The sequence below is a fragment of the Argiope bruennichi genome, chromosome 2, assembly GCF_947563725.1.
Source record: "Argiope bruennichi chromosome 2, qqArgBrue1.1, whole genome shotgun sequence".
In the NCBI taxonomy this organism is placed as follows: Eukaryota; Metazoa; Arthropoda; class Arachnida; order Araneae; family Araneidae; genus Argiope; species Argiope bruennichi.
Window position 1 is genome coordinate 89,874,691 of NC_079152.1, and position 60,384 is coordinate 89,935,074.

The window sequence follows — 60,384 nt, forward strand, 5'->3', positions numbered from 1 at the left end:
AACTATTTTTCTGAAATAATAGTTTTGAAAGCTATGTCATCAATTTCAATTGAAAAATCGTAGTATCGTAATCCATCTGGTTATTGTTAAGCCTACTATAGTGTTAGGTTATACTTTCTGTGATTCCTATTTCTTGATTTATTTTACATCTTTCCTCTGATTGAATAGAATTTTTAGAGACATAGCGAGTTCTCTTTAGGATATTTTTAGCAATATTTTGCAAATACACTAATTAGAGAAGCGTTGAATAAGTGCAGCTGTAAAAACGTATTTGTTCACATTTGACTGTTGCCATTCAACATTAAATAATATGAGCGATTACTGGGGCACGTACTTAAAGAGTTTTATGTATAGATATTCTGGTGCACAAAAGTGCTTGGTGCATTTTTTCATTCCGCTTTGCTTTGCTCTTTTACATACTGAATTTTAATTTTTTTTTTTTTTTTTTTTTTTTTTAGGTTTTAAACGACGAATTTTAACGTAGTGTTTTTACTGGAATAAATCCGCTCTCACGCCGCACAAGAAGGAAAAAAACGTAAGGCAATTTTCAGTGTGATGTCATACACATTCACACTTTTGCTGTCTAATTCTGAAGCCACATAAGCAATCTGACTCAATTCAGATTGCTTGTAATTATTCTATATATCCATTTTTTTTTTAATTTGAGTGTTATGTTTTTTTTTTTTTTTTTTTTGTTTTTTTGTTGTTGTTTTTCAAATGAGAACATGATTCCTCCGCCTCTAAACTTTATCACCCAAGTACCACAAATCTAAAGTATTGTCAGTTCATTTTATGAATACTCCACGTTGGTTATGAACAAATTTTGACGAAATTATATTTAATCATTAGAATACGAACTGCTGAACCCTGCATCTCACAGAAGTCCACAAATTTTCTTAACTTTTCGATTTTAAATTTGACTAAGAGAGAGAGATTTGGCATCCAGATCTTTTGTTACTATCACCAGTGTTCTGAAAATCTACAAAGTCTGAAGCATGTGATTTCGTGTTCCGGGAAGGAAGTGACATTCTGGCAATGCACTTCCGATCGTTATTCCACGGTTAGCCATTATCAAAGGACGAAGGCAGTGCAGCAGAGGGCAGCTAGCTATCATGGATAAGATGCACTTTCTTCCGTTTGCCGTCTTCTTTTTCGTTGTGTCCGCCGGAGGTAAACACTTTACGCAATGAAAATTTCTTAACTCTTAACATAACTTTGTTACAGTCTGCCGCTAGTGTTCTGGTAACATATAAACGAATGTCCCACTTTGTGGATGTAAATTATTTTAGTACCTTTTCATTTCCGTTGACTCGATGCTAAATAATTGACAATTCATCGGCATGATATATCAGCTAGTTGATAGATCTAGCGTTGCTTGTAATTAAAATCCTTTCTAGTAAATTATTTTTAACTTTAAATCCTTTAAAATATAACTAGAACTCCCATTTTATAGCATATGTATAGTGAAATAAAACAGAAATTTTTAAAAATTATGAAAGAATAATTCAAAGTTAACATTAATTCTAAAAACATTAAAATTTATTTTTTTTTAATTAATAACAATCGAAAGAAATATTGTGCAAAAATGAAGCTGATGGTATTGAACTTATAAAAATTTGAATTTTAAAATAGTTTAAAATTATTTCTTCTGGAGTAATCTCCCTTGAGGTAAAAAACGAATATTAATTCACTAATAACTAATTCATTATTTAATTAATATGTGCATTTTGAATAACTGACAGCGTATTTCTATTTTTTTAAATAATAAGCCTGGGAAAAGTGGCTGAATTCTAACCAGTTGTTAAACAATTGATATGGAATATATATGCATATATAGTTTTTCATAATAATAATAGGGCATAATGGATTATTTTTATAAATATATTTTTCCATAAAAAGATGATAATTTATTTCATGAAATAACAGGTAAAGTGAGTTATAGAGTAAAGCATACTAAAACAGTATGTTTTAATAAGTTATTTCATAGAATTTACCTTCAATACTTTTAAAAGCTTAAAATGAAGAAAGATGAAAAGCTATTTTCTTTCATTTAATTATTTGTGTTTAAACTTTTGTTACATAACTTCACTTGCTTGCATTTGTAAAGATAATATTTTGTATTCGATTTTTTTCCCACTTGCTCATTTATTATTCTGAAATTTTGCACAGTTATTGTTTTCGATTCTAATAGAATATTTCAATAATTTTAGATTTCTTAATTATCATTTAAAGTATTTATTTTGGTGGATTCAAAGCAGTGACAGCATTTAAAATTAACTCAAGAAATATGAATTTTTTAAATCCCTATAATTTTTGCAACTATGGATTTTTTTTAAAATTAAGAATCACCAAACTAAAAGTTATAAAAAAAAAAGTTTTAAACGCCAATTTGTTCGTACAATAAAAAGTAATAAATTATATTTTTATTGGAAATCAACCAATATCATAAAGGAAAAAAAGATATAATGTAATGTAATGTAATGATAAGTAAATTCTTGGATATACATTGAAAGTTAAAAAATATATAAACGTTATTAAAATCCCTATTCACTTATTAATGTCACACTTTTAAGGTTTTGACATACATATTTTAGATAAAAATGATTTCATTACTGTGAGAAATTAAAAATATTATAAAAAGATAAAATACTATTCTTAGAACAGGAACTTTACTAATGCTAACTAGATTATTTAGTATTTCTGCAAAATATTAAATTTGTAGATTGTCTACAAATTGAAATATTTGTTCTTAGAAACCTAGAGTATTAATAAAAGGATTATAACTTATATTAATATGATACACTAATACCATACGCCTTCTATCAAAATGAAGTAATTATCTCATCAATATAAAATTTTATATCATTTTTAGAATAAGATTATAAACTTAATGAAGGCCGATCGGTGTATTATAATGATATGTGCACAGCATGCCCACGTTCAACTTCATTTTCAGAAGGAAAAAAAAGGGATTAAAAACACTTCTACCATTGTGTTAAAAAGGTGAAATAATTTCATAATAAAATTCTGGATATCAAAGGGGAAATCGTAAAAGAGAATGGTACTGAAAATTATAGATGAAACTATAAAGTTACAACGAATAAAAATTTTAAACATTCAATTCATAAAAATTAAAAACATATTAAGTTTGATTCCAATTCCAACGATTCCGTTTTACTTAAAGCTTTTCTATCTGCTCCACAGGCATTTACGATTTTTCTTTTGACTTCCTGAATTTTTATTTCAAAAAATATTTTCCCTTTCTAATACTCTGAAAAATAAATTTTTCTAAAAACGTTTTTATATTTATTATTTCTGTTAAAGTACAAAATATTAAAGAAATGTTTAGCTGCTTGAATAATGAACTCTTTACGTAAAGTAAGAAAAAAATTTTATCTTTACTAAGTAATTGGGATGTGTGATGAGTTTTTCATTTATATTAAGAAAGTCATCTGTGAAAATAATTATGATTTGAATATTTTTTACTTATTTTTCTACAATCTATGTAATTATCAATATTTCACTTTTTGAAAACAAGTTAAAGCATGTAGCTGATAGTATATTGCATCCTTCAACTGTCTTCCATTACTTTAGCCGAGTGCTTATAAAATAAATATCGATACATTTTAAAGATAATATACAGACTCTACAGTTTGGTCTGTTCTCTACAGTCTATTTCATACAATCTCTTGATTCTATTAGTCATATTTAGAAAATTATTCCCGACTACGATTTTAAACAACAATATATATATATATAATATATGAAATGATATCTCTTACTCTAATTTAAATCTTAATTAATTTCCCAATTTTTATCTTAATTTAGCCCATATTAATTTCATTCTAAAATGTTGTCTTATTTCCTGATCCAATTCCACTTTTTTTATTTAATTCCACACACGCTGTAGAATACTGCTTAATTCTGCAGGCTCTGACGCTCTGAGTGAAGGGATAAAAACTTTAATACTTACAACATTCTTTTAAAGATACCTAAATTTCTCTTTCCTAAGTTTACAACTGTCAAAGAAATCCTTATAAAAATATCATTGTAAAAACCACTAAAGGAAAAATTTTGGTCTCTTCTGCTCTTGTGTCCCGATCCAAATGGACGTTAGTTTTATCATCGCTTCTCTTACATAATATGCCTCCCATGATGGAATAAATCAGTCTTAAAATTTTCCAAGGTTTCTTCTTCTTGGCCACGCAACTGCTAAAATATGTTTACGTATATATTTATAGTATGTTTTTTATTTTGTCACATTGCTGAAATATTTTTTAAAATTTATTTTCTGATAATCAGCAATTAATATTTTTTTTAATTTTTATTTAAATTTATATTATTTTATTATAATTAAGAGCACAACAGTTTTCTCAGATATAAAAAAAGTCACGAAAAGTTTACAACTTCAGAAGAAATCACAAGTGAAGAATGCTTAAGAATCTCTCATACAAAAATTTTATTGAAAATTTATCTAATTTTGTATCAATATTTAATGTGCGTAAAAAACTTGCGTCATTGCAAATACTGCTAATAACACTAAATTTTTGTTTGCACCGGTAGGGCCTTGTACAGCAGACAGAAAGTTGAATTATCCAAAGTTAGAATTTGGTGTTAACATTTCACTGAATGTTCCATCACTGCTGTAGAATCTCTATTTCCGATTCCCCGTTCAAACTGAAAAATTTGTGGGGATGTTCTTCAAATTAATTTTTGTTCCTGATAATCATCTATTAATATTTTTCATTTATTTCTCACCTTTGGATTCAACGAATTTCTCGAAATACAGAAATAATTCAAAATCCACATAACAAATAACAAACTCTGTAGGTTTCGCTATCGTTAGTTTTATGTTTGCGTCACATCGGAAGAGTGTCAAGGTCAGATCGGCAAGTAACATCCGGTCGGCCATCCAGTTGATATCGCTAAGGGTTGAGAGCCTGTTAAACTCTATGGTGGGGAATACTGTATTTCATCTTTCATTAATTTTTGTATCTATACTAGCTGACCCGGCAAACGTTGTTCTGCCTTATAAATTATTTCTATTGAATATTTTGGTTGTTAACGAATGCATTGTATGTGTGTGGGGTTGGGATCTATGACAAAGAGGAATGGGGCGCTGTAGACGATGATCGCCGATAAAAACAAAAAAAACACCAACTATTCATTTTCTCAATACAATGTATTTCATTAACCTAAAGAACATATACATTGATCTCTTATAAGTTAAACGTAAAGTGAAAGAAGTAATATATTTTTTGTCCTAAAGTATAAAAATGAAATAAAGAAAATCAATATTCATTTCGAAGAACAATTGAGTGTGCGATATTTTTTCTCAGTCCGTCTTTAGCCAACACAAATAAGCTTGATAGTTTGCCCACGCGAGAACATGTCACGTGTGAAAAACATGTTGTGTCCAAATCTAAGCCGCAAACAGACATCGTTTGGTCTTGCGACTTATTGACTGTCACTGCGAATGCGAAACTAATAGGAAATTGAACGCGTTTGAATTCGATTGGCACGTCCGTGAAAATCTTTGGAATTCGTGGCAGCAAAACATTTTCGGTTCGGAATTTATCATTCAAAATGGTGGCTTCGATAACGTTTTTCATCAATTTTTTAATGACCAATCGCGTGCCATTACTCAGCCATGGTGGGTTCAAATTCCGAAGTAAAATAACCGGAGATCCAATTTTCAGTCGTAGAAGGTGTGGTGACATGCCTGGCCAATCCAGTGAGTTCAAAAACTCTGTTGGATAATTTACAGCTTCGTTAGCATCGCAAACTGTATCGATCGATTTGTATGATGCCAAGTCGCCTGGCAACGACTGCTGTATCTTGAAGTTTAAATCGTCGACGTCCACATTTTTTGCTGCCAAAATGGCTCTTTCTGCCAGCCACGCATGATTTATGTATTATGTGCGTTCATTGGGAAATATGCGGTCAATGAGAGCATTTTGCAAATCAACGATAGTGCAAAAATTAGTGGGAAATTTTATGCATCCAGTATTTTCATAGACAGCAACTTTTCAATCACCGATATCTAACAATTAGTCTGAGAATGTGTCAGCAGATAGATCTTGTAGCATTTGGAAGCCCGTGTTTATTTTTAGCTGGACTTTTTCAACATTACGTCACAATGGCGATGATTTCAGGCAAGCGTTGATCTCCTCAGTGTGCGATGAACGTGGATAGGAACACCCTAATTACCTAGCGTTGTGAAATATACTTTACGACCTATTCTCATACCTACCAAATACACATAAAAAATTTCATGAAAATCGGTCGAGCCGTTTCGGAGGAGTTCAAACACAAACACAGTGACACGAGATTTTTATATATTAGATTGTCCTTTAAGCAACTAGGGATACTTTTGTACACGAAAATTTTACTTTCTGGTATACGAAGTATACAAAAAAAGCATGAAAAAAAAAATTTTTTTAATCGAACTTAGATTTGCATGAATCTCTCCGTTCCAACCTCCCTGATTTCGAAAAACATCTTTTTGGAATTATATCTATTCGTCTGTTCAAACAAAAAATGAAAAAAAAACTTTTTTTATCTAAATTTGGAATATGGTCTTACAACAAATTAGTTTTGTCGTTGTTGTTATCCAATTTTTATCCCATTTTCAAAGAAATTCATTCATAGGAAATCTGTCTGTCTAAGTGGATGTGAAGTCAGTAATTGAAAATGTAAAGAGCCAAATGAATAAAATGTAATACACAGTTTTAGCACCTAAAGTGCGGTCTATTTCAAATTTTAAATCAAATCCATCCAAACATTGGCCGTTTGGCTGTCTGTTCTTTCGAATAAATGTAAATGCAATACAAGAATAATACTTTTATTTAAAAATATACGAGAAAGATTTGGAAAAACCATTCCCTCTGTTTTTAAATCAATTTTTAAAAAAACAGAGTCTTTTCTTTTTCGATTGCCGAACTTGAAAAACGGTCGAGTGAAATCAGATATGCTAAACTGAACCTTCAAAAATATTAAATAGAGGAGGAAGTCGTAAGTCACGGATGCGATGCCTTTACTTGATGACATCAGACGACAGTTAGAAAACGGATCTGCAAAAGGCAGCTTATAATTATGAATTTAAAAAAAATGTTTTAAAATTTTAAATGTTTAATGCCTCAAATGTCCATATTTAATGCTGCTTGTGTAGATGATTTTTTTTTTGATACAACCTCTTTTTATTTCGAAGTACATAATGTCATAAAAGATATTGAGTTCCATCTGGGATACAGCGTTATTTTACATTGAAAATTATTATTTTTGACTTTATTATTTATTGTCTGACACTGATAATTTCCATAGTACCGAATAGGGTCGTATCCAAAAGGTGGCAAGATTTACTTTCTCCAAGGGTACTGGTAGAGGTGGATCATTAAAAAAATTTAAGAGCAGAGTTAGAGGATCAGCAGGACTCGCTGAGCACATAAAAAAAATGAGCATTAGCCCTCTGCGCCTAATTAAAATTAATAGTTAAACCAAAAACTTTTTTATATTATTATTTTCAATGCAATAATATATTTAATTTCTTTTTAACTGTATTTTCAGTCTATATAGCTCATTAACCCTTTCTAAGGCCGTGGGAAATAGACTTCCCACCAAATTTATCAATCTTTGTATGAAATTATGTAGGTTGGCATAAGTTCTGACAAATGTTTTTAGAAAGACAGAAACTTAGATGCTTCAGTTCTTCATCTCACACAAAATTATGTGTCTTGGTTTGTCACTTAATTATTTAATCAACCAAATTAATTAATTAATCAAATTAAACTTATCTAATAAGCTAAATGAATTTCTTTTCTTATTCTAATTTCAAGCCTAAAAATATTTTAACATAATATGACTAGAAAAAAATGGCCCTTTAAAGGGTTAAAATATTATTTTCAAGAATAGTGCATCCCATTTACTAAATCTACTTATTAATAAATTCTAAATCTATGAAGCAAAATCAATTGATGTAGATGGTTTTCCGAAAAGATGAAAAATAAATAAAACTGTTGCATGGGAAAGGAGAAAACTCGACTTTGTTAGATTTGTAAAGGGTGTAAGATCATCTCGATACTACCTTGTTTCGAAACTCTCCTGTGTATGAAATTTAGAGGAATGATTCAGAATAGTGATGGATAAACATTTCCCGTCCATTGATCTGATGTTGTCCCTGAAAGTCTGATTAGACGGTCCCTTCTTGTTTCAGTTTCATTCAAATCATCAATCATTCTTGATACTGCTGAATATCATGGTTAACTCAGTTGCTGTAACAGATTCTGTTTCTAGATTAACGGTTGATTATTATCGAAAATGAATGTTATTGTAAGATATGTTATTTAATAAATTATGATACTGTGTTAAAAATAATAACAAATCACAGCAATTTATATCCATTAATTAAAATAAAATTATCTCAGTATTTAAAATACATTAAATGACTTTGAGTAAAATTATAAATATAATTTAAGCATTTATCTTTGTTTTGAATTTTTGTGTGGGCAGATATTCTCTTCTTTCAGCCTAATTCAAGAAGCTATACATATATAACTAATTGGTTTCCCGTCCGATAAAGATGATAAAATATGAAGAGCCAATAATAATTATTCCAGTTAGTACAACATTTTTATGCCTTGCAAAAATTTTAATTTAGTTCTCTACAATTAAATTATTTATAAATAAAATATTAAAGACTTTTGAACATAATTATGACAGTAAAATTCAAATTAAGTAGATATCATGTTTCCCATAAATAACTAGACTTGGCGTCAATGTTTATCGAATACATTTATACAATAATAATATTATGTTTAAAAATCTATGGATTTTTTTTCCAGCAACTAATTTTATACCTGTTTATACATAAGAATTTTTCACTTTTTCGTATATAAAATATACAAAAAAAGATATAATGAGAAACGTATTATTAAAAAAAAATTAAACTAGAAATTTAGAAAAATTTCAAAATTTTAGACCTCAAAGAGCAAAAAAAAATCATTTTTGGAATGAATTAAGTCCATTGCCTGTCCAAAAATTTGATAATTTAAAAAAATGAAAATATGGTAAACTAATGAAATTAAATGTATGATCTTAAAATTAGAATTGGACGAACTACATCTATAGGAAATATGGATCTCTGTTCTATCTTGTAATCACAATCGCTCAAAATTTGAAGAAAAAAAAATGGTATGTAATTTTGTCAGCAAAAACATAAATCTGTAACAATATGACGTCAACCGAAGAAAGGAAAAGGATGCAATATTTCTATCCGATTCTGCCACGAAGCTAAGCTTAAAACGTATTGAGAAATACACAATAAAAACTGAGAAATAAACCCTTTCACTGATTATAAAATATATTTTAATAAAGCGAAATGAAACCAGTTTTTTCACTCTAAAGTGTACGCAATGTGAATTATTGAACGTTTTGAGAAAGTATTTTAACCATTTCATCCCCCTGTGGTAGCAAATGAAATATAATTTGCTATATTTAGCAGAAGCAAAATAGAATTTATAATATTTCGGATCTTAATAATATTTACATTTCTATCATTGCTTTAGCTGTTACTGATGAAGAAAACCAGAAACCTATCAAAATATTGAATTTTGTAATAAGTTAATGCAGCTTTTCTTTCAAAAAGTCTACATAATTGCCAAAATTACCATTTAAAAACATCTTTGTTAGTAAATTAGATGGCTCTAGTCTTAATTATTTCTTTAATTTCACCCAATTTCATGGAAGTACAAGCTTTTGGCAAAGGCAGAATATTTCCATCATTAACATTACCTATCCTCATCCAGCGGGAGAAGTCTTGTCGAAACTCTTTCTTGCACTGTCTAATAAAAGTGTTATCAATTTATTCTCGCATAAAATTGTGAACTCTGGACTCCACTTGTGCTCAGATTGTCATTGCATTATTTTGTAGTACAATGTATTACTTTGTAATACAATGTTTGTAAAAAAAAACGGGACTTTGTGTACTAAATGCTAGACTCTGGTGAACAATATTTACGAAAGATTGTTCTTTAGCGTGAATCTAGTATTTTGTTGAATCTAGCGAGGGATCTTTAGCGACTTTTTTTATGATTAATTGCTGACATATGGTTAATAAACAAGTACCAGAAAGTTGAATATGTATTTTGGACTCATTTTTTTCCAACCAACCGACTGAAACCAAAATTTGAAATAGAGTTACAATTGTATTTAAAAGATCACATATCAATTCGCATCATTTAATAAATTTAATTGGGTTTTTAGATTATCGAATTTATATAAATAAACGGACAAATGCTCAACATTTTAACAAATTTGGTTCAAACTCTGATACGAATATACATTTAAGATGTTAAAACTGTGAATCAAATTTCATTTAATTAGGTTATTAAGTTTTTGAACTATCGCATTCACGTACCTGCAAAAGTGCAGACCGATAAACGGTCAACTCTCTGACGGCATTGGTTTCGATTTACATTATAGGTCCTAATTCTGTTTAGTGTGTTATCATGTTTTATCTAGCTAGCTATAAACTTTCTAGAATACGAACATGAAATTTTGATGATTTTCCACTCCCGTTCTCCTTTTTTTGAAATTTTGTTGATTCTTCATACCTCTTTGAATTCGATACACACATTTTCGACATTGCGTTTTCATCGTGTTACGTCACGTAAACACGATCGTTCAAAAGCACTTTGAAATGGACATGAAATTTGGTATATGAACTTTAACCCCTTGATTGCCGCGGGCGTATATATACGTCTCCCTAAGTCGATGTGTTAATTGACCCTGGCGTATATATACGTCTCGCATCTATATACGTATTTATATATGTGGCACTGGGGACCGAATCTCGCAAGTTATCCTCGGCAGGTAAGGGGTTAAATCAAATTTGTAATTGATCAGATCTTGAGCGAAATCCAAGCAGTGCTCTCTTTCTATTAGTGTACATGTGAACTCTATGACTTCAAAACATAAAGATATAGATAAACAAACTTGATGTACGAATTTAGTATCTACAATGTAAATTATCATATTTTGAAGCAAATCTGTCGAAGGTTTGACTATCTATTGGTCAAGAATCTCACAAACTTGTAACCCATAAACGCAATGATTTAAATTAATGAAATTCAGTTTTCAATCTTGTGACTATCAATTTCGTGTCATATTTTGTTTACGATCAGTCGAAAATAAAGACATCCTAAATACATATTCGCTCGATTAGATTCAGTAAAAACGCTAGATTTACTCTTTGTACTTCGTAAGACAGTTCGCAATTTCCGTGCAATGCATTCGCGATCTTAGCGAAGGACCTTTATTAAAGAGTGTGCAAGAAAGTTTAAGGGAAACTACTTTAGTTCGTTAAACTTTGCAGTTATCATGTTCATTTGCACTCAGACAACCAGACAAGCCCTTCAAAATTGTATAAAAATCAACAATTTGAAGCAAAGATAGTATTCCTTAATTCCATCCGTCCGGCTTAAAATGTTTTTGTATTATGTGCAGAAGCAGAATAGCAAACAAATAAATATAATTTTAAAAGTGTGTTTTCGCATTCAGGAAGATCTGAAATGTGGAGATTCATCAGAATCTCAAATTCTAATTTTTTTGGCGATTGTGTACTTCCTCCTGTGTGCTACGTATGTGATAAAAGTAAAAATGAAAATTCTCTTTCATCGTTAAAAATACAACAAAAAGAACTGTTCTTACTCAGAATCCTCATAATAGTTGTAATGTTGTTCATTAGGAATATGTGTTTGAAATTAAAAAAGCTAACAAAAAAAGGCTTCTTAACTCAATAGTTTCATTAGGCAATATACGGAATAACTGTAGAATTTCTTATAAATGGTCTTAATAAACGATTTCAATTTTTATATTATGAATTCCTTTCTGCTCTTTCAGTTAGCTTTTTTTTTAATCCTCGCATGGCACATATAAAAAGCTTGGTGCCATTTTAATTCTAAAATTCACTACTATTTTCGTTCATCTTGCATCTAGAAGAAGCTTCTGAACATAGATTTTTAGCTTGATGTGTTAAATTTATCATAATGAATGGATAGAAACATAAGATTATGTGTTCGTGGCAACTCTTAAAAGATTATTCTTGGATACCTAAACCACCCCCACAACAAATGACAGTATATTTTGCAGGAGTGATACAATAAGATAATCTGTAGTATTATTGTTAATGACATGCGCAAGAATTTTTATGTGTATGTGACGTCACACATTTAATTGTTCTAGAAATCAGCAAATGTCTATCTTTGCTAATTTCTATATGATTTCGAGAAAATGCTGTTTTAAGCATTGTCAATACAATCTGATAAAAATTTCTTCAATCCTTCAAAATTCCCAAAAAATTATTCTAAACAAAGTGTCACTCGCGAATACTCGCCAATCTCCAAGAGTAATATAAAGCAATCCATCCAAGTTTACTGCATAACTCACCTGTTTTCGGTCTTTGCAATGAGGGAACTGCGCATCCTATGATGGTTGAACATATTAGGTTTGCTTATCATGCTTTGATTTAAAGCAACGGAGAGCAGAATGTGTTGGCTTAATAAGGTTTTCTTTTTCACTAATTCTGTAGACATTTAAGAGGCAAAGTAAAAAATTAAATGAAACTAGTAATTATAAAAGGGTTGGTTGTGTGTGTGTGTGTGTGTGTGTTTAAAAGACAAATAAAAAAAATGAACTCGCAATATAGCGAAATTAAGTAGATAGTGCTAAGATAAGTTTTAATAATGCTATCATATTATGCTACTGTTTCTATTAGCAAGATTCATGCACACAATAAACAGAATTTTAATAAGATAATTAAAATTATTTGGCTTTAATATCAATCATTCTGATAGAATCAGGGACATGAAATTATATCTAAATGATTTATTTGAAATAAAATATAACTAATATTCCCGACAAATCAAATACCCGCCTAAGGCGAAGAGTAATGAATGAATACGAATGCATGAATAAAATTAGACCTGCATGACAAATCTCTGTATTTTTAAAAAGACTGCATACATATATGATGCATGTAGTCGTTTTAATAAACTTTTTTTCACAAAATTACAGATTGTTAAACTGTGTGTGTGTGTTTTTTAAGCTTTTGGATGCAATCCAGATTGGATTTCCTACAATGGAGGCTGCTATAAATTTGAACCAAGACTATCGGATGTGCGTATGGCGCGGAAATTTTGCCAGTTACTCAAAGCGGATTTAGCTTTCCTAGATCAAAATGCGACTACTTTAATTGGCGTCGGTAAGATCATTTTACGTTATGTTTCTTTTCTATCTTTTTATGCTAAGCTAGTTAAATTGTAGTAATGTATTTTATTTCATTAAAAGAAATTTAAAAAATCAGATTTTAGACATCTAAGAACAATATTACATTGATGTTATTCATAATTTTCTCTTATGTTGTAAATATTATTTGCACAATATTATCCTTCGCATGCAATAGTATGAAAGCAATATTATACAATATTCGTTTTGATGCTGAAAATAAGACCTTGAACTGGAGCATTTGTTTTTTTTTAACTAATATCCATTGAAGTTACGAATCCTGTTGATAAATTCAAGTATTTTTAAGAAAAAATTAATAAACATTCTTATTATTCTTAACTATAAATCATGGCAAATTTGTAGAATAAGTGCCCGTTTATATAGTAACATAACATGCACCTTTATATAATGTCTTTTAAAAATGGTTTTGCTGGTTTTGTTCAATTTCTTTGACCGTTTTTGATAATCTTGTCTCATATTTTAATACTTTTAAATGTATGATGCCTCCAACTCTTTATCATGTTTCTTTTTAATGACTCGTTTTTCTCACGTGAATTTGCAGTGGCCTGCGTAATATTGCGCTCATTTTAAATATCATTTTGTGTCCCATTTAATTTTATTATTCATTAATTCCATTGACTATATTTTTTATGAAATGTCGGTGAGATTTTATCTTTGTATATAAATATAATCTTTTGTTTTTCTTGGAAGTTGGGCAACATAATAAGTGTGAACATATTATCATGTGAGAACATGATGTTGTTTTGGGTAGGACGTTTTGAATCTCGAAATCGCGTAGGGAATGAATAAAGCATAAATGGTAATTTTCATTTTCAATTTTTTCTTGGCTGGCAAAAAAGTTTTGGAGCTCTCGTAAACTGGTTTAAATTGGTTAATGACTTAAATTAATTAAGACAAATAATGATTTAAAAAATAATAATGTTCTCACATGATAACTTGAAATTTGAGATCGTAGTTTTCATTTTTTTAATGCTTTTGATATTTCTTTCATAAATAGCGGATGCTTGGGAATAGATGACCACTAGTAATATAAATAAGGCTCACGAGCTTTAGCACAAAATAAAAATTGACGAAATCGGACTAATGATTGGAACTAGAGCACTGTTTTTTCTAATTATTTTAAATGCGTAGATATATTAATTTGTTAAACGATTATAATTATATTCAATGTAAATAGATTTCCAATTTTGATAGTCTAACTGATTTGGATAATATACCTTCCATCTACATATGATTTCTATTAATCTGATTAATATAAACGCTTACTGGATAAGGTAAACTTAAATTAGTATATGTAATCCCTATCAACATTTAGTAAAGCAAATATACAAAGTTATAAATTTATAACATCAAATAAATTATTATCAACAGTCCAAACTCTTGGTAATCCAGTTAAAAAATACTTTTTGATAGATAATATTTGAATAAACAAGTTTAAATATGACAAAAAATTACCATAAAACTTTACACGCATTTTTTAAAATTTATAAACTCTTTTTTTTATATGCGTTATTGATAAAGAATTCTACTTTTAGAAAGTGGGAAATAATAAATTTGAAAACCAAAGAATAACTAAAAGAAAAAAAGATAAAGATAAAATACTGTAAATAATAACAATAATCTTCCGCCTCTCTCCAACTTCTTCGGTTTAAATGCGAAAACTGAATAGTAAATGAAAATTGATATTTTTTTTATTTATGTCATTTGTTTCTAAATTTAATATAATGAAACTGAGAAATAAAAAAATATTATTTGTCCAACGTTTCTCTTAGCTTCATTGGTTCATTTTGTTTAGATCCAGCCCAAAAATATTGGATCAGAGAAGACAGTGTGCGTACAACAGACTTGGCTTCAGTACCCATATCACAATGCCCTTACCTGTATCAACAGGTAATTTATTTTTATTCTCAAATCATATAATTACTGATAATTTTTATGGTTTTTTTTTATTATTCAGCTTGATGTTTTGAAATAACTTCATAAATAAATAAATAAATAAATAAATAATTCCTTAGAATATTGAAACGCATGATTCGTAAAAACACGAAAGGTTGAGTTTTTGAGCTTTATGATCAGTCATAGTCTGTTCATATAGCAATTTTGTTTTTACGATTTAAATATTCATGTATTGATTCCTGTTTTTGTATGTTAATTGGAATTTGAATAGTAGAATATGTATAGTCTGAATTTTCTTTTCTTTCTGTTTAAACTATTTGTTTTACTTCATTATGAGTTTATATGTATCTTTCTTCCGGCTGCGAAAACCTTTTTTTTTTTTTTTCTTTCTGCAAATAGATTTCTCTGTTCATGTGTTTCCATTAATCATTTCATATATCTTTGTAGAATTTCGAATATGGGGACTGCAATGAAATGTATTTTTTCATATGTGAAGAAATACAAGAAGATCCTACTCATAGATGTCCTGAGGTATAAAATTTTTGATTAATGCATCTAGATGCTAAAAGAAAAACAAAGGAATATATTCCTTCTTACTTAAGTGTTACTTCCTTCTTACTGTTAAGTGTCAGATTTAAGACTCTTAAGAAATGAAGTGTGTGCGTGCGTGTGAGAGTATGAGAGAGAGAGAGAGAGAGATAACAAAACGCATTCATGTTTTTTAAAAATTCTAACATTTATTCATCTAGAAACCTGTATATTTTAATAAATGGATTAAAATTTTCAAAGTGAATTCTTGCATTTGTTCTCTGAATATGATAACACGTTAATTAATATTATAATCACTGGACAAACACACGAATGCGTGTCATGTAGTATTTATCTTGGGATTTTTTTCTACCATGAGATATGTAGCGATTGCAAAATAATATTGGCGAAATGTATTTCTTTCATATCCAGCGGCTAAAAAGTGACTCCTTTATATGAAGCTGTGGTTAATTTTTCTATCTTTTGTTATGAACTATCACTTTTTTTTTTCTTTTTTTTTTTGCAAGCCTAAGTATATGTTCATTCTTTTGCGTCTTCGTCATTTTGACATAAATTAAAGACCAAAAAAAAATACTGAAAGGAAAATAACATATTAATCCTTATATTACTTTATTATTATTATTTGGGAAGCCTTTTTAAATCCGAGCCTTTTTCTTTTCTTTTCTTTTTTTTTTTTGTAAAAATATATTAAATAGACTCTGTATAACCCAGTCATATCTCATCATAATCATATTATGAGAGAGTGGGTAATTTAGAGAGGTGACACATATATATACCAGTGGTATTTATCATCTGGAATCATTAGGTCCCACTAGCATTCTAGTTAAGAGGGAAAAAAAACAAGTATTTATTTTTTAGAATTGTTTACAAAGAATGTCTATAAATTAATATCGTATGTGATAAGGAGCAAAGCGTCGAGCACAAAATGGAATGCGGCATATGGTACATAAAGTTTTGATTATTTTATTTAGTTTCTAGTAAACTCTGAAATAGTGGGATAATATTCATTGAGATTTAGAATTGGTATAATCCCCACGGTGTTTATATTCTATTTCGTGAGACATATAACAATAATTATTATCTAAGATTAAAGTATGGTAGATAAGATACAACAAGGAAAATTGATTGGGCTACCTGAATGATTTAAAATATTTTTATCTATTTTTAATAAGAAATGCGTAAAAATAATACCTATAGGTAAAAAGTGGAGAAAATGTTTTCATGAAGAAGAACGTTACAACTACAAAAAAAAAAAAAAAAAAAACTATTTAAAGGGATTCATTCCACTGAACCCTACACTGAAGAACATCCTAGCTGTAAGATTACCATAAAAGTGGAAGTTTTGATGCTGTCGGTGCGTTAACGCGAGAATTGACAATACCAAGTGTTTCAAAATTATCGTTACTAATTTTTTTAAAAAAAAGGGATTTACTTTCTATTTACTATCAGCGAACTTTTGAGTTGCCTACCCTTACAGAAAATTTTCCTATTTAGGAGAACAAACCCTTTGCTAAAGAATAAATACTTCAAAAACCTGATAATCAAGCAAAACGATGGATAATCCAAAGCTTGTACTCAAAATCATTACAAAATGCTTTTTAGGTTTTTTGTTTTCTAACAGATGATACAGTTTGAATTTTGAAAAAAATAGAATATTAAACTGTAACAAATAAACTTAATTCGATTTTTCCACCTCGAAATTAATATTAAAGAAATTAATATTAAATACTCGACCTATGAATATAAAATTTCCTAATTGGTTGACCCATTCTATTTAGGACTTTTATTATTATTTTAATTCCTATTATAATCTAAGAGCATTTGTGGGATGTAAGCACTTTAAATGAGTTTTGAATTTAAAATTACTTAATGGTTTCACTTAATTGCAGATTTAAAGTTAAAAAATTTAGTAATTTGATGCAAACTCGTCACTATATGTGAAGGGGTTAAAAAAATCTACCCTTTTTAACCCATCTACAAAAGAATGAAATATATTTTTCTGTTTCCGTTTCTCTACATTGCATTGAATTTGTTTCTTTTTGCGTATGCTTTATCCAAGAAAAAAATCTAACCGCAATATGTTACTCGCAAAGTATGTATTAATCATACAAATTTTTAGTTCAAAATTTTCGATACCTATGTACCTATATATACCTAAAAAAATTGACAAATACGACTAAAAAACCAGATAAATACTCCATGTATGAAATAGTTCAAATTATCGTGATGGTTTATTATGTTCATCATTACAAGGGTTATTTTTACCGTGAAATTATCGAAGTTGGTAATTTTTATTTAAAAGAAAATTTCATGACTTCAAGATGGGTCATCAGTGTTCATCTGCTTACCATGATCCTGAATTTTTGAGAGATATCTAAAAGATATCTTTCAGATATCTGAAAAATATCTGAAAGATATATCTCAATATTATAATTTTTTCTCCATATTCCCTATGGAGAAAACTCGTAAGGTAGTCAACGAACCAAACCTTTTGTAACACTTTTTTTTATCTCAAATGAAAACACATGACTCTAAATACATCACAAACAATCATCTTCCTTTCCCCCACTCTCAAGGCAACCTTTATTATGGAGAACTATCACAAAATAAAACGACACAACTTTTAGCAACAAAAGCTGGTTTCACAATTTTATCTGTCAATCAAATTCGGAACTTCGGAAACATATCTACCGCTCAGTGTTGCTCCAAATTTAACACGCTAATATAATTAAAAATTGTATTTTTATATAGTGTGATAAGATACAGTTCATTAAAATTTGTTGACATGAAAAAATTAATACTATTAATATGATGGATAGTCCAAGGTGGCTATCATATATTTAACTGAAAAGAAATAGCAGAGTAAGAAGTAGTTTATATGTACTGAATCTTTTCTTCCAGGGCTGGGTGTTATTAGATGCCAAATGTTACAAAGCGGTAGATCATCAAAGCAATCTCACTGTTTCTGTAGCAGCTTGTCACGCTGATCAAGGCCAACTTGCAGTTCTTGACGATGAGTATGTACCTTACTTTCATGTAGGACACCTATTGTATTGTTGTTTCTCTTTACGTATAATATGATTGAATAGAATCCCAAGTTTCAAAACAAAAATTAAAACGCAACAGAAGTTCACGGATTCATAAAGGAAGCATTAAATTACTATGCAACAGTAATTCTCGTCAATTAAGAATTTTTCATCCAATGGTCTATAAAAGTTTTAATGATCTCTTAATAATACATTTTGAAATTGCGGTATCCTCTAGCCGGAGTTAGTGCCTTAGGATCGGAAGATCTTTGTTCATCTAATGCAAACGAAAGTTGAAAACTTTCTTTCATATGAATATCTAGCATCAAAAAGTATAGATTTGATTCACCAATTTGAAAAAAAAAAACAATCTTTTGCTGAATAATTCAACAGCGGAAAAAACAGGCAAAGTAAAATTGTTGTGGGATTATAAAACGTTGAAACGAAATAATGGTTGAAAATATAAAATTTATATTACTCCAGAGACTTATCCTTAAAGTTTTCATAGTTGAATAAGCAATGAAATTAATCCATATTTGAAAGCAAAGAATTAAAAGTCAATTTTTATTTTAAGATGGAAATGCATTTTGTAGTTCTGTAAAATTAAATAAGACAATTTCAGTAAAAATAAGTTTACACATTATTATGGATTTGCACTTAGAATGTAAAAAACATAAATCATATTTCAATTCAACATATCTCCTAATTTGGATTCATAAGAGTTTCCTGTGAGATGAATGGATATCGAGTACATTATTTGGCTGTTTATACATCCTAAACTGAACTAAATAAAAAACATGTATATACAATGAATATTAAGAAGAAACATTATACAAGCTAATTCGGACAATAATCACCTTTTTTTTATTTCAATAATCCCTTTTTATTAGAATTGTGTGGCTTCTGCGTTTCTAACAGCTTTTTGTTTTGTGTTAAAAGGCTTTTCATTTTACTTTTTGTATCAAATATGAAGTCATCAAAATAAAGCTGTTTAATCGCCAATATAACTTAAAACTATAATGATATTTTATCAATATTTGACTATAGTGAGCACCATGCATCTGAAGATAAGCTACTGCATCTCACATAATTAGATTCCAAGTTGGTAAATCCCAAAATTCTTTGATTGGCCGAGAATACAAAAATCCACTAGCGCCCATTTTTGATTTGATACGATATAAAAATATCCAATTTTAGTCCAGATTCAAAAGACGTTCTCTGTTTATCCAACGCATTCTTTAATTCTGAACATTTAAAAATTTTCACCTACATTTGTTGAGTAAGCTTCGAGGAAAAGAAGTAAGGAAATTGTTAAATAATGATATGAAATTGAGACTTTATAAACTTTTTGGACTTGTAGCAATCAAGTTAAATAGATCAAATAAACCACATTAAATCAAACAAGAATCTACAAGAGGGCAAATTATTCTCCTATTTCTTCTCCCATTCATTTACTTTTTGTTTCAGGAGTAAGGAAGCCAACGCACAAGCTGTCATCATCGGAAAAAACACCACTTTCCTCGTTGGAGCTGAACGTGAGAACGGAACATTTAAATGGTTTGATGGAAAGCCATTCAATCCATATTGTTCACTTTGCACCAATTTTACATCAAATGGTAATTTCTAGTTTTACTATATTTAAGCATCTATTAGTTGTTATTTCTGGGGAAAACGAGGTTTTTGATATTCCAGTTTATTAACCATGTAATAAATAACCATCTTTTTTCCTTTGTTTATTTAGGCAATTGCCTAGGAATTAAATCCAATTCTAATCATCCAACCATGTTCAAATGGGTAAATGTCGAATGCAGCGCTGTTAATTCATTTCTATGTGAAAGAGAAGCGATCTCAGAAAACATGACATCAACTCCTCTTCCTACCACAACTTCTGCTTCGTCACCACCTCTACTGTGCCCAATAGGTTATAATTGGAAAGCATTTAGAAACACGAATTACTGCTTCTGGGTGAGTTGAACTTATATATTGTTACGAATCTGTAATGTTGCTTCTCAGCACGAATACTTCCGACGTAAGAAAGACCATTTTACGATCAGTTCTATTAGATGCTGATCAGATGCCAAATCAGTGACCCCCGGGCTTGGCGCCACTCGTAAACGGGTGAGCCCTTTAATTATTTTCCCATTTATTTTCCCTCAAATCTCATTGTCTCTAAAAATAGACAGCATTCTAAATGTCTGACATTCATCCTCACGTCCCGCTCTTCGGAAGACAACTTGTAGATAAATTTACAAGTCGATGCCTATTTGGCTAAATACCTAATTAACAAAATAATGGATTTTTTTTCAGGAAAACAAATATTAAGCATGGAAATTAAAAATGGATTTCCTGTATTTAAATAATCAGAAAAAACGTGATATAATCTTATTATTTTTTATTGTCTCTTTTTAAAGATAAATTCTCTATCTTAGTTAGAATTCTGGAATATCACTGCTATAATTTGTTTCAAATCACATGTAAAAATTTCTGTTTTTTTTATTTTTAAACAATAATATTTAAGAAATAACTATGTTATAATCATTAAAAAATGAAGCGTATGATTCATTTAACTGCTCAAAAAACCATTTTATTTAAGTTTTAATTCACCTGGAAAACACTGTGAATTATTGCAGGAAACAACATATGAAACCGAACGGCTTAATTGGTACCAAGCACGACAGTTTTGTCAAGCATATGGTGGAGATTTGGCTACTTATAGAGATTCACAAGAAGAAGACACTGGATTAGGGTGAGACTGGCAAGAATTAATAAGAATTTTTTTCACCATCAGCATTATGGGCTTCCACTATTCCTATTCAAGGCCCCTGAGAGTTGCTTTAAAAAATAATTTAAAAAGTAATAACTCGTGCAAAAAAAAAATCGATTTAATACTATTATTTTTGCTTAATACGAAAAACTAAAATATTGGCACCAATATTTACCAATTGCTATTTTGTAACCAAATATATGCGACAAAACAGTGTTAATAGCAGCCAAGCATAGTAGTCAAATATTGGCTTAAGTCCTTGGCGTATTAACACTGATGACGCACAGTTGGAAAAGTATTTACTTGTTTTGTGAAAAAACAAGTAAACAAACACTTCACCCGCGCCGCACCAATTTTAACGTATGAATGGTTTGTACATATTACATTTTCTTTGCTTTTAGCCCAATGCAAAAAATGTGTAATTAGATGATATATAACAGGAAAGAGTAATTTCTTATGAATTGATATCCATATATCTATACCTTTTGTTTAAAATTAATCACAGTCTGATCAGTTGTTTTCGAAAAATCAGCCTTCTGGCTGTTGTTAAAAACCAGTGCCTCATTCAAGAATCATTATATTATGACTTTACATGGAAAAAAATTCATTCAATATAGAAACTATTATCTTACTAATAACAAAATTAATATTAAATCTCTACTTAACTCAATACTAAATATACTCTTCTTCTCATAAAACCTAGCTTTTAAAATTATAAGTTCTTAACAAAAAAAAAACAGAAACTTTAGCCGCATTAGCAAAAATTATATATTCCACTTGTTGTAATTTCTGCTATTTCTTTCGTTAGTTGGAAGCTATGCCTCTGAACCAAATGTAAATTATATGTCGTATAGAATATTTAATACTAAATAAATCAATTTTAAAAGAATGGAGTCAATTCATCCAATGTCACAGTAATGTAAAATGACAAACATTACTTTCTAAGCTATACAATTCATCGTTTTGTAACGTTATGAATTTTTCCTTGTAGATACTTTTAATGCGCATCATGTACTGACTATGTTATGAAATTTAAAACGTTTTTTAAAAATATTTTCAGTGCATTTCTTTAGATTTTCGAAATAAAACTTTTTTTAACCGATTTTCCCTTAATTCCTCATAAGCTGGAGCTCTGAAATTTTCTACAGATATGGGTTTTTAATAGCAGTAAAATGGTTTAATAATTTTAGAGCTTAAATGTCAATTAATTGATAGATTTGTATTCCAATTGCGAAGCTAAGAACTAAGCTACAACTAAGCTAAGAACTAGCTATTAACTATACTATAATTCTGCGAAGCTATTTGTATTCCATCTGCGCACGAATGTCTACTAACATCTGGTAGATAATTTAAGAAAAACCAAATAGAGAATTCAATAATAATGTATTACAAAATATATATTACAGATTCTAAGTTCAAAATAGTTCTTAAAAAATAATAAATTTCTTTTTATCAATATTTGGAAGAGTAGGAAAATCCATCTGGAAGTTAATCTGAAAACAATAAAAATTTGAGGTCTAAAGCAAAAATGGAAATACGTCACATTTATAATCATAAGAAGGAAAAATTTTTAGTTTAAAATTGTATTATGATTATGATTAAAATTTCAATTTTTTTAAAGTATTTAAGGACTTTCGTTTTTTTAATTTGTTTAGATTTTCGATTTAAAAAAAAAATGAATATTTTTAAAACTCTAGTAAAATTATGTGTTGTTTGAACTTACCAAGACTATTTCAAAAATACATTTTATTTTGAGTTACTTACAAATTTCCTCAATTTACAGTGGAGCTAAAGGACATTATAAAGGTCTCTGGTTTGGTCTAAAACGAGGAGAAGATGATAGTAGGTAATTTTTACAATAGCGATAATTTTAGTTTCAACTATTTGAAATAAAACAATTCTTTTTAATCAGATGTTTATACTTCACGCAATCTAGGGCAAATTTCGCATAGTTTATTATTTTTTTCGAATTGTTTTGCTTTTGAGGTTTGATGTTCACTTAAATAGAAGTTGAAATTTCAATACATTAAAATTTTTGTAAACTTGTTTTATTTTTTTTTAAATGGTCTAGGAATTTCAAAAAATTTTGACATGATATAAAATAATTTTGGATCAATTATTATTTTTTTTAAACAAAATGAACCACAGTTTCATTGACAAAAGTATTCTATTTCTTCTCGAACATATACATAAAATTGATTATTAAATAAATTTTATAAATATTTTTTTAATGTATTCCCTTTTTTTAGTGAACTTAAAAAACATTTTTTTTTCAATTATTTATTCTCTAATTTTATAATTCATTTCATAAATATTATGTAAATTTGAATTCTTTTTCAATTATTATATTAACTGATAATCAAGTTCTGACAACTGATATTATTAAGAAAGATTGTGTGTGGGGGGGGGGCTAAACTGTGTAGAAGTCTTAGAATTTTTTAAATTGTCTTTTTAATAACAATTTAATAGTCGTGCGGCTAGCAATTTAATAATTACGTTCTAACAATCTATATTTTTATATTATTATTTTTACTAAATTTTGTCAATTTTTTTAATATTTTTTTCCTGACTGCTAATGTAGATTACATTGTTGCTCTGAAATTCAAATCCTTTTTATTGTTTCATTAAATGTTTTATCACGTTAATTTTTCTCCATTGTTGAAAGCTAAAGATAGATTCTGTTTAACACCTGCATAGTTTACAAGGTTTAAAAAAAGTTAAATTAAGTACCGAAGACAGGTGAACCGAATATTAATGTTTAACAGTATGATTATGTTATGTGATGGCATTCATTAAAAAGGTCCATGTACAAAATACAAAGAGTAAGAAAAACTATCTCATTTAGGCAATTAAATAATGCAATTTTTAATGTCAAACAATTTGGTAGAATCATAGATATGAAATTATATCAAAATGATTTATCTAAAAACAAATGCAACCAATATTTACAGCGAACCAACTGCTCACCTGAGGCGACTAGTACTGAATACTTTATTGTCATCGAGAACATGCAAATGTACAAATTTTGAAAACTTCAGGACAAAAAAAAAACTTCATTATAAATAATTACAAAATTTCCTTTTTACGAGCAAATAATAAATTAAATAAAAGTATGTTAAAAATCAAAACAGTTGATATGAATATCAAGATATTGAATAAAGAAACATAAATATCAGTAATGATATATAGGTAAACTCTGCATAATTCAGGGTTTCTATAACGTTATTTCCCAACATGGCTCGAGAATCAAAAGAAACAAGAAACTAATATAGCATGCGGTCCTTACTATAACATGGCTTTAGAGTCCAAAAACCACTGGTTGTGCAAGAAATTATTAAGCAAATTTGACGGATATGACTTGAAATAGGGCTATATAATTTCCAGTTTATAATAACATAGGCTAAATAAAGATTTCATTCTAAAAAAAAGTACATTTTCTTACTTTTCCAATTTCTTACTTTCTATACCAACATAAAAAAACATAATGATTTTTTTAGGGGTGGGGGGGTATTTTTAATAAATAACTTGAATTTTATAAATGTCAATTAGACTTAATTTATTAAATCATTCATTTTCATTAATTCATTCAATTCATTTTTTCAAATCATTTAAAGCATTCATCAATGAAGAATTCTCCCCTACACATTGTATATGTCACTGACAGACAACTCAATCTTATACTACCTTTTAATATTATTAATATTTTATAAGTATTTCCAATTATAGATGTTTGGCCTGAGCAATCTACTTAAATTGTCATTAATTTGAAATTGTAACTGATTTCCTCGTCGTCTCCAGACGACAGCTCTCGATCTCAGGTCTATTTCTAATCAGTTTATATTTTGGAATGATATTTATGCCTTATCTCACTTATCATTCACAGTGTTCCTTATAACTTCTTCACTATTATTTCAATAAATCACTGTATTGTTATAAAATACGCAAAGAATAACCACTCTTTACTACACCTTCTGTAAAAGGATAAACAAAATGCTTCAAAAAGCTACAAATGGACATTTCGTTATTGCATGCAGCGATATCTGTTCATTTTATGGATAATCTTTTCAATTTCATCAGCACTCAGCGACAAATACATACGCAACTTCAATGTATAAAATTTAGGGTCTGGAAATATATGGTGCTTTAAATATATAGTTTTAAAATAAACGAGGGATATTTTTTTCGTTTGAGCTCCGATAGACAGTAAAGAAAAAAAGACAATTGTACCGAATAGAATGAATTTATTACCAAAAGTTATATATAAACGGTTATTTTCCGATATAACCGCCATGAAAATTCATTCATTTGTCATATTGGTGGACCAGGTTTGTGATTCCCTCTTTAATGAACGTTGCCACCAAGGATATGATATGTGCCTTAAAGTTCCTTTGAAGCTTTTCATAAGCCTAGTAGCTTTGGCCTCAAGGCTAATTCAGAGAAGAGATGAAAATCAGTCCGTTCTAGGCCGCGTTGTCGATGAAGGGGAATAGGGGGGGGGGGTAAATTTGCTGCAACAGATCTTGTGTAATGAATAAGTCTAAAGGTTCGAATAAAACGGAGGATGCTGAAATCACTAGCAAAAATCTAGCTGACTACCATGATAAATTACGAATTAAGATGAATGTTTAGACTTTCATGTTCCATACTCTTTTCTTAAGGTAGGTGACTAGGTACGTAGGTAGTCGGGGGGGGGAGGTCCCTTCTTTTTTTGTGTACAAAATTATGATTTTTTTTAATTTTCTTAATGTTTGAATAGGTGTCTTTATGAAACCTTTGGAATTTTATTTTTAAGTCTTTTTTTTTTTTAGAGTTACATTGATTTTTATATTAGCATTTACATACGTCTTAATGCAATTTTACAAGTTAAGAAGCTATTTTCTCAAATTCTAATCTTTGATAGAATTTTTTTTTTTTTTTACGTTTACCTCATTAATTAAAATCTAATGCATAATTTTCGTTCAAATATGGTATAATAATTTCTCAATATGTTTTGCAGTTCCTGAACTAGAGAATAAATAAGAATCATTTAGAAATATTTAATAGTTGTTTTAGTGCTTTACAATATGAGGAAATGGGAAATGTCTTGTTATTTATCAGTTGAACCACAATATTTAAAGAATGGATAGAAATATAAATTATTTTTAGTTCAGGAATTAGATAATATAGTTCTTAAGCTATCAAGAAAATTTTAAGCAAATCATTGGATAAACCTTTAAACTAGAAGAATTTTACTTTATACTTCTTTTTAGCCAAAAAAAAAGTCCTTTTTCTAATTTTTAAAAAAGCTTTTGTCGCTTAACTGGTATATTTCGGTTTTATAGGAGGTTTTTTTTTACAATTGTTAAAAAAATATAACTATTTTCGTACATTTTTCAAACAATTCATTCCGAACGTTGTCACATAATTTAAAAGAAAATTCAATGAACTTTCAAACTAATAAGAAGTTTCAAATAAGGGTTAAGGCCCATCTCTGACCAGTAGCAACAACGTTTTGCTAAGCTTGCATAGAAATCCTGGTCAACTGGTAGGACAAATACCGAAATCTTTGAAGCGATTCCGTCGAAAAATAACCATATATGTTATGATAATAAATTCATTTTGTCTTTTTTTATGGCCCATCGGAGATTTAAAAAAAAAAGCCCATCTACGTGAATTATATTTTTTGAAATATTTAACCAAATGTACCACTGGACCATCGCATAACGTTATTTGCCAATTACAATAGTACTCTTCCTGCACATTCTGTAGTTTTTCGTTGGGTTGATGGAAGCGAGCTCAATTACACCAACTGGGATTACGCTGAACCAAACCTCAGAAGCAGATCCAAGTACTGTGCCTCTCATGCAGCCGGCAATGCTAGATGGGAGCTTGACTACTGCGGCGTCAGAAGGTGGTTCATCTGCAAGGCTCCGAAAGGTAAAAATGGCACTATTACTGCCGAACACAGCTTTTCATATAAACTAGATATTATTGCCCAATTTCGTGTGGTTTTGTTATCGTTTCCTTTCTTTTTTTCTTTTTTTTTTTTAGTGTTCTTATTTTTAAATAATGTTAGTTTTAGATTTTGAAATAAATATACAAGAATTTTTGATTTAAAATTTGAGAAAGTTCCTTCTGGAGATTTTATTTTATAAATGTATGTTCCTTTTAAAATATTAACTTGTGTATTATTTTACGAATTAAATATTTTCCAATATAAGTTTTATATGAAGGATGACTAGTGTAATAACAACTAAACGTAATGACAAATAGGAATAGAACCATAAATAAATATTTAGTACTTCATATTTACTATATATGTGGTACCCTCCATGCTTTACAGTCTTGCAGTTTAATAACATTAAATTGATCACTTTCGCTGTTTCAAATATTCTAAAATTTTACTGACACACTCACTTTAATAAAACCTCAAGCAAAAAAATTGTCGCACGCACCTAAATACTACTAATGAGTAAGTTACAAGATTTATTGCTGTGATACCCATTAATTATGCTCATTCTGTATAATTTTATTAAGCAAAATAAATAAATAGGGGAATCAGCCTCTTTAATGATATTAAAATCGATAACTAATAGTAAGCGATTCCCTCGGATATTATATCCATCCACTTATATAAGCAAAATGGAAACAATTTGCCATTCATCTAAGCTTTTATATATCATTCAATATTAAAACAGAAATTATTATACATATTGTCAAAATAATTCAAGTGGAATAACACAAAGATCTGTAACAGTCATAAAATCTACATTCTTGAGTAGTTCAGATGCAAATCTTCTAATATAAAATGTATCTTTCAACCACGTGGAGGGACACCCAACTGTAAAATATCTGCTAAATCTCAAAATGTGAATTCAGAATATCTTAATCAATTATTTTTAATGCTAATTTAACATTGTTTTGACTTATTTGTTCATCTCAACTTTATTTAAGATGTTACACTGATGCTGCACTTTGTAAAGGAATTTAGACAATTTAAATCATTAATTTAATAAAAATAAATGAATCCTCAACATTGAGAAATATTATATTAGTATTTTACCTTGCTTTCGATTGCCTCTCTAATTGTTTTTATTCTACGTATAATCTTGGATAATTCTTAATTAATTTGCCATTCTTGTTTACCGGAAATTCTTTTTAAATAAATTTGTTTAAACCTTTTTAATTAATATCAAGAGTTATCTTTTTTTTTTCCAAGATTTTTAAAACAGTAGCGTTTTTTTTAATAAAATACTTTCTACGATATATAAGGAACTTCTTTCCAGGGATATTTTTGAATAATTAACAATTATCAATAAAAATATCTAATTTTTAATTTTTATTTCAGTTCGAAATCCTATACTTCCCGATACAACATTTCCCAGTAAGTATAAATTCACGTTTTTTTTTTTTTTTTTTTTTTTTTGTACAAACTGATTTTGAAGTCATGCTTATTTACAAAATTAAATTGAAATAAATAATAAATATCTCATTGCTTTTTTTAAATCTGATTTCAATATTTTAAATTTTGCAGTTCAGAGCTTTGCGATATTTGTAGCATAAAATACATTTAATTTTATATATTATAAAGTATATACTGAAATGTTATCGAAAATATGAACATAAATAATCATAAAATGTCTGTAAAAAGATAATTTCTTTTTTATATATTAATTTCTTTCGATTCACTGTTGCAGTCGTGAGGTGATGTCTTTGAATTTGCAATTTGTAATTGCGTACTAAGATGCCTAAAGAATATCCCAATTCTATTACGTTAATGCATTAGGTATAGGAAAATCATAAAACATACGTTACTTTATACGAATTGTACAATATATGTCTGAGCCTAAAATATTTGCTAATAGTTTATGTGATAAGAAATTTCTTCTCTTCCTTTTGGAATGTAAACATGATTTTGTAATTAATGGCATTATATAAATGCATGTTTGAACAAAATCTATCTGATGAAGTTTTATATCTCATATAAATATGAGATTAAAAAGTATTTATTTTTAAAAGGCGGTTTTTTAATTGAATAAAAAGCATAATTTTTGAAATATGATTACACAGTCAATAAAGCAAAAAGTTTTAAATTTCAACCTGCTAAGTAATTAATAAAAAAACATTTATATAAAAAGATGGAACCATTTGCACTGTATTCTATTTAAAATAGTCTTTTGCAGTAACTTTTAGTTTAGTAGTTTTTTAAATATAGAGTCTTAAATTGTGTCATAAATTATCCACTGAGTTTAAAGATACCATTAACAATAGTTTTAACAGAAGGTTTATATCGATAAATAAACAATTTAAAATGATTACTAATTTGAAAAGTTTTATTGTCATGCTTGACAACAACGGAAATGTGTTTCAAAATCTATTTACCTGGGGGGGGGGATGAAAAAAACTTTATGTTCTTATTTTAATTATTTTATTTTAAAATATTTTATTATGAAAAATGCAAATTGTTAAAAAACCGGTTTGAATTGTTTTATTATTTCCTTCACATTTTTTAACAATTCTTTTCACAGTGACTAAAGTAAGGACATACCGCATTGCTGTAATGTAAAAAAAAAATACATTTTATGTTATCTGTTTATCTTTCTAAGATAAATTGCAATTAATACTTTTACTGTGCTTTTTTGCTAGAAACCCAGTGCAACTTTTCTAGTTCGCCTTTCTACCACCATCGATGGTATTCGCACAAAAACTACTGCTATTTAATTCATGACGAAGCAAAGTACAGTTGGGATTTGGCTCATAATTTCTGCAAAGACAACGAGGCTCATTTGGCATCCATACATTCCTTCGACGAAACTGACTTCATACTTTTTGCAGTGAGTATACAGTTACATTAAATGAAAACAAACATCTCATTTGTATATAATTTTCAATGCCGAATTTATAGAAAGTATTGAATGGAATAGTTTATCCAGATAAAATAAAGCATCAAGATGTCACTGCCGTCACTAATAAAACATTTATGAATTGAGTAGATTAGATGTTTTATTAGTAACAATTTATTAAGCTAAATTGTGCTCTTCCATATCAAGTATGAATTTTGTAATACTGAATCTGTCAAACTGGCGACTGTAAATTAGCCCTCATGCTTGCTTACTTCGAAGTATTACATCAAAATCAAAAGAATAAATTATTAATTAAAAAAATATTATAATTACAGAATAATCAGTATCAGGATGCATAACTCTTAAGTTATTCAAAGCTACTGACTGCTTTTGATTAAACACTTATGATTAACCCAATATGTGGAATAGCAAAAGTCGATAAAGATTTTATGTTTATAGCATGCTGTTTCAATGACTGCGCCTATCTCTTTAACATAAAAGGTTATGAGTTCTGCACATTAGATTCCAGGTTATTTAAATATCGTCAATGCTCTGATTCTTTTCAAAATCTACATTTTCATCAGAATTTCGCTAAGGTTAAGTTTTAGCTCTGTAGATGCGATTGCTGAATTCAATATTTTGAGCTATAAAAAATAGACACAGGTCATCAATTTTCATGCCATAATTGTTCAAATTACGCATGATTTTTTTAGGCTATCCAGCAAGTTGAATCAGCAGCTGAAATGTATCCAATGATAATTTTTTAAAAAAAATTACACATACCCCATTAATATGTTAGATGTAGATTACACATAAAATAAAATCGTCGAAAAAGAAGCTTGTTCCTCTAGAACTTTGTAAATTAAATATAACATTCACCACTGGATACGCAGAAAATAGTATTAAAGTAATACTACTATGCAAAACATTCTTTAAAGCTGGTGAGCCTTATTTCAAGTATCCTGTACGAAAAACTTAAAATAGCTGTTTCTTCTTTTTGAAAGCATTGAATCTGGGATGATTTAAAATGGGTTTATAATTCATCATTTTTTTACATGTCTAGTGCTTTTTTTGAAATTTTATTGTTATAAGATCTTGAGAAAAAAAAAATCTACTTATACATGGAATGCTTCTTGGTGAATATAAGCTTTAACCAAATGTTGATCATATTTTATGCATCTAAAATAGTATCATTTAGATATGAGTCATATATACCATGCTTATTTGAGAAACGATTTGTTTAAAATCATTTTTATTCTCTGAATCTTGGTAATGAAATTCTATATTCAGTTTTAATGAATTTCATGGTTAAAAAAAAAAGGTTTTTCTACAATCTAACAAAAGCAATAAACTCTTGTTAAAAGTTTTCTCGAAATAAATTTGATTTTAATAAAACTTATGCTGATGTATTAAGGAAATTTGTAAATGTATATCTGCTGAAACGCTATTCTCGCCATCTTCTATAAAATATAACCATAGTACCCTTTCACAAAATTTATAAATATCTAATTTAAAACCAAGAAATAAATCAGTCTTTTTCTATAGATAAAGACAAAGTTAGAGCAAAATGATAGCAGTAAAAATTCAAAAGAGCAAGGACGTATCCAAAAAAAAAAAAAAAAAGAAAGAAAGAAAGAAATGAATAAATATTAATTTTCGATGACAAGGAAAATATTATTTTTAATGCATATTGAAAAGGTGCATTTTTGTTAAAAATTATTGTAACATAATAGTTTTTTATCATAAAGATATAGGAGCAATATTTTTTGTAACTTAACCTCTGTGGGGTCTATTTTTTCCCCCTCATTCATCATGTATCATTTTTTCAGTATCTAAAGACCATGTAATTATGCCGTCAAGCACTCAAGTACTTGCTTAAAGCAGAATTGTATAGCAAAACTTGCTGCTGCATTTAACTGCTTTTTCTAATTATCATAAAGCTATCAAGTATTTTACCGATTATTGTAATGAATGATTTTACTGAAGATCTGTACTTTTAAAAAAATGTATGATATCATTTTCCTTCTTAGAGTAATATAGTTTCAAGTTCAGACTATTGGATTGGTTTGGCTTCTAAAGGCTTAGGGTCGTCTTTCACATGGTCAGATGGAACGCCTTTGGATTTCTTGTACTGGGTCAATGATTCCGGTCCAAACGAAACGGAGAGTATGAATACATGTATTTCCTTTGATCCATTAAGAGGTAATGAAAATAGTGTATTCACTTTCATGATACCATTTTTAGCTGAAAAGTCTTATTTTACCTAAAGATGTTATTTCCTATAGTGTTAAGATAATCTTTTATTGTTATTATTATCTCGTAGATATAGTTGAAAAAAGGAGTTTTGTTGATAAGTTTCATTTAAAGAAGCAACAAAACAAATCTAAATCAAAGAAAAAGTCAAAAATATACTAATATAAATGGATATAAAAGCACGGAACCTCATTTGATTATTGAATTTTTATATTATCTCAGATTAAATTTAAGCTATAATATAAGTTCACAAATTTAAGGTGAATTTTTTTGAAATAAAGAAAAAAAAACGATTCAGGAAATAAACAACCAAGACAGGGAATAGGCCTTCTATTCAGATAAATAAAATATTCTTCCAAAAAAAAAATTAAACCAGTGGAAATGATCTCCTTAAAGCCGAGTTCCAACGCGACTTTCGAATTTTCCAATAAAAAAAAAAAAAAGTGTTCTTTCTTATTTGGTTTGTGCTGCCATCTATTGTAGAAACTGCTTAACAAAAGTTTTTTGTGTTAAATTAATTTTTTTAAAGTGAAATATAATTTTGATGATTCAGATTATATACTAATTATATGAATCAATAAAAAATGATTTAAGCTGAAAGTAAGAAAATTTTTAAAATGTCAATTACTATTCATTTAAATTAAATTAATTTTTTTAAACCCTATCCTATTATTATAAAATTACTTTTTTTATTATTCAGTATTGAAAGCAGCATTTTATTTAGAGAAATGCTAATTTTTTAGAGTATCAATTTAATTCCTTTAAAAATTTATATTGATAGAATTATACATTATTTGAAATTAAAGGTCAGCGATATCGATAAAGGATAACATCACGTTTTGTATCTAAAAGTCTTAACAAGATTCCCACATGGCCAGTATCAACTAATAATTTAAGCAATTTTCTACAAAGTAGGTATTTTGGAATGCTGACGTTTGCCTGGCCAGGGCAAAAGGTAGTAGGGCTTTTATTGCTTGTGGCATCTTTAAAATGATCGTTTGACTTAAAAAATATTTGCATCTAGCATGATTTGAAAGGCTCTTAACAGATTTCATAACAGAATAAATAGTATTTATTTCTGAGCAAGAATACTACTATCAATCATTTCAATACATGCAAAGTCAACAATGGTTATCTTCGTGACTTGACAAATTTTAAAAAAAGGCTTTTGCTATCCTTAATAAAACTGAAATTTGCATATTGTCATCTGTGATTCTTTCAATAGAATTTATTACTTGTCAATACTTTCTGCAAAAAACATTGTATAGCTTCCTTCAGTTATTCAAAGTTTTTCTGGCTGTCTTGCTATAATAATAAATTCTTGGCTTGAAGGCCGGAGGGTTTTAGATCCAAAACTAAACTTCACTAAAGATCTGTCATATGTATAAACGTGTTTTCTGCTAAAGCTGACATTGTGAATTAAATGTCCTCCAGCTGGTGAGGTGAGAAAGCTTATAGAGAAGAAAGTCAGCTTAAATATTTTCTCTTCATCTGACGTGGTTCTGAATTATAAGATTCATCCCTTAAAACCTCTGGTTTTGCTTAAATCCATACAGTATAATAAAATTATAACGAATTCCGGATATTTTCAGCTATATGAATAAAATTAGATTCATATTCTTATTATGGACCATATTCTTATTATCTTATCTTAATAAAATTAGATCCATATTCTTATTATGGATACTTATATATAATCTCTCCTCTTGCTTTGAATGTGTATGTTAATTGAATCTTCTAGGTTACTGGAAAACTACTCACTGCAACAAATTACAAGGAGTCATTTGCAAAAGAGGAATTAATGCTAGCTACGATTTCCCTACTCAAGAACCTGCAGTAATTCTTCCTGGAAACTGCGAACATGGGTGGTATCCATTAGGTTTGTTAGAATAAAAATCCGTTGGTTTTTTTTTTTGTTTGTTTGTTTGTTTGTTTTTAATTTAAGAATATCTCAAAATTTTATGTCAACACTTAAATGAATAATAAAACGATTTCCTGAAAAGAAATCACTGGTGTTTACCAGAGAGCAGAAAAATCATTTTGTTATTAAATCAGTTTAAATTTAACCATATAGAGTAATAAACAAACACTATAATGTTTGAGATACTATATCATGATAGTTTTTAAAAAATATTCGAACACAATTCTATAAATTATTCTGAAGTAATTCCTTTGATAAGCAAATAATGTTTACTAAGAGCGCTTTAGGAAAGGTTCTTTTTCCATCTCACGTCCAGATGTTAATTGTTAGGCAGAACACATTCTATGCAGGTGAATCAAAAATTATCTACACTTACATCAAACCTTATTTGATGCTGTGCGTGTTGACTTCTATCTATTAAATGATTATTATATTTTTTTAATAATATGAAAGTTTAATCCAAATTCCTTTATTTTTTGTCTCTTGGAAATAAATCGTTCCATTAAAAGCAATCCTCTAAAATTGCTTATATATCCAGATATCCAGGCAATCCTAGATATCCAGGCATTTAATTATTTAGGCTCAAATCAAAAATCCCAGGTTAAATTTTTAAAATGTTATAAGGTTTCGGAGATTAAGGACCTACGAGTCCAGGTGCAAACACTCATCACGTCATCGTCGTCGTCCATTAAAAGTTTGCACCAGAATGGAACAACGAGCAAAGAATCAATTCCTCTAATCGTAAAATACCAAAGGTTCAGAAATTCATCTTAGACTATTATCGCATTAAAGGGAGAAGGTCGCTGTCACGTATAACTGTGTTTTTATGAATCGAAAAACTTTAAAGTTTTCAAAACAAATGTAATGCATGAAAAATGTGCAAAACAACCATCGATCTCTATTACATATAACATTCAGCAATCTCGAGAGATGGTTCTAACGAATAAGCGAAATACACTATTGCAACAAGTCAACGATGAATTTCTGACTATTGTTTCCCTTTGGTAGAAACTTCTAAAGGAACGGCTATGATCTATCTGCAACAGAGAGACAAAAAAAGGCGGAATTTCGATTAAACTTTCATATTATTACCACAACAGTACAGCAACAAAATAACAGAGGACAGAATTCAGTGTGCTCAGTGTAAGAATAGTTATACCAAAAGTTTAGATAATATTTCTACTTATCTTCGTATGTATTAGATTTGTTTTTAATCATTTAAATTGATTTGTATTCAATCGCCTAAGGCCACGATATATGTTTCGTTGTAAATACGAAATTCTGATGCTGTAGGCTAAATAAAATCATCGTAAAATAAATTAGTCATAACATATTTCAGCTGCACATATGTAAACATTTAAATATATACAGAAACCACTTAAACGACGATATGCAAAAAATATTTTCTTAGTATTTTATAAAATACTACATCATGTAGTTCCATTTTTACACACTTTTATTTAGCTTAGCTTTTTCATATTTATTAAAATAGAATTTTACAATTTTTTCTCGATGAAAATACACTATTTTAATATTTTGGTAACTCAATTTTCAGTTAATCAATTAATTTCGTTTAATATTTATTTCATACATGGTGTTTGTTATGTGATACCAAATTTGTAAAAAAAAAAAATATTTCTAGTAAAATAAAAAAAATATATAATTTTAAGAATAATTTTTTAAAAAATTGTATTTACACGCATAATCTATAAATTATTAGTTTAGGAGTCAGCAAATAGCCATAAATCGTTTTTAAATCAATAAAGCAACTAACTTTAAATTCTAAAAATAATTCATAATTAAATTAACGCTTACTAGGCATATTTATATTTATTTCTTATATTAATAATATAAATGTTAATTAAAAAGAAATTGATCTGTCATTTTGAGAACATTTATAGTGTCTCTTCCATGCTTAAACAATGACTTACATGAAGTCGCTTACTGACTTACAATTTACAAAGTTTGTAATTAAATAGAAATTTAAGCGTACTTGCGCGAAAATCAATTGCATTAAATGTATCAAAATGCGTTTAATTCTGTTTTAAAATTTTGTTTTTCAACTTATTCAGCGAAAGAGATCACTTTAGATAGTAACAAATATAGAAAAAAAAATTGTTTAATTCAAATAAGTGCAAACATAAACATTATTCATTGATTTGCTTATTATTATCTTTTGATTGCACTGAATCGTATCATTCGTTTAGTTTTAAAAAATTATTTCTACTTCTGTTTTGAATATTAGAAAATTAAAATGCTTGATTCATAGACTAATACTATCGATTAAATTTCAAATTTCTGTTTCTTTTCCATCAAATTATGCAATATTTTTCTATTTCATGTTTTGTTTTAGGCAATAAGTGCTACAAAGTTTTTGGAAAGAAATGGACACAGAAACAGTCCTGGACCACCGCACAAAAGGAATGTGAAAAAGAAAACGCCACTTTAGCATCTATACACAACGAAGACCAGCAAAGTAAGAAACCATAGGAGAGTTCCACCTTCTATAATTGCACTCATATCGCAGTTTCGTCATATGATGGGAAAATTAGCAGCGTTTAATAGATATTAAAACTCAAGAAACAAAATCAAAGAATTTACAAATCATCTTTATTGTTGCCGGCTAAAATGAGCTTGTGAGCCAATACTTCTGTTTCAACTTAAAACAGAATGATAAATAAAGGCACATGCCGATGGTTAACAGGCCAGCTGAAATAAATTTTTAAAGGCGCAAGAAATACAAGACACACACTTTGAATGCACGCTCTTATCAATGTCACAACAAATCGAAAACTTGGTTCATAAATTATGTCTTGCATGGAATGCGCATTAAAAGGAGTAATAAGTTGCATGATTGTACAATTTCATTTCCAATCATATAATGAAAAGAGTTGAACATGCATTTTGTAACAATGTCTCTTACCTTTCACCGAATGCTGTACTGCGAATTCGCTATTCTGTTTCACTGTCTTTATTTTTGTATTTTTCAGAAACAGAGTTAAAAAAAACGTAAAAATGCTGCATTAAGAAAAAAAAAATTATTTCGACTCTTGGTTGTGAAAATGCACACACAAACACAAAAAAATTTTAAATTCCACTTAAAGTCTATTCGGGATATATGTTTACAAAAAATTATACTGCTATATCTCATAATTTAATTCAAATCTTTATTAAAATAAACGATTAAATAATATTATTATTTTTTTGCTTATTTCTAAATAGAAATTTAATACATATAGGTTTCAGATAAGTTTCGTTGTGACTGCCATTCATAACATATCGCCCTTTTTAGGCTCATAATTTAATTAATGTTTTAGTAAAATTTTCAAAAAAAAAATTCCGAACGAATGAATATTGCAGTTCGCGAGAATGTTATGCGTACATTTGTCAGAATCTTGTTTTAAAGTGCTATTAATCGATGAAGGCTTTTGTTTATTTATTTTTATCATGTAAGAACATGATGTTGTTTTGATTAGAGGGTTTTGAAGCACGAAATCGCGTAGGCAATGCATAAAGCATAAATGGCAATTTTCATCAACATCTTTTAATCGCATATATTTTTTGCCTGCTTTTACCAGTATTGCATTATTATTATTATGTATACCTCTTTGACAGCAGATGCGTTTTTAAAAGGTTGACGTAGAACTATGACATCATAGCTGTTATTTCATCTCAAAATCGGTCGAGTTTCAAAACTTTGTTTGCCAGCTAGAAAAATTAAAAGTGAAAGTTTAAAAAAAATATCATTTATATATACAGTGGTGGCCAAAAGTGTGGACATTTTTTGAAAGTTTCATGTTTTTCAACTTTGCGTGCTTGGAGAATATATTAATTTTCATTTAAATACAAATGTTTATATATCAAATTGAAGGTCATTTAATGTAGAATTTAATAACAAAAACAGTATTGCAATATCTGTATTACAAAAAAAAGTTACGTACATTTTAGTAAAACAAACAAAAACAAATCGTTTTGAATAATGACGTGTTTTGTAATAAAAGCGTACTATCCAATCACAAACACTGTTCTGAGGACCCATTAAATGTCTGTAACTATGGTTTAGGTTATTTGTATGGTAAAAGAGTTATTGTAGTGGAAATATTTTACGGAATGATGCAAACTAGTACAATTAAATAGTGTATTGATGTTTTTGAATATTTTAAGTCCTTTTTTTTTAATTAAACTAATTTTAAACAATTCACCAACAAGAAGAACTGATTGGACATCTACAAAAAGAAGCTCAATTGTCATATTGAGAGAAAATGACCTCTCTTATACTGAAATTGCAAGACAAGTTGGTGGTTTAGTGACTTGTTCTGGTGTACGAAAGCTCTGTTTACGTTATGAAAAAACGAAATCAGTGGAAAATAAGGCCAAATCAGGCCGAAAAAAATGCACAAGTGCTACTGCCGATAGAAAAATCAAACGGCTATGCCTTCAAGATAGAAAAATTTCATCAGATGCCATTAGATGTGAAATGAATGCAGCGGGTATTTTAGTAAGTTCAAGAACAACAAGAAGAATGTTATCAGGATTTGGACTACAAGCTAGAATTCCAAGGAAGAAACCATATTTAAATCAAAAGCAAAGCGAAAAATGAGTTAAGTGGGCAAAAGAACACATTAAATGGTCAGAAAATAAATGGAAGCAAGTAATCTGGAGCGATGATCGCTCTTTGGTAGTGATGGTAGAAAATACGTGAGATTTTCTACCATCGAGGTGAAGCGCTTCATAACGATTGCATTGAAGCAACTATAAAAACAACAACAAATGCCATGATTTGGGCATGTATGTCTGCAGATGGTGTGGGCCGAAATCAAGTGATTGATGGCATCCTGAATACCAAAAAATATATCGAAACTGTCATGGAACCAAAATTGATACCTTCTATCAGGGATTTCTTCCCCAACAAAACACCATTTATTTTTCAGCAGGATTCAGCTCCATACCACACAGCAAAAGCATGCAAAGTATGGTTTCAAAATAAAGGCATAGATGTATTACCATGGCCAGGAAACAGCCCTGATCTCAATCCAATTGAAAATTTGTGGCGAGGTTTGAAAATTCTTGTACGAAAAAACATCCATCCAATAAAAGACAACTTATTGAATCTATAATTGATTCTTGGCACCATGTGATTACGAAAGATGAACTCCAAACACTCGTTCACTCGATGAAAAGACGCTGTGAAGCTGTCTTAAAAAATAAGGGTTATCCTACTAAGTATTGATTGTGTAAGTATCACTTTAAAAAAAATGCAAATCTAAGATATATCTTACTAAAATGAGTGAAACTTTTTTTGTAATACAGATATTGTAATACTGTTTTTGTTATTAAATTCTACATTAAATTACCTTTAATTTGATATATAAACATTTGTGCTTAAATGAAAATTAATATATTCTATAAGCATGCAAAGTTGAAAAACATGAAACTTTCAAAAAATGTCCACACTTTTGGCCACCACTGTATATATATATATATATATATGTGAGAGAGAAAGAGAGAGAAGTCTCATGATTGTTTCAAACTGGTTAATGACTTAAATTAATTAAGACAAATAATGACTTAAAAAATAATAATGTTCTCACATGATAACTTAAAATTTGCTATCGTAGATTTCATTTTAATTTTTTTTTTTAATTTTCTTTCTTTAACTGATATTCTAAAGAAGTCTAACGTTGCTTTTTCTTTCCGGTTAACACATTGTTTTCCTGCTTTGTCTATTCATCTATTCTACTGCAGCGCCAATAGATGGCGATAGGATATTCAAAAATGTTACGCAAATAGTGTCAAATTTCTTATGTTTGTTCTGTGGGGTGACGGTTATCCGAACTATACTCATTACAATCCAAACTGTTTTTTAATTGCTCACCTGCTGTCTTATGAATAATCTATAAAATTTGAATCATTTTTGTAAATGTTCTTTAATATATATATATATATATATATATATGAATGTATGAATTTGATATATATATTCTCAATGCTGTAATGCACAAAAAGGATGAATCGCAGCTAAGAATTTTGTTTCATTTAGATTTTCTGACCGATCTAATACTCGAAATCGATGACGACGCATGGATTGGCCTGGAAAATTTATATAGAGGTAGCTTATTTCAGTGGGTGGATGATACAGCATTAGACTATGCTAACTGGGATGTAAATGAACCTTCAGTTTCGAATGATGTAAGTCAGGCGAGTAGATTTGTTTTGTATAAAATGTATTAATTATTTTATTTATTTCTTAGATAATGCTCATAAATAATTATAACATTTTCAATACTAAAAGTTTGAACTTAATTTAAAATTAAAAGAGATTCTTATTGTAAAGAAAGATAATTTTTAATTTCGCAAAAAAGTTAACGTTATGCTAAATTAGTTAATGTTATGTTAAAACGTTAATTTAAAACATAATGTATTGATTTCTATAAAATTTTTCCGCCAAGTATATAATCATTCTACAACTTTTGAGAAATCAAGTTTCAATCATTTCTAAAGGTTAATATCTTTTTTAATTAAATGGAGATTATCCAAGTGATTAGACGACGACATCATATCTCTAGCTAGAAATATATCAGTGGGAAAAAGATATTGAACTCCAGAATTATTGTACTAACGGATTTATTGTGCAAACTATTGTTAAATTAAGTTATATTAATAGTACGAATGGAATAAACACGAAAGAAGAGGGACCTCCTCACTTCGAACCTTGGCCAAAATGTCGACACCTGAGCCACTACTCACCTTTCCAAATTTTAGCGCTTCGCCGCCAGCAAAACATTTGCCTCTCGACGTCTGATGTAGCATGCAGCATGCTCATATATATTTGGACGCCCTTACTTCTATGATGGAATCTATTTTGAACCTAGAACCCTCCAATTCAGAAGATAGAATCTTACCATTCGGACTTCGAAGGCCTATAAGCTGCAAGCCATCAGACATGGCATACCTTTGCTGAAAATGAGTCTGAAACTCACAGTTGCAATATCCAAAACAAAGGCTGAGCCACCAAATCGTTACGACTTTCAAGCCCAAACACTTGATTTTATCGGGCGTCAAAAATGCTCTCGTCGAACATTCAAGACGACAGTGGCATCCCACAACAAAACATAAACTAGCCACATGAATCTTCCTTTCCCATAAAATGTCGATATATCGCTTCAAAGAAAAAGGGACAAGTCTCAAGACATGAATTGTCTCAGATCGGGTCACTGTTTGTTTCTATTATTATTGAAAGCGCAAAAAGGAAACATATCAACTTGCATATATTTCCTGTAAATATTCATGATGAATTAATAAAAATTATCATCGATACATTAAATGATTAATTCAAGTTTTCTTCTATCAATGAAAATTTTTATCTGTTTAATTATCATATGATGTTAAAGAAATTATAAAGTTTTTCTTTGGAATAAATAAGTTTGGAATTACTTTCGGGTCGGAATTACTGTCATGTGATTGTGAAATCAAATAAAAATACGAGAAGTTATATGAAAATGGAATTAGTAGTTACTTTTTAAATAAGAATAATAGCATTGCTGTCATCCCGATAGTCTCGCAGCAGTGAATCGACATATATATATTGGATTCTTTTTGTATGCATACGGGCATGGTATCCTTTAAATTCATTGAGTTTCAAATGTCATTCCAATCTAACGTGGCATTGAACTTTGGAGAATAGCAGCGCAGGCTGCTTACTTGTCATCCAATCACATTTCAAATTGTCTAGGTCCTTATCTTGTAGTTTCTAGCATGTAACTTGTAATCTAACAAAATAATAATAATAATAAACATACAGCATTGACATATCTGTAGAAACTTATAATAAAGCCATTGAAATATTAAATTTGTCTCATTCATATTCATTCTAAATTCTAAAAGGGAGTCATTCTGAATCATAATTAATTTTTATTGTTGAATAACTATTTTTAAAAAGTGCGATCAACTTTAAATACTTTTGATCATTGAATTACATTAATCACATATTTCAATTCAAGGTTTTTTCCAAAAGAAAATAGATTAATGAAAATATTTGTTAAGTATTGGGAGAAATTCTTTATTTTTTGTGTACCAAATTTTATTAATATAATAAAAAAAATGTTTTGTATCTATTTAAAAAGGATGAAGACAGTGAATTGTTTTACACATCAAGTTATGAGGTAAGTATTTGTCTTAAATTTCTTTTACAAATTGTAGAATTATATAATGAAAGTCATATATCATTGATTGTGAAACATTGATTGCTATGAAAAATTTACTATTCTTGTAAGAATATGTAGCTTCATATTTAAATAGCATTCATTCAAATGTATATACGGCAATTGTTTTCAAATTTTCAATTTCAAAATTTCAATTCAAATTTCAAGTTTCAAATTCACAATTGCAAAACAATTGTGAATTTGAAATTCACAAGTACTTTTATTACAAGAATTAATAAAATGATTTTTTTTATTCTTTTACAATCAGTCCTTTAGAAAATGCAACACCAATATTGCATCACTTATATTGCAAAATTACACAAAAAGAAGATTTAAAATATATATTTCGATCACTTATTTTGTACGGCAATAAATAAAAGATACATGCGATGCATTACTGGATAGGAGAGAGTTCTAAGCTTTATTCTATATATTCAATATGAGTTCCCTTTCTTATAGGATAAACATCGAATCGAAGTCCTTTTCTTGCCATATGTGAACAAAAGGACTAATAAGGACACGCTGTCTCGGATTATTGAACTCACTCTTGTAATAATGCAATCTTGAAAAGTAGTAGGCTTAGATTTCTAGGCTTATGGTTAAGTTCGAAATTAGTTCGAATATACTCAGTGTTTTGACATGAAAGTCAACTTGGAGATATTATATAGTGGACAACTTATATTACTCCTTTATATACCAACCATCTTCTGCGAATTTCTTGTATCATCTGCATACTGTTTACGATGAGGCGACTCAAATATTCAAACATGGAAATATAAAGGAAATGCACTAGAGATTGTCTGAATGCAAAAAAAAAAAAAAAAACCTTTGCTTTTTTTACTGATGTATCAAATGTGTCATTATTTATTGTCGTTCCTTAGAAATAAAATTCTTTCATCTGTTCTTTTTATTTTATTTATAAATACTGTAGTCAATTACTTAATACAGCAAATATGCGATGCAAAATCGTATTTAATCGGTATACAAAATCAATAGTATTTTTTTTAACTTTCGGAAATTAAAAAAAAAAAAAGCAAGTTTTAAAACTAATTTTCCCAAATACTCATTTATTATAATTGCATTATTTTACAATTAATTTAATTGCATTATTTTACATTTTTTATTAATTAATTGTATTTATTTTACAGCGTACGTGTGTTGAAATCAGTTACGGAAGAGAGAACATGGGAAAATGGAATGATGTTAGCTGTTATCAGTCTAACGCTTATATTTGTCAAAAATTCAAAGGTAATTCGTGTTTAATTTTCACAAACGTATCAAAATGTACTTCCAAGATTTGAATTTTTAAAAGAAAGCAACAAAATCGAACTTTTAGAATTATAACCGAAATATATATATTTTTTTTTCAAAAACGCTCTTTATTAGCATACTAAAAGAATTAGAAAATATTTTTTATTTTAAAAAAATCACAAGATTAAAATAAATCTAAGTGTAATGATGATAGAAATTTTCTAAATAAATTTCATTTAAAACAACACTTATTACAAATTTTTATTTTACTGAGTATTTAAAGACTTTCTTTCTTATGATTTCACTGTGGCTTAATGTCCTTACCAATATGTTTCCAACGATTCACCTTCTGCTGTTTTCCTCACTTCGTTTTTTTTTTTTTCGAAAAGCCAAATTATAATAATCAATTTATTAATAATTATTTTCTACTTTTCATATTTGAATACATTCATATTCATTATCATAATTTTTGTGGGATCTTATAATCGATTTTTTTCTAAGATTTCTTCTATATGATGCTCTCATAGGGAATCATAATTTGATTAAAATCAATCTATTAAATGGTAGTTAAATTTCAAATATAGCGGAGAATTTTGTATTTTCATCAAAAGAACGAAACTTCAGAACTATAATGAATGTTTCAAAAAAAAAAAAAAGAAGAAGAAGAAAGAAAACTTAAGAAAGAAATTGAGCTAAATAAATGCATTTATAAAAAACCTATTATAACATGGTTAAAAAAGTCAAATGAAGATATGACATTGATAAAACCTATTATTCACGTTTTAAGTAAATCATGTGTTGTAACAGCGCTCCTAAATCCATTTCAAATAATAAATTTTTACTTTTACAGATCCTAATATCACCACACCTTCTGAAGATCCTTTTACATGCACCGACATTCCCGGCTGGAGTCGTCTGGGTACTTCGTGTTACAGTATTTTTGAAGAAAAAGAAGGGAAACTATCTTGGACAGAAGCACAGAGTCGCTGTAAGGCAACTGGAGCCGATCTAGTGTCTTTCAAAAACTCTGCTGTCGCTGTCTTTCTGGCGAAGAGGATCAAGACGAAAAATGAATTCTTTTGGACCGGGATTAGGGAAACGGTAAGACTCTGAACAAGAATCAATTAAAAGATTTTATCCAGCTCCAACGTAACATTTCTAACACATTTTAGAGTTGTGTTTTAAAATCATTAACTAAAATTTGCTAACTATAATTTCTTTTACTATATTACTTAGACTCTTTTTAATTTCCTGGTACATTAAGTAGCTTTCGAAGAAGGACAGCTCTGAGCCTCACCACCACAGTATAATTATAACTTTTTTTAAAAAACTGCAGGATTTGTGAAAACATTAAGCAAATGCATCTAAGTTTGGCTATAACAAATATAGTACAGATGGAGTGCTAAGAAAGGAAAATCTTTATACTTTAATCCTGAACGTTCGTTTGTTATCCAAAATTTAATTAGATGCTTGTAATGCTTTGCTGGTCACATTTGCCTGTTAAATTCCTTAAAAGACAATTAGCAACCGAACAATTAGTTAGACACGATAAAGCGATATTTCATAACTACTGCTCCCTAGTGACATGCAATTAATATACAAATACTGATTTTCTTTATTATACGATTAAGTACACAATTTTCATGTGTGGGACTCTGAAAATAAAAAGCTGAGTGCTTGTGACATTCACTACCTAGCCCAAGGTCCTCCTTTTTATGCCAGGAGAGGGAAATAACATATTTATTAGAATTTAAATGAAAGTTTCGGAGAGATGACTCCCTTTGTTTTTACTCGTATATGTATGACAGATATACAGGATGCCCATTCGTATTGTTAGAGATAAGTATATAGTTTTAGCTGGATAAATGCTTTAAATAGCGGAAAGAATTATATTTTATGTTGTTTGAATCAATCAATTTAGTTCTCATAAAGTTAAGAATTCTAATTTTTTATACGGTCCCCTGGTTTTATCAATCAATATTCTTGACACTGTAACATTTTAAACAAAAATTTCCGATTTTCTTCGACTAAAACTGACCGACTTACGAAAAGTTGATAATCACTGCTTTAGATAAATTTTACAGATAATTTCGAAGCCTCGAGAGAGATTTTAAGAGATCGTATAGAAATTGAAATTAAATACGTTGTGTTATTTTTTCTGCTCTTTCTTCAAATAAGTGTGCATATAATTCAGGTTAAACAAATATAACTCCGTCAATTTTAATCAATTTGACCACTTTTTCGGATTTATTTATCTCATGTTTTGGAATGCAGTCATTTTTTTACTAAATATGATTGATAGAAATAAGGGGGAGGGGATATTAAAGAAAGTTCGATTTTGTAATTTTTGAAAAACATATTTATTAACCCAAACGACATAAAATATAGTTCTTATAGTCATTTAACCCATTTTTTTTCAACTAGAGTTATATGTCTATCTGTACAGATTTAGAAACGAGCTATTGGACTACGATAAAAGTGGACACTTTGTATACGCCCCTTTAAATAATCTGTGGTTGTGTCATGCAATTTAAAACTGTTCACAAGCGCACTGTACTGGCTAACATCGGAAACGATTAAAACCATGTTTATGAATTCAGGGTTTCTCTATTATTCAATGTGCGCATAAGTTGTAAAAAAAATAAATCCGGTAGGCACATTTTCATTCTATATAACAAATCTCTCCTCATCCTGAGGTATTTTGCATACAAGAAATCAAGAAATATATCATACATGTATTAAAGTTGCATCTCCTTCTTACAGGAAGAAGCCAAATTCGGAACTTTCAATGGTAATAAGCTAAAGATCTCTAACTGGTTGGCGGAGCAGCCCAAGTTGGTGTCTTCATTTATGGATAACTGCGTGGCCATGAACTCGCAAGCAAAGTGGGTAGTGAGAAGCTGCCGGGAGAAGCTTAATTACGTTTGCGAGTGGAATTCAGGTATGCATGTAACAAGTATGTTAGATTATTCAAGTGCTTTAGGAATGTTTAAAATCATACAGAAAATTTCTGCTTTAAACAACGTTGATGCAGAGAGTATGAGTAGTGATTGTTATTCATTAAATGAGATTTGTTAATTTAGTTAATGTTTCGTTTTGAAGTTACACCAGGATTCTTTTGGTATTGATAATTTTCATATCTGTTTAATTCATGTGCATTCCTTTGAACAAATTTCTTTTCAATTCGTAACACAGTGGTATTGGAATAATCTACCTATCGATACTGTCGGAAGAAATTAACTTACACTTTCAGTTCGTCGGTTTGGATAGTTATCACTTTATTTAGAATTCCACAACTTGATATATTTTTTAAATCACTTTGCGAGTGGGAATAATTCTGTAACCGTTTCCATAATCCGAAAAGTCCAAACAGAATCCCGCGATATTCACTTTAATGCATGATAGCCTGAAAATTGTGCTTTTTGTTAACATATTTCAAATTTTATACATTCGAGATGCAACAGATTAATTGATGAGAGATGGTGTCTGTAATACCTGAAAGTTCGCTAAACTTATTATTTAAAATTGAGTATTACATTTAAAAATGTATTAAATAAGTTTAATAAACATATCATACTAAGAGCAAAATATTTTTGCAATTACATATTAAATGTGCAAAAAAGGAAGGAGAAGAAGAAAATGATAAAAAGTACGCAGACTCATCAGAAAGATGAAAAAATTCTTGTCGACAAGCCAGACACCTATTGTCGATATAAGTACATTGTCTATCAATACGATGGCCTTCTCCTCAACCGAGCCTCAAACCCATGATTTCGCAATTGCGAAGCCTTAAGGCAAACGAAATGAACAGAAACCAAAAATCAAATGTATTACAGTGTTATTAGCTACTAATAATATTATTGACTCGTTGCTTTTTAAGGGTTGGCAGCTCTCAAAAAAACGTTCAATACAAAAGTGAATTTGAATATTCCGATATTCAGTATTTATGAAATTGTAGAAAAATTATATATAAGAATTTACAACAATGTTCCATCTCAGAACTCTGGCAGAGTTTGAAAGGAAAAATTTTCCGGTCGTCATATCACGAGAACTAACTACTTAAAACTATCACCCATCTCCAACATTTCTTCTGCTAATTTCATCAGAACTGGAGCTATCATGATAATGAAGGGCGAAAAGAAATACAACAAGGACAACCTTCCAACGAGATGTCATAAAGTAGTCATATGTCAACCTTCAATAAAGTAGACATAAAGATTGAAAATCACTCTGAACCCGCTTTGATTGTAACTATCGAAAAACTTTCAGTGCAGAAGTCGATCTTTATACTAAGGAATCATCTTTTTGTTTTTCAACATAAGATATTATAGACAAATTAAAATTCCCATACCATACTATTTTCAGCCTTGAAAGCTAAATTGGCCATCTACGAACCTGGGCCGAGATTTTCATAAAAAGAATTGTAATAGGTAGTACTCCTAAAATAAATTCATAATAAACTTCAAGAACATTAATCAAATTCTGTTCGTTGAATCTAAAATCCATTGATTCGAAGTTTATCAAATAATGAGATATTATGTATCTACAATTTTTAATGGTTTTCTTGAAAATTTTATTTTTTTATTTTCTCGTATGCGTAGTATAGAGAAAATAAAGTAATCGTCAAAAAATTCGAGCTCGAAATTTTGACGAATCTCCACGTTTCAGACCTCCCGGATTTTGAAAAACGCATTTTTGGAAAATTTTCGTATGTCTGTTTGTCTGTCTGTGGCAAAGATAACTCAAAAATGCTTCGAGCTAGACAAACGAAATTTGGTATACAAATTTGAAGATTTTAATCAAATTTCGAACAAAATCCTCTCAGAGGAAGTCCAACTGTTCAAATATAAGTTAACATGGTAATTACAAAACGAAGAGGACTGGATGGAAGACATCTATCAAATTTTGAACCAATTCCAACAAGAAGTTGACCGTCTATCGGTCTGTTGTCTCAGGAACATGTAAACACGATCATTCAAAAACGCAATGATTTAAATGTATCAAATTTTGTATGAGATTTTGTGACTACAATTGTAGTTCTCTATAACATTTTTGTTTCAATCCATTGGTTTATGCATCTAAAACACAAATTCGATTTTCGGATACTATTAACCGCATGCCAGTGATCAATCGCCGAAGAGCTCGCCAAGAGATCACTCGATAGAATCAGTGAAAAGGCCGTAACCATTATATGCCGATTCCACGTAAGGCTTTCTTTCGGATCACATTTATGAGAGAGTATTCGAGAAAGTTTTGGGGCGACTACTCTCTCTGGTTTTATGTTGAAAAAATAACTTCTGTTGTAACTGAATTATAATGGGACGATTTAACATTTCAGATGCTGAAAATGAGATTGATATTGACGAAAGCCACCTATGCCCGAAATCCAACGGTTGGCAAGATATCGGAGGCGATATGTGCATCAAGAAATTCTTCGTACGAAAAACCTGGAACGATGCCATGTATGATTGTTTCCAACATGGTCAGTAAATGTCTAGGTTTAGTTTTATTTTGGGTTGTTACATGTTAAGTCTATTTTAATTTTAATTAATCAGATAAAAACTGCGTGGAAGAAAAAATTAATGCAATTTTATTAGTTAAAAAAAACATCTGTTTTGCGATAAGAATCTCAATTTAAGAGTATTTTTACAAATGGCCTCAAATTTTACAGTTGCAGGAAAGAAAACCAAATGTCGCAAGTAAATAGCACTTCTTTTTTTTTAAGTATATTTCAGATTAATTTTTAAAATATTAAATTCAATCCATTATACCGTAAAGATTGAGTGATTATTTTTTTATTTATTTGATTTTTAACATGCTCATTGATTGCTGCATGATTTTCTGTAATTCTGTACCTAATTAGATGTCCCCTTTTCTTACAAGAATTAAGAGATATAAAAAAATGATTATCTAATTAAATAGATGATGATTTCATGGACGTGATTCGAACATGTTATTACAAATTCTATTAAGAAACCATAGTAATCTTCTATTGAATCATAGCGGCCTTTTAAAGCAGCGTTATTATTAAAAGATTTCTTTATTAAAATCAGCTCACGTTATTAAAAACAAAGGCATAGCAACCGAAGGGGGGGAGAACAAGAGAGGCTTAGATCCTCTACCCGGAGCCCCAGTGTTAGGGTTACAAAATATTGGTGCGTTTTTGCCATTTTTTAGATAAAATATCATAAGTTAATCATGAAAAGATGTACCTGGCAGGCATGTCTTTATCCACTAGTTAAAAACAATTTGTATCCCAGAAAGATCAGCAAGACAAAATATATTTCTCGGTATTACACAATTGAAAAGCAATTGCAAAAAAAAAAAAAAAATTATCTCCTTACAATCCAAAATTTATAACTGTAATTATCTAAACTGTATTTTAGAAAATTCTCGATGTGTCTTTTTTCGATGAAGGAGTTTTAACAAATGGAAACTAATTTGTTAAACCAGAGATATTTCTTTCATTATGAAGGCAAAGGAAGAAAATGCGAAAAAAAAAAAAAATACAGTAGACTCCCGATTATCCGCGGGCGGGTTATCCGCGGAGGCTTTTTTTTTTTTTTTTTTTTTTTTGTACAAGCTTAAAGCAAAGAAAATAAAAATGTTCACAAAACTAAGCGAAACATTAAATTTGCTAACATCGTGTTTATTTATGGCAAAAATATCCCAAGCCTTCTCGGAACCTTCCCCTCAAGCAAACCCAAATGACTGATTTCTTCAAAAAGGTGTAGTTTTACAGTTATGCTTTTGTAATTACATAATACATTACAGTATCAAAACAGTACATATGTATTCATTTTTCTGTGTATCCTTGACGCCTCTCGTAAGTACAAAGCACTTTTCTGTTTTCATTAACAAAATGCATTTTAGGTTAATTTTGAGTGATATACTTAAATATTAAGCGTTAGTTAAACATTTCCTGCTGTTTATTTTACGTTTTATTGTACATAAAACGATTTTTCAATGTTGGAATGACTGTTTTCTCTTTTGCTATACCCATTTTTAGCTTTTATCGGATTATCAGCGATTTTTGTTATCCGCGGCGGCCGCGCCACCCAATTTCGCGGATAATCGGGAGTGTACTGTAAATAAAGAGGAAAAAGGTGTTCTTTGGGTGAGAGAAAACGAAAAAAAAAGAGCGGCAGTTTATCCAGCAGCACACAAGAGCAGTGGAAGTCCCAACTTATTATAGAGCCTCATTTAAAAGTTGTATAGTTATGCGCAGTTAGTCTCCATGGTCCCAAACGCTGTTAGATGAGTAGTCTCTCACCCTATGCTTCTCCTAATTTTTTTACGTGATTTTGACGAATATACATGTTTCAGACTTTTCTGAGTACGATTTTTTGCCATTATGTTTGGCTATCTGCATATGTGAACCCGAAAACTGAAAAATGTTATTAATTAGAGAAGATATCTGGTGCAAGATCCACATCAAAAATTTAGATTTCTAACAACTTTGAACGAATTCTATTAATGAATTTAATCCACTATTTTAATTTTAAATAAGTTAAAAATAGAAAACGATTCAAATGCAATTTAAATGCAAATAAAATTAAAAAGCTAAAGCTACGCTACAAGCCGAGTAAGATTCTCTTAAGTACTTATTCAGATCCTTATGCCTCTAGTTGTCATATTTCTGGAGAAATAAAACTAAAACATTAATTTTGCTGTCACTGAAATGTAGCTGGTTTGTGAATGAAACATTTTTTTTAAATATTATTAATATTTATTTTAGGTGGATCTTTAGTGACGTTCCACTCCGCAAAGGATCTTCACCAATTTGTAGAACACGTGAACACAAATTATCGCTTTACATCTGTTCATATTGGACTTGGAAGACGCAAAGACGGTAAATAATGAGTAATAACATTACAATCATTTTGCGATTTCAAAATTGCACCAAATTTTCTCTGAAAATTGAATAATTTTTACATTATTCTGTGATAAAATGACTTTTAATTGATCTTATAAACAGTATCCAGTATATAAATGAGTTTATAAACAGGAAAATTTGATGATAAAATTTTTCTCCTCTTATTCAGAAAATCCAAATCACTCAAATTCCCTGTAGATGGCGTACCATAGCATACAAAAGAATTTTTATTCTTAAATTAATTTCTCAATCTTAAATTTATTTTGAATTTATGTTAACTATCTGTTTGCTCATCTTTCTCTCTATATATATAATAATTGACAAAACCAAAGAACCAAATCTCAACCCTAATCACCTTATAGATTTAGCCAATTTTTATTTTATATGAAAGTTAATGACGCTTAGATATGGTTTGCCCATTTTCGAAAACATTGATTCACATTACAGTCTTTGCGTGAAAAAACCTTGATATAGTTCCCCAGTCACAGCCCTTGGATAAAAATATCTAAAGTACCGCTTTCGCAAATTTTTATTTCATATGAAAGATTATGGCCCCTTATATGTCATCAAGGATCAATTGCCGATTCCACCTCCATTTTCGGAATTGCAAACAAATCATAAACAGGGCCCCGAAACATCAGCAACTGGAATAATTTTGCCAATTTCATTTACCACTTCATTTCGCCACTTTGAAAACATTAATATCATCTTAACTTAGTGTTATTTATATTATTTTAGTCTGTCGATCAACTTTGATGTACTGCATTTTATCAGAACAAAAGAAACTATTATTTTAAATTATATTGACACAATAATGATAAGTCAACCATCTAACTCTCCGACCCGCCCGAAGGCACACGGATTTAAACCATAAAACTGAATGACCGGACCGCCGCAACATCAACATTGGCGGGAACTGTGGTTGAGTCCTAAGGGCCGTCACCAGCCACGGTACAACCCTCCCCGAAGGAAGTACGTCCCGTCATCGATGGGAGGAGCCAGATCCCCCACCTATTAGTGTACCCTCCAGGGTGGCGAGATCCAACCACCATGCCGGAAGCATCTCATCCTCATTTCGAGGTGCCCCTCATTTCGGGGTACCCTCATCCTCATTTCGGGGTACATAATAATGATAAAGCATACTGATTAGTTATAATTCAAAGTGCTCACAAGTTCACAGTTTTACTCACAGTTAATATTTCAATATGGCGAAAATAATTGGCAATAGAAATTGGCGAATCGGGTCTAATTGTTGAAGTTCAGGTTTTTTCAAAGTTTAATTCTGTTACATCCCTTTAAATAGAGGAGAAAGTGTAGAAAACCTTTGATAATGTATCCAGGGTTATAAGATTTCATATAAAATTTAAAAAAATTTCAAAATCGGCTTAGTGGTTGTTGCTGTGGAACTTTGAAGCGGATTTTTCCCGTAAAGAATGTAATGAAATAGTATATTCTTATTATTATCGCCATTTCTCTGAACAATATATGTGGTAAAGAGCATGCAACTATTGACAATACATCCAAGAAACATAAGTTTTTATATAAAATTTTAAAAAATTGTAATCGATTCAGAGTTTCCATTTGAGTTAATGGTTCTTTAATTTTCTAAGTTATAAATATATAGATATTTCATATAAATATTTTAGCTCCCATTACTGCTATTTTAAATTTTTAGCATTCTTTCATAGATCTTTCTGAGAAAATGACAAACATCATCTTTTTGAGATCATGTTTGTCATTTTTTCTGCTGATTATTTGAATTGTATTCTATTATTCTGAATATAATCTGAATTTCTCTCTTTGATGAACTGGGCAGTTTAATTAGCATTCCAACATATTTTTAATTTAGCAGCTGATTAACCCTTTATATGTCGAGGGTACTTGTTTAAATCATGCTGATATCTTCGTAATATTACTATATTTTTCTGTCGGAATTCAACTGAAGATGCAGAGCGTACCTCCAACAATAAACGATAGATAAAAATTAAAGACAGAAATTAAGAATCTGAAAATTAATAATTAACTTGATTAATTAATTTACTTTAATTCATTTTAAAAAGTTTTTTGCCTCTTTCCCGAGCTTATTCTGTAACAAAACATTTAATTATGAAAAAATTAAATTGAAAAATCAATAATAAAATAATTTGGTAAATAAAGGATTAATCGCTTATTTTGGTTTGTTTGTTTTAATAGCTTTTTGAAAAATGAATATTCTTTTTATTTATTGATCGTTGCGCAGCATTCATGTTTCTTCACAACATTATTTAAATAGGTTTTGTTGTTTCTTATGGCACTTACCATGGACAAGCCCTCTGTCAGGAAGACAGCGATTTTAATCCTGTGGGGGAGCGTCTCTTTCTTTTATAGTAGCGCCATATAGGGCCAAGAGAACGACTTAGCTACACACACGTCACAACCCTTTTCATGGGGCGGACTTCAGTCATGCATTTCATTCACAGATCGTAACCTATATTTACGACCTGAATCAGAGAAAGATCACCCCTGAACCAGTGCCCCCCAGTAGGTATTACTCTCGATATGCAGGACTTTGTGACCAGGACATTTATACGCTCGTCAGCCACCAAGCAAGCGGGGAATCTTCGGCCGGGGTTCGAACTCGCAACCTAAGGGACGCGAATCCAACACTCTACCAACCAGGCTATCCCGGCTTTTATTTAAATATGATGGGCATTTATAAATATTGTATTAACTGGATGAGCATATTGAAAAGGATTAGAACCTGACAATTACTAAACGTAAGCGCTAAACATAAATTTTAGAATTCAGGTTGAACAATACGAGTTAATAATGATAATCAAAACTGGATAGTTGAATTTATAAACAAAATATCTGACCGATAGAAAGGAGATTGACTTTCATATTTGTCAAAAGGTAATATTATTTTAGAATTAATAAAAGTCGCATTTTTTACATCTTTTTATTTGGCAACTAAAATCATATCTTTTGATCGATATATCTGCGCCCCCTTCCATAACCCATCGACTCAAGGTAGATACCTAGTCGGAAATCTTCCACTGACAGTTACAACATCCATTTTATGATTTATAGCTGATCTGGTTTCGAAATACAATATGCGACCGCAAACAAATGAATTTTTAAATGCCTGCAGCAATGATAACAAATAACACTACGACAAGTTCTTAAAGCACATGGTAAAAATTGAATACCCTGTGGCGAATTGTTATGAGCAATGATAGAACCTGGGACCTTGTGGTTCGCAGTCCAGTAACATGCCCAAGATACAAAAGCAACTGCTCGGGTAGCGTAGCTGTTAACTGGCTTATAAGCTTTCACCACAACCCGGACCGCAAAACATATTAATATGGATATAGAGAACCATACATAGCAGATGGTGTCACAAGTGCGGAATACTTCCAAGGAGGTACTTTCCGTCATAAAGGATGATTTTTAATTAGCCTCCCCATTGTTATTGTTGCCTGCAGTTGAGTACCTATATGGCAGTTTCTCAACTGATTACTTGAAGACTCTAGAGGTTATCCTTAGAGAGAAAAAAATATTTGTAATGCTTTCAGTTTACAATGAATATTATGCCCAAATTCAAAGGGGAACTTTCACCAACTGCTTGGTTCTTTCTCTGGTGACAACACTTTTTTTTAATACCATCTTGATTCCTGCTCGCCTCTTCCTACCTTCACCGTAACCACCAAAGAAACATCTGCAATCATTAGACTCTTTTCATCCTCTCTGCCACAATTCATTTCAGTAGATGCTCCGTGTAGTCCAGCCGGAAATCATCAATCGACAGGAGGAAACAGTGCGATGTTCTCCCAATTGCATCGATTCACTTCTCTTTTCTCTTTTTTTCCAGCTTCACACATGTTTCTCGAACTATTTTGTTTGAAATATTTATGTACTCAATCTTCAATGGCATGAAAGAAAGGGACTGAATTTTAATTGCAAAATCTAAATGAATTCGAAATGCTCATTTTACGATCTAGTGGCATTGTTTATGAAAAAATCTTCATAACGAATGTAGTGCATGGTTCGTCAGTAATGTACTACAATATTTGTAAGTAATGCACTACTCGATATTTATGTAAGTCAGTAATGTACTACTCTATATTTATTAATGTCGATTAAACAGCATTATCAAAGGTGATACTAAGTTTCTTCCCTGATTACAAAACGTTAGAATGGAATAACCTTTGAAGATAGACTTCATCATTGCTTAACCCATTCTCAAAGTATTTTTTTCCCTTTATCGAAAAGGTAGCAAAATGAGCCCATAAACGAGAGCTCTGAATTGAAATTAAAATTTTAACAAAATGGCTTCGATTAAGGAAAAGCACAATACGTTTTGTGGTACCATCAAACACGGTCGGCTATTTGTGGCCTTCAAATAAAATCATTATTTTTAGTATTTAGAAACTGTTATGAGTTATTTTCCGTTCCAGTTCGTTATATTGAATCATTACAGTATATTATATAGTTAATTATTCACAACTGCTCCACACCACGTCATTCCATTGTCTCGTCCATCCCTGATCATTCCATCACTTTCTGTAGAATGCATTATAAAATCCCTCTTTCTCACGAGCGCTAAGTCTCCTCCTGCCCATCCTTATTAGTTGGTCGTCCAATCCAAATGGTACGGTTTCTGTCACGCTAGCCAAATATTCAACTTTTCATTTATGTCATAACAATTCAGACAGATCTTTTTCGCTTTGAGAATAGATTTTGAATTGTCTCACTTCATTGGCTTGGTGTAAAGTATTCTGAAAGTCAAGTTTAACAGAGGATGTGTGATCATACAAATGTTAGGCAACATTTAATAGAAATTAGGATACAACCTTGATATTCTCCTTGCTTCTAGCATGTTGACATTTTTTAGGACAATTGATATTATAGCAAATCCAATTACGATATTTACAAAAATAAATTATGCTTAAGTATAATAGTTTATTTACAATAAACTTTTGTAACTAAGAAAGAGTTTATTCTTACCCTGTATTTGGTCTAGACACAATCATTTTCCTATTTCTCGGATCAGTTGACATTTCTAATGTAAGTATCATTGAGTATTTCGCAGTAGTTGTCATTTATGTATGCATTACTCCAATAGGAAGTTACATGTGGGCTGACTATAGTCCGGTCGATTTCACTGCGTGGGATCCTGACGACCCTCCAAGCACAACAAAAGACTGCGTCGAATTGGATATGAGAACGGAGAAATGGAGGAAGGTCCATTGCGATGATCTCAGGAGAAATTATTTCTGCTCCGCTACAAAAAACAGAAGTATATTTTGTTTTGCTTTTTCAATATGAAATTCTTTCAGAGACAAATAGTAGGCAAAATGTCATTATAGAGCCGACCTATCTGAAGAGTGCAATATATATATAATGATATTTTAAACTCTTAATTTAGCCCATAGTAAAATATTGTCTTATTTCTTGATCTAATTCCACTTTCGGTTTAATTAATTCCTTTGTAAAAAAAATAATGCGCCATCAGTACTACATATCGAGTGAAAGTGATACTTCCGTTGCCCTTCTCAAGGTCAACACATGTATTGAATTGGTGGGTGGCCGGAAATGCCATCTTATATAAGACTAGTGATCATTTGTTCGTCTCTTTTTTCTTCTGCTTTTGTGTCGCACTGGCCTTCTTGTAAAATAATCACGTCTGTCATCCGGAAGAAAATAAAACGAAATTAAAACTACAAAGTCTCTTCACTGCTTGTCAAACCTGCATTATGTTTCAACCAAAATATGTTACATATATATATAATAAATGGAGAATTAATGATATAATCAAAATTTCGAACTAAATACAAGCTAGAGGTTATGAACTTTGACATGAAATTAAAATTTTCGAAATAGTTCAGACAACAAATACTCAACAGTATATGTTGTCTTCAAACACATTATCAGATATTAAAAAAAAAAAAAAAGTTTTTTTTAAGTTGAATTTTCTTGGAGCAAAATGCATCTTATTACTTTTTATTATTTTTTTAATTGTGCGATATTTTGATTTCAGATATAGAAGAAGATGTAATAACGTCGAATTTTACTAAAGCAGAAGACAGTAAGTATTTATTTATTTATTGTCAAATGTATTGTACAGTAGTATTTATTTATTTATTACAAATCTTTTAATCTTTGCATTATGATGATACAAAATACTAAACAAACTCTTGCGGAGATAGTCTTGGCTTGTTCAAAAAGTAAAAAGGTTTTCTCAAAAGTTATTAGACTTTAATATTAGAAAATTACTTGATAAAAAAAAACGATATTAATACGGAAGTCTGAAAATGCAAGTTGAGCAATTTAATTGTAGAAAAATAAAAAATAAAATGACATCATGAGAAAGAGACAACCTCCATTTTCTCTAAGTTGGAGTAAAAAGGTGATTTATATTGTAATCTTTTCAAATCAATATAACGGGTTAAAATTTTAAATCATTATAATTGATTGTAAAAAAAAAAAAATCTTAACTAAGTAATAAATCTAAGATAAGATCATTGGCACATTTTTTCTTCTATCGTTCTCCATTGATTTCAAATAACATGGGTCAAAATTTCAAATTTGATTTATACATTGGGCTATTTTCTATTCAAATTACATTAACCATATATTAAGAAGAAAAACATTTCATATGCATGTGTTAATTTCATGTGCTCATTTAACTGATTATGTAATTGATAAACGGTGAGAAGTAAAATATGAATATAATTTAGGCGACATAGCAAGATTTAATTAAGTACTTTATTTTAAACATGTAAAGAAAGGCCAAAATGGGGTCGAACAATTTGAGATATATCTTTAAAAAAGAACTTTTCTTTGAGAAAATACCATTTTGGAGGGGAAAAAATCCTTCATTACTTTATTATATAATGAAATTTATAGTTATATCTGTTAATCTGCGAGAAAGAGTGCGAGTCGGATAGTCCATTAAGAAATAATATCCACCGATATGAAGAATAGAAATAATACCTAGAATAGAAAATAATTTGTATAAATTACCAAGATTCATGAAGTTTTTTTTCAAATTTTCAGTCAAAATAGCGTTTCCATAAAGTTTCTTTACAGCATTCTTATAAGCGATTCTTCGGGCTTTAAAAAAAGTCTTCCTACTAAATCTTTTTTTAAAATACAAATAATCCGAATCAGAGGTTTGTACCATATTATCATCCGGATCCTAGCCTTCATTGGTTGATGCATGATCGCTACATCAGAATAGCTTCACATTCTTCAGTAATGCAATATTCATGTGACTGAACTTTAGCAAGCAGGTACTCGAACCATGACATTTCGTTTTTAGAAGAACGGAATAATTTGCATGAATTTACAAAACAAATCCTTTCGAGTTGAATCTTATTAAGCGCGGATGAAATGACATATTAGATGGAAAACAAAGAATAACCTTGAAAAATATGACAAAGGGCGGCACTAATTTTGAATGAGGTTATGTAGTAAGGAGCAGATATTACTATGGATGTAAGACATTTTACATCATTGTTAATGTGTTAAAAGGAAGCAGTCTAAAACGACAGCATTTTACACGCTGTGCAGTATAGAATTCATGATAAAAAGTGCATAAAATAAAGCAATGAATTATGTTTAATTGTATTAATATATCATTGTTTTTAGAAAACATTACATGTGATCATGAATATATAATTATATACATATTTTAAACTTAACCTCTTTCTATATTCTAGTTCTTTATTTCGTTAAGCACTAAGTCATGCGATACTTTATATTTAAGGATTATACAGGAAATACTTAATCTGTTAATAGTTGAACTTATATAAAACTTTTTTCATTTATCACCCAAAAATAATAGATACTGTACTAATTTTTTTCGGTGTATATTTCAGTTGTTAGTAAGAAACTTGCTGCCGGCGGAATTGTTGGGATTGTAATATGCTTATTAGTAGTTTTAGCCATCATTGGAGTTACAGTGTACTATGTCTATCCAAGAGAAAGGCATGGAAAATTATTAGTGCCTGAATCACAATTATAGTATCCTGAAGGAGCTTTTTCGGTGTAATAATTAAAGAACTGTACAAAATGTGTAATATCCTTAATAAATATGTTACCAATGTACAAAAATTGTCTTTCTATTAGTAAATTTAATGATTCCTCTTTAATACTTATATAACATGTTTAGTAGTAGCATGGCCAAAGAGAAGAAATTGTTGAAACTTCCATTTATTTCAACAAGGGAGGCATAATTTACGCACTAAGAATGAGTGATAAAAAATACGCCAACCTTCTTAAACAAGAACAGAAGAGACTAAAATTTTTCCCATCGGTGATTTTACTATAAGATTTTGATAGGGATTTCTTTGCCAAGTGTCGACATAAGAAAGGGAATCTTGGTTATCTTTAAAAGAATGTGGAAAACATTAAGGAATTCTATCCTTTCACTCAGAGCGCGAGATGTTGAGACCAGCAGTTTTATAGGAAGCGTGTAAAATTAATTAAATAAAAAGAGGGAAATAGATAGAACATTTTAGAATGAAGTTAATCTGAACC

At 29.6% G+C, this 60,384-nt stretch overlaps 1 protein-coding gene across 1 annotated transcript; it reads left to right on the forward strand.

Moving 5' to 3' along the window:
• The first annotated feature begins 1,049 nt into the window (after positions 1-1,049).
• Positions 1,050-59,959, forward strand: LOC129957800 (macrophage mannose receptor 1-like). Its single transcript, XM_056070174.1, has 25 exons — positions 1,050-1,170; positions 13,103-13,258; positions 15,098-15,192; positions 15,646-15,729; positions 18,649-18,764; positions 20,241-20,389; positions 20,515-20,738; positions 21,404-21,519; positions 23,321-23,379; positions 27,286-27,453; positions 28,865-28,900; positions 30,163-30,350; positions 32,390-32,561; positions 34,354-34,491; positions 36,887-37,009; positions 40,574-40,722; positions 42,657-42,695; positions 43,883-43,982; positions 44,836-45,086; positions 46,749-46,926; positions 49,324-49,467; positions 51,724-51,837; positions 56,966-57,139; positions 57,881-57,928; positions 59,724-59,959. Exons 1-25 carry the CDS (start codon positions 1,113-1,115, stop codon positions 59,867-59,869), a joined length of 3,225 nt encoding a protein of 1,074 aa, XP_055926149.1. The 5' UTR covers positions 1,050-1,112; the 3' UTR covers positions 59,870-59,959.
• Positions 59,960-60,384: the final 425 nt, after the last annotated feature.

Coding starts and splice junctions, on each gene's coding strand:
- LOC129957800 (XM_056070174.1), top strand. CDS start 1,113: ATGGATAAGATGCACTTTCTTCCGTTTGCCGTCTTCTTTTTCGTTGTG. Junction 21,520..23,320: donor GAAGAAGACACTGGATTAGG/GTGAGACTGGCA, acceptor CTCAATTTACAG/TGGAGCTAAAGGACATTATA. Junction 32,562..34,353: donor TTCCTTTGATCCATTAAGAG/GTAATGAAAATA, acceptor TGAATCTTCTAG/GTTACTGGAAAACTACTCAC.